We start from the raw sequence: 60,258 nt of genomic DNA on the forward strand, positions 1-60,258 counted from the left end.
ACTTCTTACTAACCAGACTGACATTATTTCTGTCAGACGTCTTCAGAAGTAGTTATTGAGAAATAACAGGGGTTTAAATCTAATGTGTTTCATTTGACATCACCATAACGGTGATTAGTGTTTCCATTAGCGTTTGAGGGTGCTGGCAATGAACACCTTCTTTTAAGGACGTTTCGCTTCCGCTCAGGCTCGGGTTCCTCAGAGTTCGAAGTCTCGCTGTTGCAGATGCACAGTGGCAATCTATGGATCGCAAATGGATCTATCAGAGGGGTTTGAGACAGGCCCAGCCTTACGTCAGCCCTCTCCTGATGTATCTGGTGCCTTTTCCCAGTGTCAGAAAGCACACACTGCGGTTCCTTCCGCACCAGTGCTTCATATATCCAGCTGAGGATGTAGAAAGCATAGGGTGTGGTGACGAAGCAGAGGGTGATGACTCGCAATCTCTGAAGAATGATTGCGTCCCATTCTGAATCAGTCGGTCATGTAGTTCGAATTCAAAATGCTATGAGACAGACCCTACCAAAGATCAGATCAGAGGACTGGTTTGTCACGATAGATCCTTCCACGTATGATACTTCCACGTATCCATCCTTTCATAACACAGGGATTTCCTCAGGTTCGCTTTCAGGGGCAAAGCTTACACCCTGCCCTCCCCGCACCCTGTAGTTCTGTTGAATGCCATTTATTCGCATTGTAGCAGTGACTCCTGTCCTTCCACATACTTGCAAATCCTTCATTTCCAATCATTTTGGCCAAAAGGAGCACGTAATGAGTTCATTGACTTCCTTTTGTGTGTGCTAAAATGTAAAAGAAACAATAAAGTGCTATTTCTTGCAGTTTTTGTATTATGGCGTGGTTAACACTTGTGTTCATTTGAAGTTGACAACAGAAAATATTCTGAATTTATTCAACATGTTAATGGTGATTCTGATATAGCCATACACTGAGAAAACTTTCATTTTAATTCTGTGGGTATTAAATTGTCATTTTTAATTTGCAGCGTAGCTACTTAGAAATACTAAGAAAAGAATACAAACTAGAAATCAGGGGCCAGTTGCATGAACTCAGCCATTATGTTAAGACAGTGTTTTAAGTTCTAGTATGATGACCCACTAGCAGACCAGTCAAGGGACGATTAGTCTTACTTTTCAGGCCAATGTACGTTTTTAGGTAACTGACTTAAAAAGGTTATTTACAGTCTGCTTGAAAGAAAAAAAATGGATGACAAACTTGTAAGACTAGTGCATAAGGTTATGCAACCGCCATTAGGACTTGTTCTTGGTAAGTTTACGCACCTTAAGTGGGAAGAAAATAAAAGGGCGCGTATATAAACCCCAGCTGTTTTATTAGAACTGTCAGTTCTAATCTGTTGCCTGTCACCGACAAGAACCTCCTTAGAGTTATTACACAGCATTCTCACATTAATTAAGATTATCTGAGTGTCCAGTGAGAAGATTGATTTAAATTGTTTTGTAAACCATTATATTGGGTGTGACGGTGGACTGACTGTCTACACCCTCTCGCGCATACCCCGCATTCTCCAGCGCGCGCCCGAAGCCCCGCCCCCGCTGACCGTTAGTCAGTCCGTGACCGAGTCTGAGTTCCGCAAGTAACGGCAGGAGAAGCGGCCGGAGAATGGCGAAGCTCTGCGGGATCTCACTCTTCTTGGTGCTGCTGAGTCTGGCGGTGAGCAAAAAGATTCAAAAGTTGTTTCCAGTGGTCATGCTGACACGAATATAATCTTAAAACTGTTGTGTGTATCCTTAAAGTTTCGTTTGTTTCATTTGGATTGTTTTCTAAACACTCTTTCAACACTCTTTCTTCAATCTGTGCTAATAAGAGAATTGTTTTATATGTGATTTAAGAACGTACATGGTTGTTTTCTGTTTATATTAACTGTGTGTGTGTGTGTGTGTGTGTGTGTGTGTGTGGGTGTATGTTTGTTCTCTCTGCTGGTCATTCTTACACAGATGTGTGATAAGTTAGTCTGAGAGGGGATATGAGTGTGTTATTAATCAACTTTAGGAAGGAAATATACTGAAGAACTGTAACGTTATATGTAGGCTATAGCCTGTCACACTCATACTCTGTTTTTATGGAGACAGACATTATTGGTAACGTTAGGTTAAACTATTGTATTCCCAGATTTCCAGAGGAAGAGAGCATAATCTTACTCAGGGTGGGAATTACCGAGTTGTTTGATGAAGTCAGAACATACGTTTTTTCTTATGGCGAATCTTCAACTTTGCCACTTTATGTAGCAACCAGGTATCTTAGTGCTGGGCGGTATGACCAAAAATCCATATCACGGTATTTTTCTAAATTATACCGGTTCCACAGTTGCCTATATGACGGTTTTTATTTTTCAAGCATGGCTGGGTGTTAACCACATTTTCTACTTAGTGAGAGAGGAAATACTGCAGTAGATTGACTTATAATGCCATATTTTACTGTCATGAGTGAATATTGTGGAAAAAAAATCCACATTAGTATTAAAGGGTTAGTTCACCCAAAAATGAAAATTCTGTCAGTAATCACTCACCCTCATGTTGTTCCAACCCCGTAAGACCTTCGTTCATCTTCGGAACACAAATTAAGATATTTTTGATTAAATCTGAGAGCTGGATCACTCCTCCATAGGCTTCTAAGACACTATAACTTGCTGGCCCAGAAAATGTATTAAAGACATCGTTAATATAGTCCAAGTGACTCCAGTGGCTCAATCTTAAGTTTATAAAGCGACGAGAATACTTTTTGTGCAAAAAAAAAAAAAAAAGACTTTGTTCCACTTTTCATTTCCTTCTATCTGGGCCTCAAGTCTTTTCACGTAGTGTTTAAGCGTAGCGCGTCTGTGTTGCATGTCACCACGCAGGCTCACTATTGGCCGACGCTGGTCATGTGTGTGATACGTGGCCAACCACAAATAGATTTTCCAAAAGGCTGTGTTGATATTGTGAACCAACATGGCAAACACATTGAAATCTAATTTGACATTTATCAATTATAGCTTAACATATCCATCTTCACCGTCACGCTTAGTAACACACACACAGCTGTGCAATCGCTTTAGTGCCGGGTTACAAATCAGACAAAATCACTTTATTATATAAGTCGTTTGAACTACGTTATAACGCCCATTAATGTTTTTTTTTAATATGATTCATAACCGAAGCTATAGATTGCGAAGTTCAACATTTCTCATTCTTAGTGTTTTTTTTTTTAGTTTGCTTACATAGTAGTAGGCCTATAGCATACAGCTATGAAACATGTTACGTCTTATTGCTTAATAACAATTAACATGTCGCAAAACATACCTAAAAATGCAATTTCTTTCACTTTAACTATATAAATAATCAGGATAAGGGGTTAATAATAATAATAATAATAATAATAATTAAGGGGTTTGATTGATTACATTAAGAATCACAAGAACAGCTTTAGATCAGGCATACTACTGGGGTCCTAAGCTGGGACTCACTTCAGCACTTCACCACAGTGCAACAGTGAAATGCGACCCCTCTCAAACAGTGTCGCGCCGCGCCCCGTTACGATCGTTGTTAAAGCGACATACCCCGGTATTGCGGTATATCATATCATAACAAAAATAAACACCGATATTCGGTATGAACTGGTATACCTCCCAGCACTACAACCAGGGAATAAGTTTTCTTAAAACTAACACAAACTTCATTTACACTCGTTTATTTTTTATTTATTTTTCAGCATTTATCTTTGCTACTTTCGCATTTCAGTCGTCCCATAGTGAATTTGTTTCCATCATCCCATACAATGCAGCCTTAATGTAGCTGCCATGATCCCTGTCTGGTGTTCCCCTTGACTTGTGTGGACTTTTATGTTATTTCCTGTTCAGTGCCTGTTAAGTTTTGTAGTCCTTTGTAGTTTTTCTTGTTTATTAGTCCCTGATTGTTCCCAGGGTTGTTTGCCAATCTCCCCTGGGGTGTATTTATTACCCAAGTGTTTCTCATGTTCTTTGTCTGGTGTTGTCCTTTGTTGGATGTGTTTGGTGATGCTCATTCGTTTCCCTGGTTCCCAGATGTTTATTTTGTTATTAAACTATTTCTGCATTTGGATCCAACTCTTCTTTTTGTTTTGTTTTTTTGTGTGTGTGTGTTCACCTAGCGTTACAGTAGCCTGAGCAGAATATTTTTTATTGTGCATCATGTCCAATCGAGCTGTAATTCTGTCAAATTATGAAACAAAAAGTATAAATTTATTATTTAATTGCACATATTTTGTATTCTTACATCTGTTTTACTCCTAAAAGCTTATCCAGTGTAGTTTATCACATTATTTGGGTAAAATAGACACTGATGTGCATTTGTGTTTGTGTAGATACTGAACACTTCAGCATCCGGAGGACAACAGAAGAAAATCAGACAGAAGAGAGAATGGATAATCCCACCCCAAAGACTGAGGGAAAATAAGGATTATACGGGTTGGGAATACATAGCCAAAGTAAGATCTTCATTGTTTTTTGTTTTTTTTCTGCAGTGTTTTTTGGGGGAATAAACCCTACCCTAGTGAAAAATAAATATACTTAAATGTATTTGAAATATATTTATTTTATGCTAAGTATACTACAAATACATTACATATGTAGGCTACTTAATATAAATACCCTGCAACTGTACTGTTGGTATACTAAATTGGTATACTTAAAGTCTGCTAAATTGGAACAAGTAATTTTGTGCTTAATGTACTTTAGTTATCTGGAAATTGTGCTGAGGTCCAACTAAAGTCATACTTAAGTTTATTTGATTGTGCTAAAATGGAGCTATTGATAGTATACTTTAGGCACACTTTAAATATCTTGCTTTTAAACTATACAGTGATCATACTTTCCCTACTAATAGTGATATTAAACACTTAGGCTTCATATTATTTTTTATTTTTTATTTTTTATTTTTTTTAATTGCTTACATACAATTTCTGAAACTATGGCTCTATTTATCTGAACTATTTCTTGAAACTAAACACACACACAACATGCAAACCATCACATGCAAAAGCAAACAGTTCATTCAAAACTATTTTGACTCATTCAAAAATGGTGTTTTTGCATAGTAACTCTACACACAAACATCAAATGATTAGCCACATAAACACAACAAACACAGATGTGAAAAATGTAAAACACTTCTATCTTGTGTCTTTTCCTTGTTCAGTGTGCAGTGAGTGTACAGGAGTGTGTCACACACACACACACACGTCTGTGCCAAAAATACACCGTATATACAGTATACATTTATGGAACTGAGCTCAATCAATACTGAGCTGACTTGAGTTGAATATTGACACATGTGCATTTTATCTCATAAATACATTCTTTCCGACATGACTTGAAAACACTGTAACTGCCGAAGCTAAACCTTGACCTCCATTGGCCTGCCCAACGTCCTATCATTGGTTGAACCAGAAGTTGACACGTCAGACTGTTATATGCTTATAGACCATAAAGCCAATGCATCACACTCACCAACAACCGCTTTTGCTTTACTTTAGCTAAAGAACCGAACTCGCTAGTGCGCACACTATTGGGGATCTGTGTTGCAGATTTGACACATTTAGCAAAAGACACAAGTCTCATCATGTACTTCAAATCTGAGAATAATTTCTTTAGATGATGCTATGTATATATTTTTTTGTTGCAGATAAGACTTTCTTTTTGTGCAAACCAAAGAAACTGTGAGGAATGAACTGAAATAGTTTATTTCTGCTAACAGGTGCTGTAAGGGCAGAATTTCCAAACACAACTTTTGCCAACAGTGCAAATGTAACAATGAGCAATTTGCAAATAAAATGATTTAATTTGTTAAATATTTAAGCATAAAATATTTCAATCATATTTAACCTTTTCAAAAATTGCTTAATTCAATTCAGATTTATTTCTATAGCACTTTTCACAATTTTGCATGGTTGCAAAGCAGCTTTACATAGGCTACATATAGGAAGTAGTTACAAAAGTATGTAATTATGACAAATAAAGAAACAACATAGCCTACAGTCAGTTTGAAATAGTTAAAACAAAATCATGTATGCCTACCCGATCAGAAGTTTGTTACTTTAGTGTATTCCTAATACACTCTAATGCACCTACTGTAGTGCATCTTTTCCCATTAAAGGAACTTTAATGTCAAATAAAATGTCAAATACTCTCTGTGGTCAATAAAAAATCCCAAAAAAGAGTAGGGGTGTAACCCCGGCATCCTGGCCAAATTTGCCCCTTGGCCTCTGTCCATCATGGCCTCCTAATCATCCCCATATACTGATTGGCTTCATCACGGTCTCCTCTCCAACAGTAAGCTGGTGTGTGGTGGGCGTTCTGGAGCAATATGGCTGCCGTCGCATCATCCAGGTGGAGCTGCACATTAGCACACTTCAAGTTTACTTGGAATGCCATTGCAATGTGTTTTAAAATCACTAAAAGTGTGTTATCAGTGTAATAGTAATGTATGCTCAACATGCTTACAGTGTAATTGAATTGCAATTGTAATGTCACCAAAATACATTTGAAGTTTATGCTGTGTGAATTCTACATTTCAAAACTAAAAAACAAGAGTATATTTGAAGTGTACTTGAGTATACTTGGAATAGTTCCACTTTAGCACAAACAAGTATATTAAATACAACTTTTATTGAACTTAAGCACTGCTTTTGTACAACTAAAATGCATTTAATACAAAATTAGTTGTTCCAATTTAGCAGAGTTTTAAGTATACCAATTTATAGCATGCCACAAATACATTTAGTTATACTAATTTGTACATGTATGCTTAAGTATGCTATTTTTTCACTAGGGAACACTTCTATTCTATTTTTATTAAATAGAGGAACAGGAAACATTGAGAATCTCTCCAGATCCAAAAATTATAAGCACTTTTCCAGATGCTCCTTTTTTAAACCCATATTAAAGAATGACATTTCTTTGATTTCAGATCCGTTCAGACGAGGAGACCAGGACAAGTATCCGGTATTCACTGAGTGGATCAGGGGCGGACCAGCCCCCCGTCAACCTGTTCATTGTTAACAAGGAGAATGGCTTGGTCAGGATCACTGGAGTGTTGGACAGAGAGAAAACTCCCATTTATTACGTGAGCAGCCCTTTCATCTTTCATGCACTCCTATAAACGTTTATTGTATGGGTGTCTGTCCTTCCCTGAGTAATCTATGAAAGTGTACTGATGACTCAGTATGAAAGATAGCAGCTCGCAGCAACATTTCACAGGAGAGCTTCATTGTCATGAAGTGGTGAATGTCATGCATTCTGCCTGAATGACAAGATTACTAAATTAGGTGCGGCTCATACTTAAAAAACCCACAACTTTTCTTAGCCTTAGCACACGTTAAAGAGAGGGAAAGTAAAGTCTGTGCGTGTGCAGGTATTTGTTATCACAAAGAAATCATGATACGTTAATACGTTCAAATTTAAGTTGAAATGAAACAAGAATAAATGTGGGGCTTGATTTTGTCCATGGGGAATTGATTGAATGGTTGTGGTTTGCTATTGGTGGATCTCATTTGAGTGACAGGTTGCCTGCAAGAGGGAGGGGAAGATATTCTTATGAAATATTACGAGGTATAAAAAAAAAAAAAACTAGTATACTTTGGACTTAAGCCGTGAGTTAAATATGTTGATTTACACAGCTTACATGAACATGATCATCACTAGGCGACAAATGAGTTGCTTATCAAAGTGAAGCTAATGTGAAGGGATAGAGAGAGTTTGTGTTTGTGGATCAGAGTTCACACACTTCAACTGAGCCGATAAACAGCGTTTACTGCGAGGAGTTCTGATTGGGGAGCTTTTATGATATTCTGATATTTTTAGCACACCCTGGTTTATCCTCTCTATCAGGACTGCCTATCATATTTTAGTTCATTTGACGGGGTGTTTCATGTAATTTGTGTTGCATTGTTCTCACTGAATGCAGTTTTGGAAAACATATTTGTTATGGGAGGACGATGTGTAAGAGTAAGGGTGGGGAAATATGAATGCCTGCCAATAAATAAGAATTTATACTGAAAAATGAATGGCTGATGATAAATGTTAAGTTGCCAAATAGTTCGTGAGAATATATCCAATTTCTCAACTTAACTTTCATGTCACCAAAAACCAGTTTGAACATGTTGAAATGTTTGGTGATTTCATTTATTCCAGCTTCGAGGGGTGGCAAGGTTTCTGGATGGGAGTAAAGCTGAGAAGGATATTGAGTTAAGAATCGTGGTGCAGGATGAGAACGATTGTACTCCTGAGTTCAACTTGACAACTGGATCTGTTCCTGAGCTGAGCGCCATAGGTACTGGGATAATTCATGAAACTCATGAAATTGCTTCGATCATTTCAAGTGTTCAAATTGTTTGTACAGCTGACTAAATGAAGAGTTGCATTATGAATTAGATTCATGATTTGTCAGGCTAGTGGTCTAAGTTTCATTTAAAGGTGACGTGTTGCCTTGCCTTGCCTTGCCTTGCCTTGCCTTGCCTTGCCTTGCCTTGCCTTGCCTTAAGGTGACGTGGGTTTAAAAAAAAGAACAACCTAAATGTGCATGCAACATTACCATAACTCATAAACATGGCAGAAAAAGTCACGGGTAATGGAATATTCTCATTTTCCACTAGATATTTTCCTCTACATCTCATCAGCAATTTCGATTTTGGCACGCTCTGCAGCAGCTGACCACTAAGGAGCGAATGCACAGTGATGTGACCAGATTCAAACTGTGCTTTCGCGCTATGGCTGGCGCTGAGCCAAAGACGGATTTACAGCAAATAATTTACAGCAAAACAATACATTTATAGTTTGTAAAATACACAACGGTGTCTATGGAAGCAGCAATAACAATCCATTCAAATATATAATAATAATAATAATAATAATAATATGTTTATTTTCTATAGCGCCTTTCAAGAACCCAAGGTCGCTTCACAATGCAATACAAATAGCAAACAGACAGCAAGCAAACAGATACAAAGGCCATCTGCTTATAACAGACAAACAATTGACATGAATCAAAGAAAAACATATTGTACTATTTATCAAAATATACAATTACGACAAAGTATGTAGCAAATAGAACTGAGAAAGTGGAGAACAGAGAAAACAGTGTTGAGGATACTTATTTATTGGGCAAGCTTGAAGATATGAGTTTTAAGTTGTTTTTTGAAGGTCCGGATGTTGTTGGTCGCACGAAGATTCGGGGGCAGCTTATTCCATAGCTTAGGGCCAACAACACTAAAAGCCCTACCGCCCACCGTAGAGAGTCTGACCCGGGGTACCACGAGTAGGTTTTCAGTGCTAGACCTAAGGGCCCGAGTTGGAACATATGGCTGTACCAAATCAACAAGGTATTTGGGTGCCGGGCCATGTAAGGCTTTATATACTAGGACTAACAGTTTGAATTGGATGCGGTTTATAACAGGAAGCCAGTGCAGTTGGTGAAGGATAGGAGTGATATGGGCAGATTTTTTATTATATGTGAGGGCTCGTGCAGCAGAGTTTTGTACCATTTGAAGGCGGTGTATTGCTTTGGTGGGTAGTCCGCTGTATAATGAATTACAGAAGTCCAATCTGGAAGTGATGAAAGCATGAATAACAGTTTCCGCATCTATAAAGGTAAGAGAGGGGCGAATACGAACAATATTCCGCAGGTGAAAGAAGCATGATTTGACAGTCTGACTAATGTGTGAGTGAAAGCAGAGCGTGGGGTCGAACAAAACTCCCAGATTCCGTACAGTTTTTGAAGGCCTAATCTCAATACCATCTATATCAATAAAAATGTCATGTCTGGGTGAGCTCTGTGATCTAGGGTTAATCAACAGGATTTCGGTTTTACCAGCATTAAGCTGTAAAAAGTTAGAGGACATCCATGTTTTAAGTTCGTGGAGGCAGGAGATAACTGAAGAGGGTGGAAAAGATGAGCTGGGATTGATCGTGAAGTAGATTTGAATATCATCAGCGTAGCTATGAAAATTGAGACCACCCAGCTGGCATTTTAACGTAGAGTCAGCGTTGAATCAACGTCAGGTGTCAGTGTTGGATAACCGTTGGATTTTGTTTAGATTTTGCAAATCTAATCAACGTTGAAATAGCAACGTCATTCCAACGTCAATCTAATCAACATTGAAATAGCAACGTCATTCCAACGTCAATCTAATCAACGTTGAAATAGCAACGTCATTCCAACGTCAATCTAATCAACGTTGAAATAGCAACGTCATTCCAACGTCAATCTAATCAACGTTGAAATAGCAACGTCATTCCAACGTCAATCTAATCAACGTTGAAATAGCAACGTCATTCCAACGTCAATCTAATCAACGTTGAAATAGCAACGTCATTCCAACGTCAATCTAATCAACGTTGAAATAGAAACGTCATTCCAACGTCAATCTAATCAACGTTGAAATAGCAACGTCATTCCAACGTCAATCTAATCAACGTTGAAATAGAAACGTCATTCCAACGTCAATCTAATCAACGTTGAAATAGCAACGTCATTCCAACGTCAATCTAATCAACGTTGAAATAGAAACGTCAATCCAACGTCAATCTAATCAACGTTGAAATAGCAACGTCATTCCAACGTCAATCTAATCAACGTTGAAATAGCAATGTCATTCCAACGTCACGTTTCTCAACATAGGTGAATTTGCCAACGTTGAATCAATATTGATTTTAGTTTAGATTTTGCAAATCTAATCAACGTTGAAATAGCAATGTCATTACAACGTCACGTTTCTCAACATAGGTGAATTTGCCAACGTTGAATCAATATTGATTTTAGTTTAGATTTTGCAAATCTAATCAACGTTGAAATAGCAATGTCATTACAACGTCAATCTAATCAACGTTGAACAGTCAGCTAGGAAGAAGCCAATTGGTCAAAGCAAGACCAGGAAGAAGATTAATAAAGACATTTCACTGACGTAAGAAACATGCTTTATTGCATGGCTGCAAGTGTGCCAACATTTCACACAACATCATTTTACACGTGTCGAACTTTAACCTTTAGAAAAACGGCCCAAACATTGGGCAACATTGAACACGGCTGGTTAAATCTTCCCTTCTTGTTACTTCTTTCTGCCACCGCCACCTATCCTCTCTGGTGCATATTTCAAGTATTTGGCCATGTATTCGTCTACTTTTGTTGTAGTTGTATCAAATGAGCTCAAGACAGCGTCTGATGAGGGGGGGGGAAACAGATCAGTATTAGCAAACGTTAACCTCTCAAATTAAAATATTTTGCAAATATCAACTTTTGTGGAATTGCCAATGTTTCAAGTATATAAATTAGTATTGATCAATGTGCAAGGTCATTGATAATCATGTGCTTGGGCAAGCAACAAAAGGCAGTTGGTAGTAACCAGTGCTGCCGGTAGAGAAGTTAGTCTAGAGCCCAGAATGGAGTACTGTATATAATATTTGACCATGCTCTGTAGAGTCCTCCAACTAAAATGATTTCTTCATTTCTTATGAATTATTATTCTGCTTACTATATTCAATTATTTAAAACACTGTTACAAAACTACTATGTTAAAGCAAACTCACCACAGATTATCTTGTAGAGACGGGTCTTCATGAAGGCAACCTTCCCACTTCTTCCTCTGAGGCTCATTATGGCCATCATTTTATTTGTCATAGTTCTGCCATGGTTAAACAGATTTATATTAGAATATTATATTGCAATCAAGTTCATTATGAAAATGTAGCAGAGAGTGAGTAAGTGGGTGTGTGGGGGGAGTGCATGACAGTATATGACAGGGAACATCACTGTAAACTAATGCAAAAAAGGAACATAAAGTTACTTACGCAGCCATTGACTTCTTCACATGGTCTGCAGCATCAACGCCTCCCAACATCTTCAGTTGTTTACTCGGAAAAGAACAAGAAACAAGAAATTAAAATTATAACCAGAAAATGTGGTCAGAGTCAGACCTCCACAAAGCAGGCACATGATGAGGACGAGGAGTTTGTAGTGGTCACCAAAGTGAACAAGCCAATTGTCATAATGAAACTTTGCCAGCACTTTACAAGATTAATTATTTAAAACTTACCAGTTCTACTCCCTCATTCTTGTCCTCCAAGTGATTCTCTAAAGCTTCAAGCTCTTCTTCAGTGTTTGCCGGCTTCACTTCATAACTTGTTCCAGCAGAGCTCTTGTCCCGCTGTCTTCCCGTATAGTATTTTCCTATAAAATATCCCGAAAAATGAAAATTTCAACATTCATCTTTCTGTTGCTATCCCTCTGCTGACAGCAAAAATTCGTACTACAAAACTGCAGCATTAACTATGCGAGTTGTGAAGCTAGGTCTAACGTGACTTTGCTTACAGATTGGCATGAAATCGTGCTCTCACAACAACCACGCTGTTATCTTAAAAAGGCCAATATCACGCTAAGGTTGACTTCAAGTAAGCAAAACGATGCTTTGAAAACATCTGTTTCGCTGAAAGGGCAAGGGGGTAGAAACAGGACAACAGTGCAGAGACTGACAGGTCCGATGGAAGGGCTAACATTAATGTTATGAGAGTAAGGTATTAAAATACGGGATATTTTACAGGAAAATTTGTCCACATACTGGTCCCTGGTTTCCCCATTTAACGTATCCCGGTAAATTCCACATCCTTTTCGGGATTCTAGCATCTTTTTTCTTTCTTTTCTTCTCCCTACTCTGTTTCTCCTCGTTCGACTTGCTGTATGTTTACATTCGCGAGGCCATCAACATGGCCGCCACGCCAAGTATGACGTCACGACGCCCATATTAATATATGTGACAGAGTCAGGCACACACAACATTTATTTAGGAATTTTCTAGTTATAAAATGTGACTTCAAAAACTTTGCTTACCGTTTGAGATGTTACCACCAAATTCATTCCGAACCCGTCCAGGTCAGAATCTGCCTGACGATGACAACACAGACCCACTTCGCGCATGCGCAATCGGGTGTTGTCTGGAACCGTCAGAGCCAATAGAATCACAGTTGTGTGATGGACAACCGCCGTCCTCCAATCAAGCTCTTGTGTTGAACGATATTCCAAAATGATCAATCAGACTGGAGTTGCTCTCAAAGTACGCCAGGAGATGTAGAAAGCGTCTCAATTCTCTTTTGGCTGATGTGTATTTATTTTTATTTTTTATTCCTTATGAAAACATGAATTGTATCTAAATGATGTATTACAAGATCAATTTCTTTTTTCGGCAAATTGTAACAAATGTGTTATGCAAAAAAAAAAAAAAAAAAAAAGAAAAGATGTAACGTTAGAAAGCGCTTTTATCACGACTCAACAAACGTTTAATTCAGAGTTGATCTTTCAACGTTGTATCATTATTCATGTATCAACACTTTTTCAACAGTTTATTGATCAGCATTGTTTGGATGTTGGAACAACGTTATTTTTCTATTGATATATTTCAACAAAATGTTTAAAAGTCATGGTTGTAAAAAAACAATGTTGATTTGACGTACAACTAAAACAAATATTTTTATTTCTATGTTGAATCCGTGAGTTAACAACACCACTACAACCATTTAGTGTTCAACGTTGTTTTGACGTTGAATTAATGTTACTTAACAAACGTTTAATTCAGAGTTGATCTTTCAACGTTGTATCATTATTCATGTATCAACACTTTTTCAACAGTTAATTGATCAGCATTGTTTGGATGTTGGAACGTTATTTTTCTACTGATAGCCTATATTTCAACAAAATGTTTAAAAGTCATGGTTGTAAAAAAATAATGTTGATTTGACGTACAACTAAAAAATTTATTTTTATTTCTATGTTGAATCCGTAGTGAGTTAACAACACCACTTCAACCATTTAGTGTTCAACGTTGTTTTGACGTTGAATTAATGTTACTTAACAAATGTTTAATTCAGAGTTAATCTTTCAACGTTGTATCATTATTCATGTATCAACACTTTTTCAACAGTTAATTGATCAGCATTGTTTGGATGTTGGAACAACGTTATTTTTCTATTGATATATTTCAACAAAATGTTTAAAAGTCATGGTTGTAAAAAAATAATGTTGATTTGACGTACAACTAAAAAAATTATTTTTATTTCTATGTTGAATCCGTAGTGAGTTAACAACACCACTTCAACCATTTAGTGTTCAACGTTGTTTTGACGTTGAATTAATGTTACTTAACAAACGTTTAATTCAGAGTTGATCTTTCAACGTTGTATCATTATTCATGCATCAACACTTTTTCAACAGTTAATTGATCAGCATTGTTTGGATGTTGGAACAACGTTATTTTTCTACTGATATATTTCAACAAAATGTTTAAAAGTCATGGTTGTAAAAATAATGTTGATTTGACGTACAACTCAAATTTTATTTATATTTCTATGTTGAATCCACAGTGAGTTAACAACACCATTTCAACCATTTGGTGTTCAACATTGTTTTGACGTTGAATTAATGTTTTTCCATAAACTGACATTATTTCAACCACATTTAAACGTTTAAGGTCAGTCGAATGCCAGCTGGGCATGCTGTCTGATGATCTGGCCTAACGGTAGCAAGTAGATTAGAAATAGAAGCGGACCAAGTACAGAGCCTTGGGGCACACTGTGGGAAACAGACACAGAGCGTGAGCGATTCTTACCCATCTTAACAAATTGTTGTCTATCACATAGATACGAGGTCAACCACTGAAGTGCCGCACCCGTGATGCCTATTGCAGACAATCGTGAGATAAGTGTAGAGTGGCACACAGTGTCAAATGCTGCACTGAGGTCAAGGCAATATTTGCCGACGTGTTTTATTCATATCAGATACACTGTGTTAGTAACTATAGAGTTTACTCTATTCTTCTCCCAGTTCACCGGACACTTACTTTCATGTATTTCGGGAGAAACTGATGAATTCACGTGCTGTAATAAATCCAACAGTGATGCCGGCTCATCATCGTGAATGTCTGTCAGCCATTGCGATGGATTGTAAGACGCTTTGGATAAAAGTATGTAAATAGGGTTTACACAAAAAAAACCCTATTTACATACTTTTATCCAAAGTGTCTTACAGTTAAGCAATTTAACAAGCGTTTAATCTTAAAAAGGCAATAAATACGCAAGTGCCAGTACAGGGTTTCCGCGGGGTCTTAAAAAGTCTAAAATTTTGAACTTTAAATTTAAGGCCTTAGAAAGTCTTAAAACCGGCCAGAGTTTCATCCTAGGTCTTAAATTTAATTTAGTCAGGTCAAAAAAATAGTTTACCCTCGTTCATTTCCAGAAACGCTGGCCGCAGAAAGTTATTGCAAAGTAGCAAAAAAGTATCGAGTTGTAGCCTACAAAGCTGAGCCCTAGAGCAGGGGTCTCCAACATGTCGCTCGCGTGCTACCAATAGCTCGTGGCTTAGCTAGCTCGCCAGAGGCCGTTCACATATCGCGTCTTTTGCGTGGTCAAGTTTGTTCAAATGTAGGCGCGCGGCAAGCCCGCTCATAAATGAAGCGACGCGATAATTTTTTTACCAGGCGTAACGAGATGAAAAAAATCTATACTTTTCAGAATGTCGCAAACGCACTGCAGGTCATGTGACAGGAACCAACCAATCACCCCTTTTCATAACAACATTGAAAGCTCAGTCAACATGAAGGATGGGGGTGCACCCAAACACTACTAATAAATATAAGCTAATGTGTAAATGTCAGTAATTTATCTTTTTTGACTCATTCTTTTTATAAAAAATTATTTAAAGGCTGAAATATGAGGTTTATCTTTGTATAAAACCTTTTTTGTCAAAACTTTATTTGAACTTGTACATGTTAGTAGATAACATGTTGCAAGACACTAAATTCTGGCATTAAAATCTGGCCATCATTTTTAATGGTATTTTAATGTTTACGTAAACAAAAAGTGCATATTGATGCTAATCAATTTGTTATTTGCTGTTTTTTGACATAAAACTTGTTGAATTGACTTCATTCTGTAGTATTAGTACTTTTTGAACAGGATTCTGTGATTTTGGTCACTTTAATCATCTCATCATTTCCTCTCTAGTTATGATCAACTATGATCAACTAAAATCAACAATAATTGTGTTTTTACAGTATAATATGCAAAAGTACAATTTTCTATTAAAAAAAATCTACCTCTCCCTCTCTCACACACACACACACATCAGATAATCCTAGATAGATAGATAGATAGATAGATAGATAGATAGATAGATAGATAGATAGATAGATAGATAGATAGATACTCTAATGATCCTGAGGTAACTATCTATCTAACTTGGATAATGTAGGTCTTAAATTTCAATCTTTATGGTCTTAAAATGTCTTAAAAAGGTCTTAAATTTGACTTACTGAAACCTGTAGAAACCCTGCAGTAATACAAAGTTTCAGTCATCGTTCAAGATATTATAAACTAGAACAAGGAATAATGAGAACATGAGGATGCAGTTAAGTGCTGTGAGTCCTTTCAAGCTACAATTGGAGGAGAATTTGCACCACTCCTAATGATTGATGAGGATGTTGAAGCTATGACAACTACCTTCAACACATGCATGAGAGAAACTGCCAGAGACATCATTGGCCCCTATCGCTCAAAGAACAAACCTTGGGTTACAGAAGAGATTCTTGAAATGTGTGATACCCGGAGAAATCTCAAAACTAGACACACTACTGTGGCAGCAGAATACCATGAAATCAATAAAAAGATCAGAAAAAGCATGAAAAAGGCTAAATAAGATTGGACAGGACAGCAGTGCTTAGAAATATAGAATAGTTTGAAGAAAAACATCAGCAGAAAAGCATTCCAAATTGTGAAAGCAAAACAAAACAAAAAACAATCAAAAAACAGTTCCATACCAGGTAAAGACGGGAAATGCCTCACTGAGGAAAGCAACCCAGTGTCATGACAACACCGGCCCTCCTTGCCAATAAAACAGACCGATTAGCCCATCCGGGCATGTCACTATTTGTCATTAACTTTGTCTTCTCAGCGCTTATCTCCATGCCAAACCTAGAGGATGTTTCATCCAGGTTTTCACTATTTTTTTATTATTATTTTCTCGCAGTCCCACAAAAAAAAAAAAAAAAGTCAGTTGTTAAAAATGTGCGAACAAAAAATATGAGATACAAAACACGGATAATAGTAGCCTAGGCACAAAGGCGGCACTGAAAAGGCCAGAATAATAAAAAATCTCTAGAAACTCAAGCGGCCAAATAGCCTACGAGTGAGGTCTGTACCCACCGTTAAGGTCCCAGAGGTCCGGACCTCGGTAATTTTTCTGAGTGTATAACGAACGTTGTGAAATAATTGCCTAATATTAACTCTAATTTGGTGCAGCAATGATTCACACATCGTGACGATAACAGACCTGCTTCAGCACGTCGGCAATGTCAAAATGTTTGAGATGACCAATCAAAGCAAGCGGGATTTATGTTCACAGAAGCGCGAGCTGAGCATGAATCCCAATACGATGCTCCACGAGATAAGATGCAAGTGGCTAAACTAAACAGCTGTTTTGGAAGGGGAGATTTACAGGTAAAGGTAAAGAGTCAAGTCAAGTCAAGTCATCTTCATTTATATAGCGCTTTTAACAATGTAGATTGTTCCAAAGCAGCTTTACACTGATAATAGGAAAGAGACTGAGAGAAGAAGAAAGAGAGAAGGAGATGGAGATGAGAGAGGAGAGCAGGTAGCCTATTGCATACTGTGCCCAGAATGAGAATAACTTTATTACAATGGATTCCTATTTAACACAGATATACTGTACATATGTTCTTTGCCAATGACAGTGGAAACTATAAGCTCAATTTAACAACACAAGCACCTATATATATATATATATATATATATATATATATGGGGAGAACAAGTATTTGATGCACTGCCGATTTTGCAGGTTTTCCTACTTACAAAGCATGTAGAGGTCTGTCATTTTTTATCATAGGTACTCTTCAACTGTGAGAGACGGAATCTAAAACAAAAATCCAGAAAATCACATTGTATGATTTTTAAATAATTAATTTGCATTTTATTGCATGACATAAGTATTTGATCACCTACCAACCAGTAAGAATTCCGGCTCTCACAGACCTGTTAGTTTTTCTTTAAGAAGCCCTCCTGTTCTCCACTCATTACCTGTATTAACTGCACCTGTTTGAACTTGTTACCTGTATAAAAGACACCTGTCCACACACTCAATCAAACAGACTCCAACCTCTCTACAATGGCCAATACCAGAGAGCTGTGTAAGGACATCGGGGATAAAATTGTAGCCCTGCACAAGGCTGGGATGGGCTACAGGACAGTAGGCAAGCAGCTTGGTGAGAAGGCAACAACTGTTGCCGCAATTATTAGAAAATGGAAGAAGTTGAAGATGACGGTCAATCTCCCACGGTCTGGGGCACCATGCAAGATCTCACCTCGTGGGGCATCAATGATCATGAGGAAGGTGAGGGTTCAGCCCAGAACTACACGGCAGGACCTGGTCAATGACCTGAAGAGAGCTGGGACCACAGTCTCAAAGAAAACCATTAGTAACACACTACGCCGTCATGGATTAAAATCCTGCAGCGCACAAAAGGTCCCCCTGCTCAAGCCAGCGCATGTTCAGGCCCGTCTGAAGTTTGCCAATGACCATCTGGATGATCCAGAGGAGGAATGGGAGAAGGTCATGTGGTCTGATGAGACAAAAATAGAGCTTTTGGTCTAAACTCCACTCGCCGTGTTTGGAGGAAGAAGAAGGATGAGTACAACCCCAAGAACACCATCCCAACCGTGAAGCATGGAGGTGGAAACATCATTCTTTGGGGATACTTTTCTGCAAAGGGGACAGGACGACTGCACCGTATTGAGGGGAGGATGGATGGGGCCATGTATCGCGATATCTTGGGCAACAACCTCCTTCCCTCAGTAAGAGCACTGAAGATGGGTCGTGGCTGGGTCTTCCAGCATGACAACGACCCGAAACACACAGCCAGGGCAACTAAGGAGTGGCTCCGTAAGAAGAATCTCAAGGTCCTGGAGTGGCCTAGCCAGTCTCCAGACCTGGACCCAATAGAATATCTTTGGAGGGAGCTGAAAGTCTGTATTGCCCAGCGACAGCCCCGAAACCTGAAGGATCTGGAGAAGGTCTGTATGGAGGAGTGGGCCAAAATCCCTGCTGCAGTGTGTGTAAACCTGGTCAAGAACTACAGGAAATGTATGATCTCTGTAATTGCAAACAAAGGTTTCTGTACCAAATATTAAGTTCTGCTTTTCTGATGTATCAAATACTTATGTCTTGCAATAAAATGCAAATTAATAACTTAAAAATCATACAATGTGATTTTCTGGATTTTTGTTTTAGATTCTGCCACTCACAGTTGAAGAGTACCTATGATAAAAATGACAGACTTCTACATGCTTTGTAAGTGAGAAAACCTGAAAAATCGGCAGTGTATCAAATACTTGTTCTCCCCACTGTATATATATATATATATATACAACATTTAAACTGATTCTCATGTTTAAGGATCTGTTATATGCTTGACAAAATAATTTATGCTAGTGCCCACGGACATGCTTTTAAAGCTACTGTTGTCAATTTTGTTCGCCTCCACACATCTTAAAATGCACATGTCGAGATCAGGAAAATCTAAATTTTCTCGGGGGGAGAAACAATAAATTACAAGGCTGTACAGAAGAGTGCACTATTGCAGACTTATACTGAGGTTTTAATTACATTATTTTAATATAGTCAGTCGAGAACTAAAGTGGGCCGGTCTAAGGCATGAAACTCCAGGGCTGAAAATGAGTCCCACTCTGGCTGTGAATAGTGACAAGCAGATAACTACCAAAATTGAAGTCAGAGGACAAGAACTGGAAACTGTGAGTACCATACCATACTTGCATGGAGAGAAAAAAAATATCTCTCTAAAAACAAAAATTAGACTTCTGCGTGCACACGTTATCTCAATCTTCATATATGCCTGTGAGTCCTGGACCCTCACAGTAGAGTTGCAACAAAGTATCCAGGCACTTGAAATGAGATGCTATAGAACCATCCTTGCCATCTCTTACAAGGACCATATCACAAACAAAACAGTGAGAAACATCATTAGGCCTTAAGCTGGCCAGAATGAAGATCTCCTCACTGTAGTTATAAAGAAAAAGCTGGAATGGTATGGACATATTGTCAGAGTCAAAAATCTGTCCACAACAATCCTCCAAGGTAGCATCCCAGGTGGCAGAAGACGAGGCAGACAGAGAAAGAAGTGGGCTGATAACATCACAGAATGGACTATGAAAAGCTTTGCAGAGACACAGGCGCTAGAACATGACAGAGACAAGTGGAGGGACCTGGTCAGATGTTCAACATCGCAGCGACCACACCAGGTCATGGGACTGATGATCATGAGTTAAGTGCTCACGGAAGAGATGAGTTTCTTGAAAATTATTCCACCAGCAAGGAACAGTGAAAGAAAACATCCTAAAGAGTGATTTTGTGCTTGTCTGTGATGGAAACATTAGGTGCTGCTCACTTACCGATCGCAGGCTTCTGGAGAGGATGTAGATTCGTAAGAGAGAGTGAGAGTAGGAGGGTGCAGAGCTCGTGGCCGCTCTGTATGCAAGGATCAATGTCTTGAACTTGATGCGAGCCGCAACCGAAAACCACTGCAGAGAGATAAACAGAGGTGTGACGTGGGCTCTCTTGGGCTCATTGAAGATAAGATGTGCTGCTGCCTTTTGAATCATTTTCAGAGGTTTGGTTGCATATCTTGGAAGTCCAGCAAGAAGAGCATTACAATAGTCCAGCCTAGAAATGACAGGGGTCTGTACGAGAAGCTGTGTTGCATGCTCTGTTAGGAAGGGCCTGATCTTCCTAATGTTGTGCAATGTTTTTTGCAATATGAACTTCCAAATGTCAGCTGACCATCAAAGATTACGCCAAGATTTCCGGCAGAACTCGATGGGATTATCATTAGGGGATAGAAGTTACAAATAGAAAATAGACAGTAATGAAAAGTTGTTAGCGAATGTCGTGTCGTTGATGTCCAGTGTTGCTAGCTGAGCAGAAATACATAATCATGTTTGGCTTGGTACCCTCAAAGGTGTGTTGGATTTTCTCCTTAGCGTAAAAGTTAAGAAGCCCATCTATCACTGTTTTCCATGTTCGTAGAGTTAGTTTCTGAAGTAAATATATAGGCTATAATCTGTGTTTACACAGCTTTTTTTTAAATGGCGGGTGCTGGTGTTTTGCGTGCGTTCGGCCAATTAGCGTACACTAACGTCACTGGGCTGCCAGGCTGGGAAGATACAAAGCTCTGTCTTCGCTAGGTTAAGAGATGTCCACCAAGCAGTCTTAGATCCTCAGCTCTTGTACTCCGCTACATTTCAGAGACTTATGGATCATGTGTTGTCTGGCCTTTCTGATTACGCAGCTGCATACTTGGAAAATATTATTGTGTATAGTTCATCATGGGAGCAATATCTTCAACATCTGAACGAGGTGCTCCATCGCATTCAGGAGGCGGGTCTCACCATTAACTCTTCCAAGTGTGCCCTAGCTAAAAAGGAAACTGAGTACCTAGGGTATGTAATTGGTAATGGGGTCATTAGACCCCAGCTTAAAAAAAACTGAGGCTATCCAAAACTGCCTTCTTCCAAAGACAAAAACTCAGATCCGATCATTCTTAGAATTTCAGATTTTCTGGACAGAGAAAGCAAAGAAAGCTTCCAGGACATAGTGGGGGGAACTCCAAAATAGGGTGTGGCTTCCTCTCATTGGCAGGTAGGCACATGATACGTATGCACGATTTTTTCAACAATCCAGTTCAGCCCAAACTCCGCCCCACAGCTGATTCTACAGTGCTGATTTCCTACACAATAATATACTACAACAAATTATAACCCTTAAACCTACCCTACACCTGACCCTAACCTTAACCAGTGAAATAGACTGCATGGCAGTTAATAAGATTATGCGATATGAGATCGTCGAGCTGGGCAGATCCGTAACTCCCCAACTGTACCTCAGGACAATGGGACCTTTTTAGTTGCACTCTGTCACTACACCCTCCTTCCCTGCGAATCTCAAGCCCTGGGACTCCCCCATTGCTTAGAGATAAAGTAAAAACTTTCCCATGTGCTGCACTGAGATGGCTCGCAGGAGGTAAACTTCAGTCCGAATGCCACTGGTCATGAGCTCTGTGACAACTGGCTGAAGCCAAAGCCAATGCTGAAAGTCTCTGTGCGTGGAGACCCCACCTCGTTTTGGAGATCTCCGGTCTGCAGTTATATCTACTTGCAGACAGTAGACATCCAGTGGCATACATCAGTAGAAATCTGTATCCAAGGAAGGTACTGTATTCCATCATTGAGAAGGAGTACCTGGCAGTGAAATGGGCCTTAGATACCTTCAAGTACTACCTTCTTGGTAGAGAGTTTACCATTGAAACTGATCATCGACCATTACAGTGCATGGACAGAATGCAGGAGACCAGTGCTAGAATTACCCGCTGGTACCTTTCTATGCAGCCTTATAAGTTTAACATCCAGCATGTGCCTGGAAAAAGTAATACCACTGCTGACTTCCTCTCCCACTTACCAGCATGAGATCTTAGGGTGAGGGTGTGTGTGATGGCCAGGATTTATGCCACACATAATTCTTATACATTCATCTTTACATTGATCAATAAATAAAAGGACATTACTATATTGGTTTGTTTAAAAAATCTTAGTTAGTGCACAGGCTTACTCAAAACCAGTTAAAAATCTAAAATTGAGTTTAAATATTTTCTATTGAGCTAGATCTAAATGAAATTTCGTTTAGATTGGAAGGCATGGTGCAGATCTGAAATAATCCAATGAGTGTAAAAAATATAATAACAAATATAATATCAATTTGATTAAAAAAAAATGTAAAAAAATTTGCTTGCATATTCTTTATGAACTGGTCAGTGGAGGAGCCTGAATATTTACCAAATATTTTTATTTTTATTTATATCTCTTTTTAGATGTGTCATTGTAACGGATCCACTACTGGAGGATTTAGAATCCATTTTCTGGAGTTTATTAAACAAATAAGCAAATCCAAGGCAAACAAACCAGACGTTAAACAGAAAATCGTAATCAGTGTCCAGACAGAAATCAAGAAACCCAAATAAGCAGTCCAAAAGCAAACAAACCCAAAAACAAGATCCAAAGACAGTAATCCAGAGAAAGGGTCATGCACATGAGACATGATAGTAGTCTGTAAAAAAACAGGTTTTACCTGGCATGTTTAGGATTCAACCTTTTTGCTTCATTGATGAACTCCAAATTCTTGTGATCTTAATGGTTACGCCTTCTTAACTTTGTTCATAACTGGCTATTCCAGAGACTGCCTTGAACTTATTAATATCCATATCCATTCTGCTTGTTCAAATGACATAGCCAAGAAAGAAAAAAACACAGAAGAGGCTTGAAAATCACACTTCTCTAACTCTAATTGATTGTTTGCAAGGTGAGGCTGTAGCACTGTTTTCACATGTTGAATGTATTCAGCTCTGGAAGAAAATAGGGTATCTTCCATGTACACACATACATAGCAGTAAAGCATGTCAAGAATGCCATTATTCTGGAGTTAGTGAGATACGGGCTGTTAGTGAGACCAAAAAGTATAATCCCATACTCATACTCGAAAGTTAGCAGGGGGTATTTATTATTCAGGGTAGCCAAGACTTGGTCTTAGTTCAGTGTCTTTCAAATCAGTCAAATCAGTAAATGATTGATCAGCCACAACGTTAAAACCACTGACAGTGGAAGTGAATAACATATCGTTATCACGGCACCTGTGAAAGGGTGGGATATATTAGGCAGCAAGTGAACAGTCAGTTCTTGAATTTCATGTGTTGGAAGCTGGAAAAAATGGGCATGTGAAAAGACCTCTGACAAGGATGACTGGGTCAGAGCATCTCCAAAACAGCAAGTCTTGTGGGCTGTTCCCAGTATGCAGGTGCTTTTAAAGTTGTGGCTGATCGGTGTATGCTATGCAGGTCACTTTAAAAAGTAAATACTGACCTTTAAATAAACACTAAATCTAATTTAACATCAGATCCTCCTTATAATTAACAGTAATTACCATTTGTTATATAAATATTTACTTGAGCAGATGATAAGAATCGCACATTCTGTACTGCACATATCTATGCATCAATCATCAGAATGCGCACTGTGAAACAAAACGATGAACTGAATTCTGAGTTTAAGTCAGGAATCTTCATGCTTTGCACATGTAAGCACAGGCACACAGATAAAGTCTTGCCCACATGTTCATGCTCTGATGGTGCATGAACAATTTCACAATAGCTTTCACTCTACATACACACACCTTATACACAGCTTCCATTCTGCTTACGTGTCCAGTGTGAAACAGAAGTAAGATTCTATCCTTACAAAAAACATATGATTGGGTTAGAATGACTGACTACTCTGACTTAATACAGTAGTCAACATTTGAAGTGGATCAAAAGACTTCATCAAAGTTGTCCTAAGACAAGAACGGGTATTGTTCAAAAATGTATGTATAACTTTGATGAAAGGTTTTGATCCACTTCAAAAGTTGACTACTGTAACTGTAGGGGCTTTTGCACCGGATGAACCTTTTCATAGTTCCTAGAAATAATGGCAGAAGTACATGCTTTTTGGCGTATTCGCACCACAGGAACTGGGAACGATTTTAGTTCTAGGAACGCTTTTAGGGGAACATATATAAACTCCTACTTCAGAGTAGGGTCTAAACCAGCACTATAGACCTTATGTGCCAGAGAAACGAGGTCTTTGAACTTCTGTTTTTGCAGTCGCTCTGTATGTTTCTATGGCATTGCTGTCCAGGAGTAATTAGCGGATTTACTTAATGTAAAGTTAACGAAAGTTATCATGAGGATTGTAATGTTCAAAGCAGATGTCTTAACAAATGTTAGTAGACCGGGAAGATTTTAATACGAGCCGTTCATTCATAAATACGCAAGATCGCTGTGAAAATACAGACCGGAAGTCAAAAGACAACGAGCACAGTGCTGAAAAGGGGCGGGGCTACATAAGGTCTATAGGAACTACCAGTGATGTAAGTGTACGCTGACTGGCCGAACACACGCAAAACACCAGCACTTTGCTTTTACTTTAATGTTGTTTATATATTTTTTTATTATTAAAGTTATGTTTACCATTCGCCGGTTCCAGCCACCTTCTTTCCTTATGAATAAAGCTTGTTGTCAGCCCAGGATGTATCCAGGAGACTGCCCAGTGAAGGGCATCAGGCTGTACCCGTTCTTGTGCACCAGCATTGTCATGTCTTTTTCTATTTTCCTTGAATTCATGGAACATTTAGCACTCTCATTCATCTCAAAGCTCAAAGACAGCATGAAAACTCTGCTCATACGCACTCAGTTTTGTTTTGGTGCAAATACCCATGTGACTAATCTCTTTGGAGCTGCAGGGAAATATGCCAAGATGGCATTGGCTGGCTGATAGCACCACAATGACTCATACAGTAGTCAGAGGTGTGGCATAATGGCCTGTGTTATCGTTAACTGAAACTAAAACATTTACCATTCAAATTTTTTGTTTAGTTTAACTTGAAGTATTAAATAAGTAAAAGACAAATAAATCTAACAAACAAACAAAATACATTTCCCACTATATATTCAAAAAAGAGCTCGTACAGGTTGTTTGAACACTTTTTTCACAAGTTTATTTGTATTTAAGGTGTGCTATATTTTACCCTTGTTTCTTCATGTCATTTTTCAGACACGCCTGTGATGAAAATCACAGCAACTGACGCAGATGAAGCAGGAAATCTGAATTCGAAAATTTCCTACAGCATTGTTCAAGAGAGTCACGCTAACATGTTCTACATTAATCGACAGACCGGTTGGATACACGTCATGCGCAACACGCTAGACAGAGAGGTATACAGTCACTAACATGAGTTTAGATTATTGAACCGCTTAGCATACAGACTCATTTAAAACTGATTTTGTAGTTAATTTCAGACTTGGGTGTTAAGTCAAATTTATTCTTGAATAAATGTTAGATTAAAGATTGAAAATTTCCCATTGACTGACAATCAGAACATTGATTTCTTCTACTTTTCTGGATCGTTTTACCACAGACATTAACTAAAGGTTTTGAAATAAAATTTTCAGAATTCAACGTTTTTCGAGGTTAAATAAAACTGTTAAATTTATCCTAATTGTATTTCTGATATTTGTCTTCCCCATAAGACTGAAGTTTGTGCTTTTCTCATCGCAGAAAAAAGACACTTACACGTTGACCATTAAAGGAACCGATATGGATGGAGCTTCAAACGGAAATACAGGGATGGGGACAGCCATCATCAAAATTCTTGACGTCAATGACAACATTCCTACTTTGGAGAAAAACTTTGTAAGATTTCTTTTTTTTGGAGTATCACTACATCTCAGGTCCAGCTAGAGCCACTGCAACACATACCAAATGACTTAAAATGACATCTTTAGTTCATGATGTGATGATAGATTTTTATGCAGATGTGAGTTTGTAAAATGCATGTATTATATTATATTATATATTTAAATTACACTTCACAAGCATTGAAAGGACAGGGCATTTAACTGATATGAAATGTTTTCTAATTTAAAGGGATAGTTCACCCTAAAATTAAAATCAAGTCTTCATTTACTCACCCTGCTGTTGTATCCCGCTCTTTCTTTTTCTGACCACATAAGGAGAGTTTTTAATAATGTCCCACTCGTGCTCGTCCATATAATGGCAGTGAACAGCGATCAAAAAGACGCAAAAGCATCACAGAATGATCCCATGCGACATGTGTCATTATATTCCAAGTGTTCTGGGGTTCACGATAGGGTTTGGCGAAAAATAAACAAAAATATAATGTATTATTTAACAAAAATCCTGACCTTGGCCGTTGGTCTTCTGTGGATGGCACATGTTCATGACACTCTATTAGCTCCGACTCGCCCAGAAAAAGCACACAAAACACTGCATGAAACACAATGTCTAGAAATCCCAAAAAGTATCCGTGTAGTTTTCTTCATCAAGTTGAATATCTGCGGACCGGAACAGTCAGAATGACGGCTGACAGATGTGAACAGGGTAATAACTTGTGATGTGACGAACACATCGGATATATTCACCTCAGAGAAGAAAGCACATGGATTGTATTTCATGTCCCATTTTTCTTAATCTTGATTTCTCACACCTTGTGTGTTTTCCTGGGTGAGTCGGAGTGAACTGAGTCTCATGAACGTGCAGTCGAACACAGATCAACGGCCAAGGTCAGGATTTTCGTTTAAAGTCCCCCTTTGGTGAAAATCCAGCTTTTAATGTTGTTTATATGTCTATGTGGTGTTATTAATATGTTTTAAGACAAACCAAGTGCAAATTTATAAGTCAACTCCATTGCTGAGTATTTTCTCCTTAAAACTGCAGTGAACCAAAGACAGCCTCAAAAACACGCTTTGAAATCGCTGGTGTTTCTGACGTCACAAACTACTTTGTAACCAATCAGATCAACGTGTGATCATCAACCAGTGGATCTCTGAGCTGAGTGAGTGAGTGGAGGCGGGGCTCATGATTTTCACTTTTGTTGTCGCATGTTTTCTCAACGAGCTCCCCCTACAGCTGTGGGCCGTATATTTCACAACACTGTCGTAAAAAAATCTCACTTGCGGCACCCTCCTCCCCCTCTCTACCGCTGCTCATGTGCATTTGTTATTATCAGAGCCGGCCAACTTTATTGTGTAGAGCTATGTCTACCGAGGTGGGTAATACATCATTCACAGTATCATATGGCGTTTATGTTGAATTGCCGTAAAGCTGTTCGTGTTTCTTGCTCGTTCTCGCTTCTCACGAGACTTCCTATTTCCAACTTACCGGGACGTTAGTCCCCATGTTGCAAGGTTGGTTTTCCGGCTGGGAACGCTGGGGGGAGCGGGGAAAGTCACCATTCTCACCTGAACAGGTTATTTAACCATCCAAATGATTTCTAAACGGTTTTATTAAGTTGAAATAGTTCAACTTTTGAGGGATACAATTATTTACTACTGGGTGACTTACTTTTTTTTTTCGCCAAACCCTGTCATGAACCCTAGAACACTTGGAATATACAAAATGTGTAGCATCGGACCATTCGGTGATGCTTTTCATCTTTTTTAAAAAGCTTGATGCTGGTCGCTATTCATTACCATTATATGAAAGAGCACAAGCGGGACATTTTTTATTTTTTATTCTCCTTTTGTGGTCCGAAAAAGAAAGAATGGCATACGGCATTAGAACAACACCAGGGTGAGTAAACGATGACTTAATTTACTTTTAGGGTGAAGTAACTCTAATTATTAATACATGTGTAATCATTTTGTTTGGTCTGTAGTATGAGTGCAGGGTGGAGGAAAACACTAAAAATGTGGAAGTGACGAGAATTCAAGCGATTGATGCTGATCTGATCTATTCTGAGAACTGGCTGGCTGTCTTCACAATCGTGTCTGGGAACGAGGCCAGTTATTTCTCCATAACCACAGACAACAAGACCAATGAAGGCATCCTGATTCTCACTAAGGTAAACTGACCAAACTGTCCTTTTTTTCTGTTCTGCCTTTACAAACAGGCCTTTGTTTTCCCTTGTCCACTAGCTGTGTTCACAACAGGGGGATAGAATGGCCATGTATTGTTCAATTTCTGATTACTTTTGATAGCATTATAAGTGGACCTCGTGGAACAGGAATACATGTGAAGCAGTTCGATAGGAAGTGTCCTACATTCTTGCATCCCCCGTTTCCTGCTTTTCACCCTTTGTTTCGTTTTGAAGGAACTGGACTATGAAGAGCTGAAGGAAATCAGTCTGCAGGTGTCTGTCTCTAACAAGGCAAAGTATCACTCGTCAGTAGTTATAACAGAGAGCAAGACGTACACCATCCAAGTCAGTGTGGTCAACCAGCCCGAGGGCCCTCGCTTCAAACCTGCAGTCAAAGTCATCACCGTATCTGAAGAAAGCACCACTAGTATTTTAACTAAAGTCATAACCAACTACGCAGCAATCGACAGCGACACACTATTAGTTGCTACTAACGTGAAGTGAGACTGCAAACATTTTGTGAAAATTAACATGCCTTTACAACATGCTCAAGAATGTGGTTTTGTTCAGATGTTGTAATAAAAGTTCTCATTTCATTCATTTTAGGTATGCAAAAGGCAAAGACGTTGACAACTGGCTAATTATAGATGAGAGGACGGCTGATATAAGACTCAATAAAATTCCAGATTATGAGTCCAAGTTTCTAGTCAATGGCACATATTATGCCCACATAATCTGCATCACCAATGGTAAGTCAATCTGTGTACATTTCATGATACGGATGTAAGACAGTTAGCATTGGCAAGCATAACAAAAAAAAAGAAGCAATAAATAGTAGGGGTGTAACGATACCCTCATGTCACGATTCGATACATATCACGATACTGAACACACAATACGATATTATTTTGATACTCCAAGACATGATAAAAGGTTAACACATTTTTTTCTGTTGATTAAAATGCTACATTTGGTATTACATTGTGGGTGTAAATGAATAGGTTTGGACTTGGTACTGGAAACCCAATGCACAGGACAATAGAGACACCAGAATAAAAATATCCATGATTCTGGAGCTGAAAACATAGAATTATTGTATTGCAAACATTTAAATTGCATTTAAAGTCATGGGAGGAATATATCACTTCTGTTACAGAAGTCCCAGCTAAAACTGCTACAGGTACCATTGCCATTCAAGTAAAGGACTTTAATGACCACTGTCCTGTGCTGATCCATCAGTCTCAAAGACTGTGCTATGAAGAGCACGTGGTTTATGTCACGGCGAAGGACGAAGATAATTTCCCCAATGGAGCCCCCTTTGGTTTCAAAGTGGACACCAAAACAACAAAGGAGTCATGGCGTGTCGAACATCTCAACGGTAATGAAAATCTAGGACTGAAACTTATTGTCTTATGTGTACATTTTAAGATTTTTAAATACTTTATTAACCATACTTTCCAAGATTACTCCAGCTACTGTAATCATAATCGTGTTTCAACAATAATAAGATAGTGATCAAACACCACATAAAAGTAGTCCATATTATTCATGTGCATTATTTCTACTGTCTATCTATTCGATTGCTGTGATGTGAAAGCAATTGATTGATTGACTGATTGATGTGGAAACAGGCTGTAATTTAATTCTTCAGTCATAAACGTCCATATTTATCATCCGTTCACACTTAATAAGCAGTGTCTGTAGAAATCACTAGCTATGTTTCCATCCACCTGTTTTTATGCGCATTTTGGGACATCGCATCAGAAACGCCAAGATGCGCATAGATACTAAAAATAAACATAAAAACTATATGCACTCGTTTGAGTCGGATACATTTTTTATCGGATAAGAAAACATGCGCATAAACTATAATGGCAACTCGTTTACAGAATAAAGTCTTCGATGCGCATCAAAAAAATCACGTGACTTTGCGCTTTGGGACGGCATAACTGGACTAACCAGCGGACGATCTTTTAGCACAGCATCTGAAATGATGTTTTGGTCGTTCTGAAAATGCCTCTGAAAGCAAGATTATTGTTTTTTTAGCACGTGTATTGCATTTCGTCTGCGTGCTCTGAGACACAAGTAATGAATTATATACAAAAATTATTATCTTCTCCTGCTTTTCTTAGTTATATTTAGCACCTGTTTATCAGGAAGTGAAGATTTTGTTCTTTTTGACTCACTGGATGGAAACTGTGTTGGAAATGTTCTGTGTTATATTCCAATTTAGCCCATAAGTTTAATTCCCAACTTTGGATGGAAACAGCAACTGAGACGGGTTTGTCTCCTGCATTTACACAATGTCATCACTTGATTCTGACCTATCACAATGTATTTAGCTGTTCTAATTTATTATGCTGGAAATATTAAAACATGACCATATATCAAAAAATAACTTTTGACATTAGCGAGCCTGTAATCACCCTCGCTTCACTCTATTCCAGTCACAACATTACATGCCTGGGTGCTTTTTTCATTTTCGTAACCAAAAGAAAATACAATCCTTTCTTTGTCTCTTATGGGGCTTACAAAATGTCAACAATTTGAACATTTTAAAATGAATTTAGAATTGTATTACAAGTTTAATGACTCTTAAACTGCATTACCTAATGACAGCATAATGAAATGCTTGAGAAAAACATGCTTCACCTGTTTAAGTGCTTACTGTACTTACAGTGTGCGGGAAGGGACGTGTTCAGTTTGTTTAGTTTTGTTGCGGCCAGTGCCACATTATTATAAATATAAACATTTGCCATATTATGTGCCATATTTATATATTTATATTAACAACACATTATATATATATATATATGTGTGTGTGTGTGTGTGTATGTATGTATATATATATACAATAATTCTTGGGAACGTCAAAGCCATGAGGTATTATTTATCATCATGTATCACCCACTAGCGAAAGACTGAGAAATGCTGACTTGAAATCAGCATGAGGGGCAATAGAGTTTGCATGTTATATCTCTTTTACAGCACTTTAAACCCCCTTCATGGGAATAATGCTGTAGATGCAGATGCATGACAGATGTGTTATGTAAGCATTGCATTTAGATTTTCCATTAAAATTGAAACCATCAATAAGTAACTGATTGTAATTAAAACCAAGAAACTGAGAAACACAGGGAACAGAAGAGAGCATGCGGATTAAACATGCATGTATAAACTAGACCTGACAATGAACATGTTACACTAGTGAATAAATAACTGGATGCAGTCTAGTGCATCAGCAGCCTGTGGGTATTTTCAAGGACATTTCTTGACAAGCACAAGAATGCACTGTTCAGAAAAAGTCTGATTTTGGACAGTATGACACTATGTTGCTGTCTGGGATCCTGGAGAAGCTCTGGTAATTATCACATTACCCCACATCCTATCAGAATAGGGCTTAAGAGTATGTTTACAGACAACGATGTACTAAAAACAGACGATAACGTTGTCTAAACGACCCCGTTCACACAGACCTGCGAAAATGACCAAAAAGGCTGTATTATGCATGCCAGTAGTTGGCAATGTTAGGAAACACCCCACGAACACTTAATACACATGCATGCAGCGTGAACATGTAGTATGCATGCCATGCGCATGACGTCACTTTGAAACCTGTTTTTAAAAGCTTATGTTTTCAGGCCCCCAAAATGCCGTTGCCGTATAAATGACCGGCCAAAACGCGTAAAAAATTGCTTTCAGTTGAAAACGGTGTCGTGTAAACATACCCTAAGACTGTTGGTAAATGAAGTCATGCAATTAGTTACCTAAAAATGTTAGAAACTAATTTTAGTACAGAATTTTTGCCTCAAAACAGGTCATTAATCATGTATGAATCTTCTTGTTTACCATCATATTTTCAGACACTACAGCGATATTCAGATCTCAAACAACACTATGGCCCGGTGCGTACGATGTGTTTGTGGATGTGAGTGACCAGCAGGGGAAGATCTGTGCTGATCAGAGGCTCAGCATAGACGTCTGCACATGTGACGCATCGAAAGTTTGCCTGCCACAAAAAACGGTCTCTAGATTTGGGATATCTGGTGTCTTTCTAATGTTGCTGGGACTGCTGCTCCTTCTGTGTGAGTAGCAACATTTAACCTCTCTCTTGCTGTAGGGACGCGCTGTTTGTCAACACAGAAATGCTTGCATCATGATTTAAAAGTAAAATGTGTGTTTTCCTAGAACATTTTTTTTACTGCTTTCACACAGACAGTTTAGTAAGGAAGCTTGTTTCCGCCACAGAATTAAAAATACACAAGGTAACTTTTTATCTCGCAATTCAGACTTTTTATCTTAGAATTGCGTGATATAAAGTCACAATTGCGAGTTATAAAGTCAGAATTGCATGATATATACTCGCAATTTGCAAGTTTATTTCTCACAATTGTGAGTTTATATCTCAAAATTCTAACTTTATATCTCGAAATTGGGGGATAAGCTCGCAATTATCGTTTAAAATGTTTTATTCTGTGGCGGAAACAAGCTTCCATAGTTTAGTTTGAAACAGAGCAGGGTTTGCATGAGCATTTGTTAATGTGAAAGCTGTCATGTGTACACAGGAGTGCAGAACCCGAGACTACCTGTAGAAAGTGGTCAGAGTTCGGTTGCACTTGAACTGTGGCGCGGTTCGCGGTTGAAAGCAACTCGAACTTGGGTCCGCACAAGTAATGTGCATTTTACCCGATGACAACGTCATTAGTTCAACATGTATAGGGTGACAGTGGTGATGATTTACCTTGGATACGAGTGAGAGTGAGCCGTAAGTGCGATCAGTAGCAAATGAGTGGCTCTCAATCAGCTTTCTGTCTTTATCAATTATTTTATTATCAATTATTTTATTATCAATCATTATGACATTTTTTCGTTACACTTTATTTCGATGGTCCACTCTACACATTCTACTAACTATAAGTAAATTTGCAACTACATGTCAACTAGCAGTCATTAGAGTACTAGTAGACTATTAGGTTAAGGTTAGGGTTAGGAGAATAAGTTGACATGTAGTTGCAAAGTTACTTATAATTAGTAGAACTATTTTTTGGAGCCCTACATCACTGTCAGGCTAAAGGCTACTCAAGTAATAAGCACTTAAAATAACAAAATACTAATTACATCTGGTCCTGGATTTTGAAATCTAAGTATACCTGTACGTACAATACATATTAGTAAAATGTAAGTGTTACATAAGAATCCTGAGTGGTTGTGGATGTTTAAAGACGACTACAGCTGAATGAACACTGAGTTGTCTGTGATTGCAGTGGTTCCTCTTCTTCTGCTGTTCTGTGTTTGTGGCGGTGCCGCAGCTGCAGCAGATTTCAAGACCATCCCATTTGATGCTAAAGAGCAGCTTATCCCATATAACACTGAAGGACTGGGAGAGGACAAGGTATGTGACACTACAGTACAAGGCAGAATTTTACTCTTACACGTGCCCTAACTGGTCGTGGCGCAATAGAGGCATTTCTGTCATGTTAAAGAGAGTATTTGTCTTAACCAGCCGTGACGATGACACGTGACGACCAACACTACTTTTCTCCCGGTTGCTTGGTTTGTGTTTCTGCAGTGTCAGTAGTGCTCCTCATGTACAGTCAAACCAAACTTTTTTCAGACACCTTCAACATTTCTCACATTATCACAGTTTATTCGCTATAGTTTAGAAAATGGTAATCAAACATGACAAGAACTCAGAGTTATTAAATCAGTTGATATTTGACTGGTTTTGTCCGTCCTTCTGTTAGACTGTCTCACAAATGAATTATCTTTTGAATATCTGTCAGCTGTTAAATTTAACTACACAATTAGATAATACCAGTTTAGCTCAACCAATTACCAATCAATGCTTCATTTTGTTCAGTCTTACCCCTTTTCCACCAAGGCAGTGCTGGTGCTGGTGCCGGTTCGGAGCCGTTGCCTACTCGCGAACCAGTTCTTTGTGTTTCGACAGCCAAAGAACCGGTTCTCGGCCAGGAAAATTGGTTCCAAAGCGGCACCAACTCTTTGCTGGACTAGATCCGTTCTTTTACCACGTCATGCTTACGTCGGGGGCTGGGGGCGGGGTTACTGTCGAACTTCTTCTCGAACGTAACCTCCGTCTATAGTAATCCAGACGAGCAGCACAAATGTTCTAAACGTCTTCTTCTGACCCCAATATAGGATCGCAAAGCCAGGAGAAACATTTGCAGAAAGATGATGTAGTCCGCCATTGTAATTGTTATGCTTGAAGTTGGCGCAAGCGTTTCTGGGAAAGCTAAGACGTATGGCAACGTACACAGTGACGTAATGACGTCGTTCGCTGGGCTCTCTAGTCAGTGGAAAAACAAACAGGTTCTGAGAAGGTTCGCAAGTTGAACCAACTTTAAACCAGCACCAGTTCCGAACCAGTTCTTTTTTGGTGGAAAAGGGGTATCTGTGGTGTAAAAAGGTCCATTAGCAATTAAAGGAAAAATACTTGAGCAAAACATGGTCAGGTCAAAGTGTCTGAATCATTTTTGGTCCCAAATTTGTATAAATTTAACTGGTAGTCACTGTATGAAGAATGTGTGGGTATTATATGTCAGAGTTTACTTTATTTTGCTCTCCTCACTTAAATAAATGAACTATAGTGTCCTGCACACACTAGTAAAAAAAAATATCAAAAATGATATCTGGTATAGTTTTTGGTTTGACTGTATATTAATCAGCAAACATAGAAACAGAGACTGATAGAGGCAGTTCAGAATCAGATATTAAATGACATGTCGCATCTTCTGGAGGGTTTGGGTTCTTTCTCACTTCTCTCAGGATGTCCTCTCCTAGGGAGACTAGCAACAGTCCAGAGTTTTCTGAAGGATATCTTATCATGGATGAACATCCAGGTCTTTAGAAATGCTTTTGTAGCCTTTTCCAGCTTTGTGGGCATCTGTGCAACACACACTTAAGGTTAAGGTATACTTTATTGTCGCAAAGGGAAATTTGTCTTGGGCTCAAAAATACAACCACTTTCCATCTCATCTACTGAATTAACCCATTTGTGCCCAAATTTTTCCGAATGGTTTCATGCATATAATCCTGTTAATAGTGTCCTATGTGAACATGTTCTGCATTTATTTTCCCCAGGTTTTTTTTTTTCTTTCTTGAAAATCATATTTGAATGTGCGGCAACTATAGTTGCCAGTGGGCAAATATGTTGTATGCACCCCTTCAATGTAAAATATGAATAGGAGGAGAACATTTGGCATTTATCTCAAAATAACTGCTTTCAACAGATCAATCTTTATTCATAAACAAATTTATTATGTATAAAAGTCGAAGAACATTTGATGCAGACCCCAAAAAAAACTGCATCTAGCTTATAATCTCTTAAATATGAAAACACAACAAACAACAAATCCATTTGCCTTAACCATTGTGCGCTGTTCAGGGTCTTTTTGACCCACATTTCTGACTTTCATTCATGGGGATAACAGGGATAATTTGACATGGTTAAGTGTTTTTAAAAGATTTTTGCCAATCTTTTGGAAAATGCTGTTCTAAAAGTAACAATTTATCACTTTAACCAGTAGATGGCTGCAGAGCACCACTATTTGCTATTTGCTTTTTGACTAACTGAAAGACATCTTTTCACAAGTTTTTCCAGTTGTACTCATATCTACATATAATGAAATCACAATTATAATAATAAAAGTAACTTTTTGTCAAAGTTTAGGCACTCTTTGTACTGAAAAAAAATCTGTTTTTCAGTAATGTTATATTATATTAGAATCAAATGAATTTGATCAATGGACAAAATTCATCCTCAAAATCAGAAACAACACAGAATACACAGACAGAAATGAAGTGGCACACTTTAAATTTGTAGAATTATATGAAAAACAGATGTTTGAAATAAATGATAAACTCTAAAATCTCCATCTTTTCTCTTTGTAACATCCTGATCAGGTTTGATTCTAATCATAATGTAACATTATTGAAAAACTGATTTTTTTTTCAGTACAAAAACTGCCAAACTTTGACAGAAAGTAACTTTTATTGTTATAATTGTGATTTCATTATATGTAGATATGAATCTAACTGGAAAAACTTGTGAAAAGATGTCTTTTAGTTTGAAACTTTTAGTACTTTTAGAGCTCTGCAGCCATCTACTGGTTAAAGTGAATTTTTTTTTTTTTACTTTTAAAACTGCATTTTCCAAGATTTGGCCAAAAATCTTACACTAAACCATGTCAAATTATCCATGTTATCCCCATGAATGAAAGTTAGAAATGTGGGTATTTTATAAGGCAAATTTTTGGAGAATTTTTCTTTTCTTTTTTTGAACATTTTGTGGAATAAAAATGTCCAAATATAGAGTAAAAACATTAATAAACTGAGTAAAATTACATTTGTTTAAAATATATATATTGTTACAAAATAACATTTTGTTGCCTGGGGTCAGTTGTGGAACAGTGCAGAACAAAGTGCAGCCATAACAGGGCATTGTGTATCAAAAAGTTAAATGAAAATAAATAAATACAAATAAATAGAATGAAGAAAAATATATATCTATATAGAGATGTCATTTAAAGGGTTAAGTTATGTTTATGCACTAAACAAGACCAATAAACTTGATTTATTAACCTATTAACACAGTATACCCCATTTTCCCATGATATATGTACTTACAAGGCATTTGCCCACCGGCAACTATAGTTGCCGCTTGGACTTTTGACTAAGTATACAAAAAACTATAGATCTCTTGTAAGATTTGTTTTGTTTGGCTGATTCTAGAGACCTTCATGATTATGTAGATATATATATGTCAACAAAAAATACTTATTAGTAACATGAAAATGACCTTTCTTTGGGAGGGTTTGCCTTCGCCCTGCTTCCTGGAAATAGGGGTAGGAAGTTGACAGCGTCATGTGACAGGGAGGAAGTGAATACCTTTTTTTTTTTCTTGAAATCCTTTATTTGGTTGTTTGCTTGCATTTCATTGAGAAATAAAACATGGACAACATCTAGAAAAATATTTACAAAAGGAAAATGACAACCATGTACTGCGGCAACTATAGTTGCCGGTGGGCTTAAATGGGTTAACTCGAATTAGCTGTGGGAGAAATCGTTTTGGGGTTCCCGCTCGACTGAAACCACTTCCCTAGGCGACTGACCGGGGGTGTGTTTCCCGAAGAACGACGTAACTCACTGCTTCACTCTCATAGTTTGATGCATCGTTCAAGAAACCAACAAGCGAGTCACGACTGTTTCCTGAAACCATATTGTCGCAAATTGGTCGTTCAACCACGATGTCACGCAGGTGGTGGAGTAATGACTTCTTTTAATGAATCTGTTTGAGATCGAACTAATGCTAGATGTTTTGCTATAAATTCCGAACATGACATCTGAGGACGATTTCTCATTTTTCTCAGTTATTTTGCTTTATTTCCAGATTCAATCATAGGCTCGTTCTTACGAACTAGAACACGTTCACACATGCACACTCTTCAATAACGCCGCTTTAAATCTCTTGACAAACTAAAAGACGTAAATTACATTTGTATGTTCTAAATAATAGATACAGATTGTACTGATTGTCAGCTTGCTTTTTTGGCTCCAGATAATGATTTATTGACTCCACATGTCATGCAAACAAGAAACTCTGGTTTTAACCACAGATCGAGATCTGTCAACTGTGGTCGCAAGTCGTTATCAGCATAGTTCAACGAGTCAGTGTTTCCCGAATATTTTCAGATTGGCCAACGTTAGCACTATGAAAAGCTAATTCACAGTTTTGCACTCTTTGAAGATTTTTTATTTTTTTCTACGAATACTTAAGTGCCCCCAAATCAAATGATCATTACCATTAATGCAAGGACATTTTCAGGTTTGACAATTTTGGTAATTTTACAAATTGCTTGGACCCCAATAATTTCCACTTTTGGCAAAACTATTTTTTTTTAAATAATAATTATTATTATACTCCATACTGACCTTTTTTCACCTTTGTTGCCATTTTGGCTTGCTTAGTTGGGGACATTAAATGTAACATTTAATTTAATATTCAACAATATTATTGATCTGCCTGCATTGACACCATTATATGAGAACTGAACTGAGCTGGACGATGACGGTTTACTCCAGAGTGGCTATATATTTATAAATGAACTAAATTAATAACTTTTTTACAACAAAATGAAACATCACTGAACTTACTTAAGCTGGACTGTGACGCTTTTTTCTTCTGGAAACAAACTGTGTTGCATTATTTTCCTGTTATCTCTGTAAAGCTGCTTTGAAACAATCTGTATTGTATAAAGCGCTTTATAAATACAGTAAATGTGACTTGACTTGCATGTGTAAAGAGCGCTGCTGCAGAAATGTTTACTCTTCACTGTCAACCACACAAATTGTTAAACCTAATAATTACATATGCTTATTATTTATTTATTTATTAATCTGAATAGCACTTGCCCTGACAAAAATATGCAATAGATTGTATTTTTCGGCCGCAGTCTGTTGAAGTTTACCTCATACAACCCAATTGTCTTTTTAACAAAACGCGGTTTCTTTTGGGGATCTAAATCTAAAGAGGCAAAAGAAGCATCATGTTCCTCCACAGATTTTGTTCCATTTCTGTGGCTTTATGTGGATATTGCACATTTAAGGAAGGGGGAAAAAAACTAAACACGTCCCTGATTAAATTTGGAGCAAACGTCTGGTTGTATGTTTTAGTTTTGGACGGTCTAAAGTTTTGATGTTTTATTTAGTAGAAAGAAACAAGTAGAGTTTTCTTTTTGTCTTTCATCATCATGCACATCGCTTACATCTGCAAGGGTCAAACTATCATTCCTATCAAGTTAACGTGATTTGGTAATATGTGATATATCATTATCACTTACTCGCCAAAGATGATTTTCATACCTAGCAAGTGTTAATTTAAGACCCTGCATTTTGCTTACATGTGAATATTGTATCAGGCACTGTTAACAGAGGCATATAACTATGTTGTGCTCTGCCCTACAGGAAATGGCTTTCTTACAGAAGACAAAATATCATGATGACATCATCAATTTGGGCCCTTTAAAAGGGGGATACGGGGGTCATACGGGGAATGTGGAAAAAGATGGAAAATATGGTGGAGGGAGAGCTGAAGGATCACATTGGTCCTCTTTCCACCGATATGACCAGCATGATAAGGCATATCATCACCACAAGAGTCAGACTGATGGGGACTACATGCATACAAAAAGGAAAGACATATATAACAGATTTGACGCCTATGATGGGCTTGCACTGTCTGGCGCTTTCTTAGGCAACTACTATTCTCAAGTAAGTATGAGTTTTATACAGCTTAAGAAATTAAATATCAATGCTGCATTGAGTTTAAAGGGGTCATGACATAAAATAACAAGGAAAGTTTGATTTCTCAAGAGGTCTTTGTACCAATAAAACATCAATGAATATGTGCTTTAAGTTTTTCAGACAGGTCTATCTAAAACTAATAGTAGTTTTCAGGTAAGAAATACTACAGAAATTCAAAAAGTCCTCTTGTGGACATCCATGCATTTCTCTTTTGCTGTTCCACACACATGCTGTGGTCTCTTGCACAGTTTCAGCTCCAATTTATATTATGATATTGTGTTGAATCACAATTTATGGGATTGTGACATCTGTAATACAAAGCAAATTAGCTTGAAACCACTTTTAGTTTAAACTTTATTGAAATTATACCATGACAAGCAATAAAATCAAACTATTAAGGGAATCGATACCAATGAGAAAGTAATAAAACATGATACTTTACAGATTAAGATACAATAATAATAATAAAATATTGAAAGATGGGCCCTTAGCACCAGAAAACAAGGCTTTTAAGAGTGACATTTTAAACTTTAAACTTAGAAAAATTGTAAAATGACAATATTCTTTAATATAGTATGTACAGTTAGAACAGTTTTTTTGCGATGTATTTTTGGGTCATTGGTGTGTTTCTGTCATGACAACTCTCTGGAGATTGGTATGGTGGTAGAGATTGCAATGGTAATGGATATGGCAATGTTAATGTATTTGATCTTGGTGGAATAGATCTGCTACACTGCTGCAGAGCAAGTACTGAGACTTGCCACTGCCAATACATTCACAGATAGGGTTGGGTATCGTCTAAATTTTAACGACTCCAATTTCGATTCTAATCGATTCCAATAAGGTAAAAACAAAAACTTAGATATCAGTCACATTTTGTCTTATAGCAAAACATTTAATTGTAGCTGAATATCATGAACAAATCAACAGGCTAAAGAACACTTACACAAGGAGCGTTTGCCTGGGTTTAAAAATACCAAAACAACTAGCCTAACTAATATAAATTTCAAGCATTATTAAAGACATGTAAACACTCAGTAATTAAAAAAGGACATATAAAAAATTAGCAATCGCAACAAATAGATACAACTGAAAACATATAGGATTGAAATAACAGTGTTTTAAGATGTTCATGTATTCAGGTACAGAAACTGTAATCAAATGTAAAATAACACTGCACTTTATAAATAAAATATACATTACAAATATAGTTACAAAACGTATTCAGTCGAGAACGAGTGAATTTTCCAGTTGTCTTTTGTTGTTTGATTAGTGTTATTATAGAGACGGCAGCAGGAATATTAGGCTGCGGTCACTTTAAGAGCTGCCCAATATAGTTACTCGTGCCTGCAGCACTGAAGACAGCGTGCGAGTCGTCTTGCGCTTGAATGGTTTAAAGTCATATTGAAATGCACACAAATGGATCGATAAGAGGAATCGAAATTTTTATTTTATAACAAGCATCCGATTCCTGACCTCGATTCCCAACCCTATTCACAGACATTGTTGTGACATGCTGGTGCTGTGCATGTAACATACATAGCAGATCGATACAGGTGGAGCCGGGGAAGGGGAAGAGTTTCTGAAAGCGTAGTGTACTGCTAACAGCAACACTACCAGTATTTGAATGTTGAGCTGCAACTCATTGGCCGCTGATGCAACAGCAACCAATCAGCTGTGCCATGTAGATAATGATGTGATCGCTACCAAATTGAGTTGAGGACTCATCAGCCTGTGCCATCTAGAGTTTCATGACAGAACTTGGTATATGTAAATGCAACATTATTTCTGTGTTTTTGCAGAAATCCGACTATGTGGATGAGAAGCATGAAACGGGAGACTGTGTGAAGGTCTATGACTACGAGGGTCAGGAATCTTGCATGGGCTCATTTGAGGACATCTGCAGTTTCTTGCATGAAGACGATGACCTTGCTTTTCTTGATAACCTTAACATAAGGTTCAGAACCCTGGCTGAGATCTGTAGTGGTTCTACAATAGAGACTGAAATTAGCACGACCACCCATGTGACCTCCAAACCGGTCCTGTCTGCCACACACAAAGATGACCAGGTACACGGGACGGCTGGTCTGCTACACTCTCAGGAGAAAGCAAGCTCTTCCGCCACTATTCATGCTGGAGGAGCACATCAGACAAGCAGCATGTCCTCTACAGGAGTGTACGTCCATGAGAATGTGATGGTTCCTAACCCAACTCTGTTAGTCCAGCAGCCTGCGTTGTACTACTCCTCCGCCAGCCCCATTTATGTGGTTGAACCCCATCCTACTGTGTTGGTGACGTCCGGCCCAGTCCTAGGCATTCAGGAGAATATACTAGTAGAGGAGCAGAGGAGATCTGATGTCGGCTTGCGTGGAAATGCCAATCGTGAAATGCAGCACTACCAGAGCGTAGTCCTTGTTGAGAAGCAGACGGTTCCTAAAGCGTCTGTCCGGGCTCAAGGGAGTGTCTCTGGAGGGCATGTCTCTGGAGGGAGTGTCTCTGGAGGGCGTGTCTCTGGAGGGAGTGTCTCTGGAGGGAGTGTCTCTGGAGGGCTTGTCTCTGGAGGGCTTGTCTCTGGAGGGCTTCAGATTGTTAACACTGAAGTAACGCAGTCCACAGAGTCTCATGAGGTTAGACGGGCCAGAACGGTGATGTCAGGAGGGGCCAGAGAGAGGGAAGTTATTGGTTCGTTGGATATGAGGTTTCCTCAGAGTCTGTAAGCAATCTCACGATCTATAATATATTGGATTGATATTTCCATCCCACATCTGTAAGTTCATCTCCGCTCGCTGCTGATTTATAATGATTGGTTGAGTGATTAACTTTATTTAACCAGGCAAGCCATTTAAGAACAAGTTCTTATTTTTTCAACAACAGCCTGGTAGGAGAGTTCAAATACTAACATATTACAATACACACACACGCATATACATTCAACACAAAACTATTTACACTCCCTAATAGTTTTTTTGACTGCAGAGATTGAAATAAATGACTCTGATGTCAATGACTTTAGTCGCACATTCCGATCATTGTGGGGCAGCTTGAACAGTTTTATTTCTAGGGAAACCCTTACGAAAAAGAAGTATTCTTCAAGTTCATTTTATTAAGTACACTTAAGTAATGTTCAAGTATATTTTTAAGTATACTTTGTGTAGTACATATACTAATATCAATGTGTACTTGTAGTAAACTTGTAAGTGTACTAATTCAATACTGCTTGGGACTAAAGTTACCCACTTTTAGTATATAAAAGTATATGTTTAAGTGTACGAGTACTAAGTGTAAGAGTAGTAAACTACTACTAGTAAACTACTATTTTAATACAAGTAGTACATTTTTTTAGTTTATGAAAGTACACACTGAAGTGTGCTCTCAGTAAACTACTAGTTTAGTAGTTTATACTGCAAGTATACTTGTACGTTTTCTTTAATTGAACACAACATTATACTTATAGTTTACTATTTATATATTATTTTTGCACTTGCAGTATACTACTATGATCAAATGTAGATATTATGTTTTTATACTTGAAAAATACCTTTAACTGTACTTTAATTTAAAAAATGTTATTAGCTTCATGCATCCTTTTTTATCAACACTTGAATGTTGGTAAGTTTCATTAAAAAAAAGGCAACATTTTAAACAAAAAAGATGAGAAAATCACATTTTTGTCAAAGACTGCGCCTTGATCAGATTCAGAACGATGATCAAAACACAGATGGAGTAGATCGAGTCCAACACCCCCAAAGCTTCACAGTCGATTTCTCTTCATGGGTTACGCTTCATTTCATTTGGTAACATTAAGCAGTTTTGATTTACATGCTGTTTAATGTTTGATGATCACGTTATTTTACATTTGCGTGAGCAATCTTCTTCAAAAACACTTGTTTCAACTTCTTCATCTTCATGGTTTGATCCGGAGATTCTGCACTAGAAGATGTGTCATATAGCGCCCCCTACCGTATAACAGTGAAAACATGGATAGCTGGACAATTCAGTCAATGGTGAGGAAAGTTAAATTCCTATGTGCACTACCAGTGGACTAGCCTAAACAAAAATCCAGATACACAGAATTAGAAACATATCTGTTTTATATCAATATTCTAATCAATATTTTCAAAGAAGAATACTAATAGCACACTTGAATAAACTTCTTTTTCGTAAGGGTAATCAGCCTAAGATGAGTGGGTAGAACATGTACTAACATGTGGTTGCAGCAACTCTTCCAGGTATTTGGGTAATAGACCTAACAGGACTTTATAAATAAAAATACACCCGTGTATTTCCCGTCTAATATGCACTGATGTCCAATTTAAAAGGTATCCAGTTCACAGTGATGCGTTCTGTAAGGTGCATTAGTGATCAGTCTAATAGCTGCGTGATATAACACCTTTATGTGCATTCCTATATATTACCATAGTCTAATAACACTAAAATACTGGTTTCAACAAGATATTTCTTGGCTGATGTAGATGGTGTGATGGTATCTCTCTCCTTTGGCTACATGTAGCTTCCCTTTTCATGGAAATTGTGCGAGCTTATTTTGTCCGTTAGACTGAGAGATCTGAAAAAATCCACAAATTTACCCGCCCGTAGACCGTCCCCTCGAAGAAATCAGGACAGAAGTGGGTGAAAGTGGTAAAAGAGACGGATTAAAACACCAGGTGTAAACGGGAATGTGTCTCTCGTCCACTTGTGATCCGATCCACCAAAACACATCCTTACAGCAGGTGTAAACTGGCCTTGCTCTCTCCCACTGTGGTGGAATGATTTCCAGCCTTCGACAGACCTTCTGAGACCATTACACAACTCCTCTATGAGCATTAATTCATAACCAGAAATAAACGCTGCTTCTTATCAGTAAAACAAACTAAGAAACAACTATTTTTGTTGCATTTATATTTCTTCAGTAGCTTTGTGCTGTTCTGGTGGTGCACACACTTTATATCGCAGCACTGCTAATATACAGTGTTTTATTCTATTTTTATTCTTTTTTCCAAGTTTGTTGCTTGTGTTTTTGTGTATTTGTAAGTTCCTTTGGATAAGAGCATCTGCTTTAGGAATAAATGTAAATACTTGTCTTCCAGCACCTAAACGCTGTAATGATCATCCGCTGATAAACTCCTGCACGGATTACATCGGGATGTTTGTGAGGATTTTGTTTGTGATTCTAATTATTCTGATTTTTATAACAGATCAAAATCCAGATTGTGCTTCTTTTTTTTTACTAATCTAGAAACAAAATCTAGGATAATCACCATTGTATATGAGATGTATTTTATTTTATTTTGTGGGATTAGATTTAGTTGGCTTTATCCTTTCCACAAGCTGTGCAAAATTAGCAGCTGATGTCTGTCAGTGTCTGAGTGAACAACAGCTGTTGATGAGCGAGAGTCCACCACTGTATACTTCAGTTCACATGTAAACTACATTTGTTTAAACACCTTTATCAACGGCATGTGTAAATGGGAATTAAAGTATTTTCTTCAGTATGATCTTATTTGTATGCTTTAATGGGAATTAAAAAGTGTGTTGCTTACTGTGTGTTCGTAAGAGTTTTCATTGAAAATAATTTTTAAGGAACATTTTCAGTTTATTGTATTTAGTTAAGAACGGTGGTTAGATCTGACACTACAATGTGTTAAAAAAATAAAAAATAAAGAATGAACAAGCAAGTCATGCAAGTGTCCCGTTATTTTGTCTTAATTTAAAATTCACCTCAAGTAAAGCTATATCACTTTTCACAATACACATGTGTTTGAAAGCAGCTTTACAGAAATGCGTTATTATAAAGCCATGAGCTGTGAGGTATGAATGAAATAGATGTGCGCTTGACTGAAAGAGTGCGAGAGTGTGTCTGACTCCTGGACATTGCTATTCAGAAGCCAAATAAGGAAAAGTATCAACCTTTTGTGGGTTTTGAAAGTTTGTTGGATTACTGCACAATATAAAGTACACATTAGTAATGATGGGCTAGAGTCCATTTAAAGCTTTGTATGTAATTATTGGAGTTTGAAACATTTATACTGTACCTGACAGGCCAGCGTGATGATAAAACTGGGCGGATATGATATGATATTGTTCTCGTAAGCTCTCTAGCCACTGAATGTTGAACCAGCTGAAGTTTATTTACTGAGCCTGCAGGACTTCCACCCAGTAGTGTCCTGCAATAATCTAGTCTTGAGGTTATGAACACATGTTTTTTAGCATCAGCATACAGTATGTCTTAGTTTAACAACCTTTATAAAGGCCACTTCACACCGCACCAACAGACACTGACCAGCGGCATCATCAGACATGTACACCGGGTTTTGTTGGATCAGTGTGTTACTCCCGTCAGTGTCTGCAATAGGTTTCATCTGGCGCATCTGACTTTCAACTACTTTAAGCGTTGTGTGTCGGGTCTTGGAATGCCTGAACTGCAAAAAACGACCAAAAAACTCTTGCGTAATCTGACCTGGCCATGAACCGTTAGTATGACAGTGAGGCAAGGGTTCTTGACAGAAACAAAAGTGCATGTGTGTTAGCGAGGAGTGTTGTGAGGAAAATGGGGAAAATGATTTCTGGAGGTATCAGTTTATCCCTTAAAACTCATATTTGATCACCAAAATTACATATTTAAGCTTTTTTTCCGTGCCTTAAAATATATTGAATGTATACCGACACCCTTGCCTCATTTAGTATACACGGGTCTATGAATATGCAAATGAGCCCTGCCTCCACTCACTCACTCAGCTCAGAGATCCACTGGTTGACGATCACACGTTGATCTGATTGGTTACAAGGTAGTTTGTGACGTCAGAAACACTCAAAGCGTGTTTTTGAGACTGTCTTTGGTTCACTGCAGTATTAAGGAGAAAATGCTCAGCAATGGAGTCGACTTATGAATTTACACATGGTTTGTCTTAAAGCACATTAAAAACACCATATAGACATATAAACAACATAAGCGGCAAGCGGGAACGGCTTTTATTTCTATGATCATTTCTATTATTTCTATGGTGCTATGATCAACAAAATGTCGAAGAGACTAAACAAAATAATAATTTCCTAGAAAATAATTACAAAGGTAAATATCTATGCACAAACACAGGCAATAATTAAGGGAACTGGAAGAGGAAAAAGGGAACTGGACCAAAGCAAAGAACAAAACAAAAACGCGATCTTTCTAACTTGTTTTTGCTTAACCTGTCTAATAAAAAAAGAAATGGTAGAAAGAAAAATCTTCAAGGCCCAAGACGTCTTATCATCCCTACACTAAAATACAGCAGGCGCACATGTCCCTAACCTGGTGTTTTTATACAGAAACAAAAACTAAGTGTGTACCATGACATGACGAGTGAAGAGAGAGTATGGACAATAAATGGAGAACTTTTAAGCAACAATTTGTGCTGTTGGACTGGAAAGTAAACCACATGCTAGAACAATAGCATCACTCCTGACTGTTCAAGTCAGAGTTTTTAACACGTTTGTTTTTGCAAATGACAGAACAAAGTAGGATGTGATACTCCAGAAGTTCAACGAACACTGTTTCCGTTCCCGAGTTCAGCAAAATGATAAAGCCAATGCTTTTTACTTTTTTTCGGACTGATTTTTTTAAAATTAAATTAAAGACCCAAAAGTGTGACTTACAGGAGTCTATGATTTCCGCTCAAATTGTTTTTGGGATTTCTGATATGAAGGTCAGAGAAAGACCCATGTGCAGTCCCGGTGAATGAGAGACTGAGAGTGAGAACTGAAGACAAACTCTGCCAACAAAGAATGCAAAGCATGTGAAGACTTTCAACTGCAAACGTTGCGGTTCCCGACACCAGCCTAGTGCACTTCCCATGGAAAACAATCACGGAATTTAAAAGTAAAAATCACTTTGCCAAACAGTTTCTCAAAGGAAAAGCCCCTGATGCCTGATGTTCCTCCTCTGCTGCCTGTACTACTATCTGCACTGCGAACACCATGTACATATGGTTACATGGTCTGACTCTGTGCTGCACGATTTTACGAGTGCACTTTAAAAAAAAATCCCTAATACTATTGGTATAAATTTAACCTTCATCCTTCCCTCGCGTTTTGTAACACATCTTTCCCCCGCGGGTCAAAATGACCCGAAGCCCTAAAATTCTACTTAATTTTTTTTTTGCGGTCCAGAAAACTTATTTTATTTCATTTTGCTAATATTCTTTCTATTTTTTAATGCACTTGTTATTTTTTTTTATCATCATCTTCTTCCGCAAGGCCAGCCGGAGACATCTTTTTATTTATTTTTTTTTATAAAAATTTAGATTTGATCAATAAATAAATAGTAATTTAAGCACATTCCTCACATTCTTTCAACTTAAATTCCAAATAACTCACAATTTCATGCAGAACCCTTTTAATTCAGCTCAAAATGTCTTACATTGGATGTCTTTGTCGACCTCTTGTGGAAAAAAAAAAATATATATTAAAAAAAATCTCCATTTTGAGAATCTCCAAATTATTTGTTCCTCTGGGTCCTAAAGTCAGTTAATTTCAGTATACATTCAGATACACATGTAGACATTATACAATAATTTTTGGTAAAGTTTAAGCATTTTTAGGTTTTTCTATGTGTACTGAAGTATTCCTCGCATTCCATTCATTCCTAAGGGGGTCAAATTGAACCACGAGGGAAGGATTTGTTACTTTTTTCAATTTCAATCACAAAACTCTTTTTGTAAATACACTTTTTGTGTGTATTCGTGGTTCAAGTAAGACAAAAGTCCTAGTTGATGAACACTAAAAAAAAAAAAAAAAAAAAATAATAATTTTTGAGTCTAAATGACCCGAGGGAAGGATGTTAAATAAGTCTATAATGTAACAAGACGTTAAAGTATGTGTTACATATAACCCATGTGTTTTGGCTTAGAAATAGCCTAGTATTGCTTATGGCACCATTACATATGCGGTGAGCCCACAATGTTGAATATAATTATATACGTTTCATTTTGAAATTCCAGTTCAGTGTTGTTTTTTTATAACCCAATTTAAAACAAAAAATATGTAACTAACACTGTAAAAATGCCAATTAATAAAATGTTGGAAGAGCAAAAAATATTTAAATTGAACTAACATTCATGCTTAGGATTAGTTAAAGCGGCAGTCCGTAGTTTTTCCTCTTTGTCGCCATCTCTGTTCAAAATCTGCAATTGCAGTTATTCGCAGCATTATCAACTTAACATGGGTTGTGCCTCGGCAATGTTTTGAGGAGAATGTGCGGCTGTCTGTCATTCAAAATCACAGATTCTACTTTTTGGAAGTATGACCAACATAAAAATTTTCACTGAGTAACAAGTAACATCCACTTTTGTTCCGACCAACTGAGGGGAAAAAAGTAGGGCTGTAACGATACACCAAACCGATTCGGGGGTTGTTTTTCTATCTTTGAGAAAAAAAAAGATACTTTTTATTAAACAACATAAATCTTATAAATCTGTATAAACTGAACACCAAAGAACAATATTAACTATTGTGCGGTGGTGACGCGTTCATGTAACATGTAAGGGACCTAAAGCGCACCTAAAAGCTGTCACAAAGAACCGGCAAAAGTAATGATTATGAATGTCAAATATAGCAAGGAGACATTTCAATTGTTTATTAATAAACAAGTGTTTTCTGTGTCAAAGATGAAGTTGACGATGCTTACTCGCGATCTTCTCAGTAGTGAACGTGCCAGGGAGAAATGCACATTTCATACGGATTACGTAAGCATAGAGCAGTCTGTTTTCTTTCGTTTTGAATTGTTCTGTTTAAAAGTACACATTTCAAGCTTTCTATAGATATATTTCTCAGGTCTGTGAGGCAAGTAGCTTATACACTGAGTTTCGATTCATTTATGAGACGAGCTCCAGTTCACGCGACGGCGCCTCCATATCCTGATTATATTGCCTGCTATATTTACTTCTTATTTATTAAATCCAGGCAATTGGTTGATGAAACATTGATTAAAATTAAGATACAATTAATGCAAAACGAAATTCACTTTAAAGAAAGGCTTTCTACAAAAACAAACTTAATGAAGTGGTCAAAATCATGTCTGCCCACTCGATATACTCCGCATCTTATGATCTTACTTATGCTTTTCACTTTTCATATAATCAAAATAGCTTAAATTAAAAATATTTTTTTTTATTTAAACATAAATATGAAACTAAATTGTTTTCTTTAATGACTGGGCTAGCCTACAACACGTAGGCCTATTAGCCTATAGTAGCCTACAGATTTAATGTCGGAGCGGGATTTAGGCGAACGCCGTCTGTGAGCATGTGGGGGAGACGATTTTCAAACAATCATCGAATATTATTTTACCTGATAGGCCTATGCCAATCCTTAATATTTGGTGTTTAAAATGCCTATTTGAGGTCTCTGTGAAGGTTTTACCTTTCAGAGCGGTCATGTCCGTAACATTGTTTTTTCCTCATAAATGCGACCATGAAAAATAAAATAAATGGAATATTTCATGTTCTGTGGAGAGCCAACCCTTCTTCATCCGGTGGGTAGTATTACTTTTGATTACTTGTGTTCCCTCATATTAAATATAAAACGCATGTGTAGACTGATATTTTTGTCTGGACTCCTTTATTAAAGGAGAACTCCGGTCAATTTTAACATTGAGCTAATTTTTTTGTACATCTGGAGTGCTGTCAGTACAGAGAACAACGACAAAAATCGGTGCTGCCTACACCGTGTTATCCTCTTTTTAAAATTTGCACCCTGTTGACTTCAATGGGGCAAGTTTTAAACCTGCTTTTAGGCTCTTAACATCCTTGATGTGTCATTACAAGTGCACAGGTCATGTGAGTGATTCCTTCAGAGTGAACGCGAGTGAATCTGACTGCAGTAGATGTGAAAGAAATATATAAAAAATGATGTTTATTCAGCCAGCGCACATACCTGTATTTACATCTTGTTTTCGGTCGAAGTCCACAGTAGTCGATTGTCGAGTTCACGCGCATAGGTTTAGTACCTATGATCACGCGCGTGAACTCGACAATCGGTAGGCAACACCGATTTTTGTCATTGTTCTCTGTACTGACAGCACTCCAAATGTACAAAAAAATGAGCTCAATGTTAAAATTGACCGGAGTTCTCCTTTTAGGGAGTTTGGATATATAAACAGACGTTTCAATATATTGGTATTAAATGCGTTTTCTGAGAATCTATATTTCATGTTTTGACTGCAAATGTCACGTCCATAACGCTGAACATTGCAGTAAATCGCGCTGATTAAATCTAACGATCGCTTATCATATCACGTCAAACCGTGCAAATTATACTTTGTTCTCAAATTGTTCATGTTAACAACATCAGCACTGCGTGACTACATTTAATGGCCATCCAATATTTATCCTTGTTTTCGCATGGGCCCGGTCTCTTTTTTTCTGTAGCCACTCAAAGTCCGAAGTCTTTTGCGCTTTACAACGGGTGAATCTCCAGTTGCCACTGGTAATTGTCGTTTGAACCTTTCTTGATTCGCCATCAAATTGATAAGTTTAATTATATCAAGTGCTGTGAGAAAAGGCTATAAATCTCCACCTCCAACATCCTCACACTCATCGCCTACTAGCCGAGACTCTTCTTTATGTGGACAGATGTGATGTAATGACGCAAAGACATGCTCGAATATCCTGCGGAAATCCACCAGTACCAAAGGAATTAAAAACATTATTACAAGCTTACCGTTTTGAATCGAGCTACGGCAAGCAGGTAGTTTTGAACACTGGCTGGTTATGTACTTGCTCAAAAATGTAAATTTACATTTATGCATTTGGCAGACGCTTTTATCCAAAGCGACTTACATTGCATTTCAAGGTACACATTTACATTCTTATCAATTCTTGCTTTCCCTGGGAATTGAACCCATGACCTTGGTGTTGCAAGCGCCAACACTCTACTGTTGGAGCTACAGGATAGATTAGAATTTATTTTGGATAATTTTTAACCCCAAAAAGTTATGGACTGCAGCTTTAAGAAGACATATTATATTAAGTCTGTAAAAATATATTTGAAAAAAATTAAATGAAGGGATACTTTAGGATGGTAACATTAGCATTAGTGATTTATAATAATAGTAATAATAGTAATAATAATAATAACAATACATTTAGATGAGTCAATAAAATGATTGTAGATTTACACTATACTCTAGGTCTGGGAGCCGCTCCACAACTGCCAGAGTTAGCACAACAGACAATCAACAGACAAATCATCTCCAATATTTTTTTAAAGTGGAGTATAGTTGAGATTAAACAACTCTGACAATCTGTGGAAATGTTGATATGTAATGTTGCCGGTGTGGAGTGGAAGAGAAGAATTATGAGCTGTGGAATCCCAGGCGTCCTCAGAAAGGGCTGGTATTGTTGATTTACTCCAGTTTATTGTATAATCAGAAATCTTTGAAAAAATATTAATAATTTTAAAGGTTTCTTCTAGTGACTTGTAGGGGTTTTGTAAACATAACAATAAATCATCTGCATAAAGACAAATCTTATGTTGTGTATTGACGTTTTGTATTCCTTTGATATTATCGTTTTGTTGTATTGCTGCTGCAAGTTCTATAAATATGGCAAATAAAGAAGGAGAAAGTGGGCATCCTTGTCTGGTCCCTCTGTGAAGTGTGACTCTGTCCTGGAGTCTTAATCCGGAAGGTGAGCAGGGTATGTAGACTCCAGGGTGTTGCCGGCAGCTCGGGAGACCAGGGCGGAGCAGGCTGTGCAGGCGGCCATGGCGGCCATCGACCTTCGTGGCCTTTCCGTGGGAGTCCGCCTGGCCACTATGGTCGGGGACCTATAGCCCCCCTACCCAATTTTTTCTTGGGGTGGAGTTATGGGGACAGGCTCAGATGTGGTGGCGATCTTCGTGGTTGAGGGCTCAGGCGGCGGCCATCTTTGCCGAAGGCTCGGGCGACGAGGTAGCCATCTTGGCCGGAGACGAGGGCTCGGGTGTGGCGGTGGCCATATTGGCCGGAGGCGAGGGTTCACGGGCTGGAGCCGATGTGTGTGCTGTCCAAACATCATGAGTGCTGTATCATCTGGAACTGTCTCAGGTGCAGCGGCCACCTTGTCCGAAGACACAGGCACGGCTGACCTGGCGTGAACAGTCTTTGGCTCGGCAGGCATGACGTGGTGCAGGCATCGGGAAGGGCGATCCCGATGGGATGAGACTCTGGAAGGGTGATCCCGACAGGACGAGATTCTGGAAGGGTGATCCCGACGGGACGAGACTCTGGAAGGGTGATCCCGACGGGACGAGACTCTGGAAGGGTGATCCCGATGGGACAAGACTCTGGAAGGGTGATCTCGACGGGGCGAGACTCTGGAAGGGTGCTCTCAATGGGACGAGACTCTGGACATGGTGGAGGGGTGTTGGTAGGTTCTGTGAGGCAGATGGGGAATGCAGAGTTGTAGTTTACCAGCACCCACTCCACATTTGGGGCGAAATCTTCACAAGGACCGCTCCCTGGGAGGCGTTCTACATCACCAGCCTCAGCGAGCATCCCGGGAAGATTTCGCCACATGTGTGGAGTGGGTGCTGGTAAACAACAACTCTGAGGCTGGCGATATAGAACACGGCCAGGGAGGATGATGGGAAATGTAGTGATCGTGACAGCAAGAATGATACTTTAGATTTTAATACTTCATTGGAACGCAAAGTTGCAGCACTATTACTGTGTATGCAAACAGTTCTTCATTTATCCACTAATGCCATTAAGGTAATAATTGAAAATCTTAATGATTTACTGTCTTTTTCAAGCTTGCATACAGCTAGTGTTAAGGACATTTTGCAAAGAAACAATTGTACTGTTAATGAAAGTATAATTTCAGAAATACAGTATCTGAATTCATACATAAATCTAACCCTTTACTTGTCACTAGTGGAAAAGGGTCACTGGCAACACACCACAAACGATTAGCATATTTCAAAAACAACTTTACTGTTTTTTTGAAAGACCACACACAAAGTAATTTGTCTATGTTCGTGTTCTAAAACTTTTGAAGACTTTGAGTCGATCTGAAGTTTTTAAAAACACTTTAAATTCTTCAGCGGAAACAACTGGATTATATACTTAATTCAGAGATGGACACTATTATAAAGGAAACACATTTTTTCAAAAAAGATTTACATTTGAGCCTAGGCTTGTACATTGATGATTTTGAAACTGCCAACCCACTGGGGACTTCGCGTTAAAAAAAAAAGCTAACAGATGTTTACTGGGTTATACTCAATTGGCCATCACATTTTCGGTCAAGCCTTGATTCCATTCAGTTGGTCCTTTTGGTGAAGAAGTGACAATGTCAAGTGGTTATGAGAGATTATTTGTTCCTCTACTCAATGATTTAAAGATTCTTGAGAGAGAAGGTATTTTTGCAGAGCAGCTGGGTAAAAAAAAAATCAAAGGAACCATTTTTGTCGTTTCAGCTGATAATCTTGGTGCCCAAGGTCTGGCAGGGTTTTATGAAAACCTTCTGGTGGATAAATTCTGTAGGTTTTGTCTAGCCTCCAAGAGTGAGATTCAAACAACTGAACAATAAGGAAAGTTTCAGTTAAGGACACCAGAATTGCATGATTCCAATTTGGAGCAGCTAAAATCTAATGAAAAATTGACAGATGGTAATGGTGTTTTTTGTGAGGCTTTGTTTTGCGAGAGCACCTGTCTTATTTTCATCCAGTAACTGGATACCCTCTGGATTTACTGCATGATTTTTGTCAAAGGGATTATCCCTTTTGAAATTGCTCTCTGTTCGCAGAAGCTGATTTCTGAAAAGACTCTCAATGTGGACCAGCTTAACAACATCATTGATTTATTTCCATATGACCATATTGATAAGGTAAATAAGCCACAAAAAATTCCAAAAACATTTGCATCCGGCAAAAAGAAAAGTATTGGTGGTAACGGCCATTAGAATTGGACGTTATTGAGACTTCTTCCATTTATGATAGGTAGCCTAGTACCTGAAGAAGAAAAGGCATGGCAAGTTTGAATGGACGTTAAGGACATAGTTGAGCTTGTAACCTCCCCAACTTTTTCAGAAGATTCACTGTGCTATTTGGACTCAAACATTTCTGATCACAGGCAGTTGTTCAAAGAGGTTTTTGCAAATAAAAAGCTTAAACCCAAGCACCACTTTGTTGAGCATAACACTCATCTTATCCTCTGCTTTGGCCCCTTGCTTGACCTGTGGATTATGATATTTGAATCAAAGCATAACTTTTTCAAAAGGATCGTTCGTGACAGCAAGAATACCAAAAACATCCTGAAAACTTTAGCAAATCGACATCAACTGATGCAGGTATATGTCCTAGAGTCATCTAGTTTTTTTTAAACCAGTGGTACAAGTCAGCAAGGTCAAAACCATCAGAGTAGCTTCACTAGAACCAAACCTGAAGACTGCCATTGAAAGAAATATTGGGTGTCTGAACACTCTTTCTTTAACTACAACAGTCGCTGTCCATGGAACAACTTACTCAAAGGGTATGGCTTACTCTGTTGGTTCATGTTCAGGATTACCAGAGTTCAGCATCATCCAGAATATTTTGATCACTGATGGTGAGGTTTCATTGTTCCTGAAAAGCCTGGCTTCGTGCTTATGAAGTTGTTGGAAGTGCCTTTGGAGAACTACAAGTAAAGCTTCTCAAAGAACTGAATGATTTCTACCCTCTTACAGTGTACAAAGTTGGAGGAAAGCATCTGGTGTTTCTCAAGAGGTATACTAATTGCTAGTAAGTAATGTGCACACCTACACACACTAATATTTTGTAGAACTATATGATGATCTGATTGATTTCATTCTGTCATTGTCTCTTATATTTTTGTACTGGTATCCTTTGAACAATGTTGCTTCATGTTATACTGGGCCCAGACAACATTCTGAGGCTTGACATTCCTGGAAAGCCATCATTACTGAAAGAGTTGAAGGATATCATCTGTCACAAACTTGAAATTACACGTGGCATCACACCTCAATCTGAAGACCCTGCATTTGACATTCAACTCTGTAATCTGAATGACAACTGCCTTAAGTCACTGTCTTAATAAGTGAGTTGAGGGAGTCATTCATTCAACCGATTTGATCAAACGGCTGATTCATTCGGGAAAGAAGCAAGTGGTTGTTCATTGAATCATTCAATTGATTCGTTCAAAACGCAGATTCTATTAAAAAAAAAAAATCATTGCTGTCTGTTGCATTGAGACTCTGCTATGGCTTCATTTTGAAATTCTCATCAGCGAAATAAAGGGAAAACAAACAATACTGACAATATTGTTTATAAAATGTAACTCACAATGTTAATTTAACTGTTTTATAAAATAAACGTCACATTTGCAATTGTGCACGGAAAACAGCACTCTTGCTGATGTGATATTGTAGGCCTATGATAACAACATAATATATATGATATAAATATGAGACAAAAACTCATTTGAGAACATACATAACCGGACACATCACGCAGTGAAAGCACGACAGACAAAAGCTATGTCAGCTTGCAGTGCCTCGAACATTGTTAAAACAATGATTACAATATCATAGTAGACAATACACATCGCACACCACTACGCACATAAAGAATGAACTTAGAACTGAACTGACATTTACAAACTTGCTTCTCCTTCTCTCCTCCTGTTTCGCGTGCAGGAGACGGACGTAATGCTGCCGCGAATGTGACGCGCAATGTCACGTGAACAAGCAAATCCACAAAGAAAGAATAATAAATAAAAAAGTAAGCTAATTAGATGGTTCTAATATGGAAAACATTTAGATATGTCTAAGTCAAATTGCCATCGAAAATTTAAGACCTTTCATAAGTAAAAATAAGACTTTTTATGGCCTTCAATTTTAAAAATCTAATTTAAGACTTTTTAAGTCTTTTTAAGGATCCGCAGACACCCTGGAATTGGATATCACTGAAGTTCATGTACACATAAACACAAACTTTTATGTTAGATGCAGTTAATCAACTTGACCGCACTAATTATTTTATGTATTAATTACTTGCAGAGTTTTTGTAGTTTTTACTACAATTTAAAATGTGCTTTATTGTTTTTAGTTTAGGGAAAATTTTTTAAATGTTTTTTAGTAACATAAATGTTTAAAATTAAATTAGCAGTTATTGAATTTAATGTTTGTCAAGCGAGAACTTTAGCCTGTATGTTTAGTTTGTATAACAAATGTCATAAATGCAGATTATGAAATAAAGGATAATGTGTGTTTTCATTTGTGTTTTTATGTGATTAATACACACCAGTAAATAATTTTGTTAACCTCAGTATAAAATTTAGTATAGCAATATCTAGTTATGCCCAAATAATAAATCCTGATTACAATTTTTCAGTTGAACGAACTATAAAACTATTTGAGAAAACATACTTTTTTAAGTTGGAGTAAAGTTTGGGCCAACTAAAAAATAACAATTGAATCAGCATTTTGAAGAGAGAAATTAAGTGAACATAAAAAATCTGTGGAACTAGTTACTAAATAATAATTAATTGATACAACTTTAAAAAATGTACAGTGTAGTCATACTGATTTACAATCTAATACAAAATAAAACCACCTATATGTGCATGTTTCAGCTCCTGAAGTTTAAGGAAAATGTGGAATGACCAAAACCTTTCTATTGCACAGACTGCATTACTGATGCCTGAGGAGTCCATGTGATGAAATCAGCAAATGCCCAAGAAAGACATAAACAATAGTTATGGAAATACAATGTATGAAACATATCATAGTTAATTTCCATATGCACTCCAGAAAGACTACACAACTTACCCTGCCATGCAGTCGCAATGGCCTGTCATTACAGTCCCGTTCCCCTGCACGGCAACCCAGGTCTGATTACAATGATTAGTCTTCTGTCTAATGATTAGATGAATGTATCCAAACAGTTGCTCACCTGTCTAATAAAAAAACATAATATATTAAAATCTTACATATTGTGCCTTTAATGAACATGGGATAACAATATAGACTGTTGGATGACCCTGTGATACTGATAATACAGTCAGATTGAATAATCTACAATTAGCTGTCTCTTCCCTGGAGACTCAGGTAACAAAAAAGTGGGGAAACAAGACATCTGGCCTTTCCTTCGGGTCGTTTGTCCAGTTACAGATACTGTACAGACAATCCGACCCAATATGGATCAGTGTTTGTGTTTCTATGTATCTTGCTCTGTTGAGAAGGCATAATTGATTCTACTTGGGCCATACTGGGTTAACACCATGCTTTTCCAGTCAAGGATTTTTTTCCCCTACGCTATGAGTACACAACGAACAAGTCAATTGCATTCGGACTGAATGCAATGATTGGATGAGCATTTTTTTTGTTCCTGAGACTTCCAAATAAGATATTTAAAGGTGCAGTGTATAATATTTAGGAGGATCTGTTGACAGAAATGCAATACAGTATAAATAAGTATGTTTTCAGTGGTGTATTAAAGGAATCATAATGTTGTTTTAACTTTGGTACCCAATGCTCTATTATAGTCTTTCAGGCACTTCTAAAAAAGAAAAGTGGAAAAAAAATCAACACAGAGCCCCTCAGACCCTTATTTCTAAAGGCATTATTGTCTCGCGAGATCTGATGCGATGTTTTGGCTGTCGTGGACGGTCATTATAATAATGCAAATGAGGGGCGCGTTGATTGGTTGCAGGAAGGAGGGGGGTTGACACCGCAGGTAACTTCAGCATCATTACAAACTGACATGGCGCAAGTTGTCAATGAACCCGACCCGGCCGCGACATATGGGATTCAACCGTGTTTGAGCCGGACTCTGAACCAGAGCTGGAAAGGGAAGATGTAGAGTTGTTGGATGCACGTCTACATCAAGATGTCTCTGAATGGTAAAGACAATCATTTTGACTGAGACATACATTAACATCAGTTCGAGCAAAAACGTGTGTTGCTATTTTCTCCCACATAAATTTACCTTTTATTTAATGTAGATTACATTAACGGAGATGTAGTTTTTTTTTTTTTATCAGCTTACAGTGGTTTTGAGATTTTTACTATCATGTGGTGTTTTTGCCTTGTTTCACGTTGTGGTTATTTAGACATTCAATATGTTTCTTCTTTAGACATGCAACGTGATGTTATACTTGCATTTAAACAGTTTTAGCCACTGAGCATGGACTCCTGTACCGTCACTACTGTAGCTGCTAGTGTAAAACAAAGTGGAAAGATGTGGCTAGCATTCGTAGAGTCCATTCCCCGTGTTTACCTCGAAGGTAACGTTACATACAATAGCCGCATTAGCAGTTAGCTGCTATTTGTTAACCACAGTAGAGCAATAAAAACACAGTCTTACCTTTTCAATTTCTGGCAAGTCCCTGATGGTTGGGATGGCACCTTTTCCCAAACGGAGCTTCGAGGCCAAGTTCACCTGATATTGCCCCAAATTTGTAAATGATTCCGGTGTAAAATGTTTAGCGCACACACCTAACGATACGCCACTTGAAAGAGTTGTTGGGACAGCGTCATTAAAAATGAATTTCCTCCACTGTTCCCTGATAGTTTCGTCCGTTTTTGGTAGATAAAACACATTTGCATGTTGTTTGTGGCAGTCACCCACAGAGCATCTCAAGTGTAGGCTACACTCGGTTTCTCCATCTTTCGCGAGTCGACTAAACTGAATCTGAGGGGGAGAGGGGGAGAGGGGCGGGCTTCCCGCGGCATAGGTTTGCGGTGTCCATATTTGGTATATCCTCCCCCGTCTTGACGTCAAGAGGGGGAAGAAATCAAAATCTCGTTTTTTCGTGCGCGTGCACGTGGCCTATTTTACAAACCCTGAGGTAAACAAACGCTTCACTTTTAAATATCGGCTTCCCGGCCAGTGTACAATCATTATGCAATCATAACATACATTGATTCTCGTGGAAAAGTGAAATTTCTACATTATGACTCCTTTAAGACCTTATAATGAACCGTTAGGTTTTTATTAGCTTAGAATGAGCCATTTCTATCTACATACACCGTGGGTCCCCTTACACTGAAAAAGACATTTTTCACCACCATGTTTCTACAGGAGCCCTAAACGAACAAACCGCTCTACAGAGCGCATTTCGTCTCTGTGTTGTTCTTCATGCAAAGAAGCAAGCTAAAGTCAGCGAATAAAACACTGACACAATGATATAACATATTGTTTTACTGAATAATTAAGTAAATATAATTTCTAACTTTTTCTTTGTAAAGAAACCTCATTTCCTAACTGGCTACTCTCTGCTGTCTCAGATGACAATTTTGGTTGCAATTCGCAACCTCACCACTAGATGCCGCTAAGATTTAAACACTGCACCTTTAATATTTAGACCACTTCGATTGTTGATTGCTATCAGGTTGTTGAAGAG

General features: G+C 37.9%; 1 protein-coding gene and 1 long non-coding RNA gene across 3 annotated transcripts; one reads left to right on the forward strand and one right to left on the reverse strand.

Moving 5' to 3' along the window:
- Positions 1–1,357: 1,357 nt before the first annotated feature.
- Positions 1,358–45,436, forward strand: dsg2l (desmoglein 2 like). The gene is made up of 14 exons (XM_084410297.1): positions 1,358–1,686; positions 4,354–4,476; positions 6,957–7,112; positions 8,180–8,318; positions 25,754–25,914; positions 26,258–26,392; positions 28,377–28,562; positions 28,812–29,077; positions 29,184–29,326; positions 29,734–29,955; positions 32,441–32,662; positions 33,842–33,969; positions 39,561–39,866; positions 41,702–45,436. Exons 1-14 carry the CDS (start codon positions 1,636–1,638, stop codon positions 42,614–42,616), a joined length of 3,153 nt encoding a protein of 1,050 aa, XP_084266423.1. The 5' UTR covers positions 1,358–1,635; the 3' UTR covers positions 42,617–45,436.
- Positions 10,945–13,214, reverse strand: LOC311291333. Of its 2 annotated transcripts, none has more exons than XR_014627542.1 (5): positions 12,867–13,214; positions 12,076–12,209; positions 11,831–11,893; positions 11,570–11,664; positions 10,945–11,201 (listed from the first exon to the last, which is right to left on the reverse strand). It is a non-coding gene; the product is annotated as an uncharacterized lncRNA (long non-coding RNA). The 2 variants fall into 2 exon arrangements; XR_014627543.1 differs by lacking the exon at positions 12,867–13,214 and adding an exon at positions 12,598–12,742.
- Positions 45,437–60,258: the final 14,822 nt, after the last annotated feature.

This window comes from Rutilus rutilus (genome assembly GCF_951802725.1).
Source record: "Rutilus rutilus genome assembly, chromosome: 6".
NCBI classification, from domain to species: domain Eukaryota; kingdom Metazoa; phylum Chordata; class Actinopteri; order Cypriniformes; family Leuciscidae; genus Rutilus; species Rutilus rutilus.

Coding starts and splice junctions, on each gene's coding strand:
- dsg2l (XM_084410297.1), top strand. CDS start 1,636: ATGGCGAAGCTCTGCGGGATCTCACTCTTCTTGGTGCTGCTGAGTCTG. Junction 32,663..33,841: donor GGGACTGCTGCTCCTTCTGT/GTGAGTAGCAAC, acceptor CTGTGATTGCAG/TGGTTCCTCTTCTTCTGCTG. Junction 39,867..41,701: donor TAGGCAACTACTATTCTCAA/GTAAGTATGAGT, acceptor GTGTTTTTGCAG/AAATCCGACTATGTGGATGA.